The sequence below is a fragment of the Parus major genome, chromosome 3, assembly GCF_001522545.3.
Source record: "Parus major isolate Abel chromosome 3, Parus_major1.1, whole genome shotgun sequence".
NCBI classification, from domain to species: Eukaryota; Metazoa; Chordata; class Aves; order Passeriformes; family Paridae; genus Parus; species Parus major.
This window is the reverse complement of record NC_031770.1, coordinates 5,692,500-5,758,004: the sequence shown is the minus strand read 5'-3', so window position 1 is coordinate 5,758,004 and position 65,505 is coordinate 5,692,500. Positions and strand designations below refer to the sequence as shown.

The 65,505-nt window shown below is 42.7% G+C and overlaps 1 long non-coding RNA gene across 1 annotated transcript; it reads right to left on the bottom strand.

Annotated features, from left to right (window-relative positions):
* Positions 1-8,752: 8,752 nt before the first annotated feature.
* LOC107202461 lies at positions 8,753-19,484 on the bottom strand. The gene is made up of 3 exons (XR_004496676.1): positions 19,271-19,484; positions 10,223-10,355; positions 8,753-9,030 (listed from the first exon to the last, which is right to left on the bottom strand). It is a non-coding gene; the product is annotated as an uncharacterized LOC107202461 (long non-coding RNA).
* Positions 19,485-65,505: the final 46,021 nt, after the last annotated feature.

Below are 65,505 nucleotides of genomic sequence, written 5' to 3'. Positions count from 1 at the left end.
CCAGTATTTCTGTTTATCCTGTCTATCCCAGTATTTCTGTTACTATTAGCACCAGGCAGCAGGAGGATGGACTGAGCACAGGGTACTGCTCTACAAAGGCCCTGCAGGTACAAAGCATCAACCGCTTTTCCCCTGGGAAATTAGTGCTGAGCTTTGCTCTCCCAAGGCTGGTTCTTACCATTCCCTGTGCTGGAGCAACAGATTTTGTGACAGAGACAGCTGGAGCTGCATGAATTATTTCTTTGAATTATTTTTTTTTTTAATTATTCCTTCTGCCAGCCCTCCCTCCCATCCTAACACCACCTGTGGAGTCACGTTGGCAGCTGTTGGGAATGCTGCACACATCGACAGCCAACATTGCTGCTGAGGGCAGAAACAGGCAGCTGTGCAAGGAAGGAATGGAAGCTGTGCTGTTTCCTCTACCTACTGTGAGCAGACACCTCACTGAACTGCTCAGGCTGCCCTGAGACATGGAGATGTTTCCAGACATCTCAAGGGAAGGTAAGATGAAGAAAGTTCTGATAATTTTGTCATGAAGAATATTATCGTTCTCTTTTTACTAGAAATTCTCATTTTTCCTCATTTTCCTTTTGAAAACAGACTAAAGGGTATCTGAATGGCAACTGAAAAACTTCCTCTTCCACCTGGGTGTGTCAGAAAATAACTCAGGCTGGGATCAGGGCTCTGCCACTCCATGTCTTTGCTGGCCAAGGATGCAGGGAACAAGGATGGCAATGCTGAACCTTTCAACAAGGAAAGGAAAAAGAAGATGAGAATGAAGAGCAAATTCAGCCTTGGGAGAATGGACATCCCTAATCCCTGACAGAAATAAATGAGGATAATGCCTTTTCCATGCACTGTTGTGAGACACACAGGCTGAACTGGCTGCCACGGCATTTCTGCAGCAGCCACTGCCCCACAAATAACAAACCCCATCCAGCCAGGGTAAGCCACATTTGGAAACTTGCCAGAGGCACAAAAAGATGATTTCTTCCTCTCTTACCCAGCCAACCCTCCTGCTGGACACAACAGCTCATGTACAAATACATATTGCTGCTAACAGAATGTATCACTGAATTCCAATAACCAAACATGCACAGCATCAAAAGAGCAGCTCAGCATGAACTGGTGTTTTGCACTGACCACTTAAAATGCTATAAAAATACTGGATCCTGTGAGCTCAAGGAAAAAAAACAAACAAAAGGGTGCCATGTCAGTAGATGAACTCAAACTTTAAGAGCTTTTCCTATTATGTTTCCAGTCATTAATGACTTTCTATTCAGTCTGTATAGAAAAGACTTCTTTCCTAAGTGCTAAACTCTGCACTGGACCCTGCTGTTGATAGAGAACTTTGAAGAAATCTGTCTTCTCTCATTGTTCCTTGGCCTAAAGAACTTGAATTTGGCCCCAAGACTAATTGTCATGTTGAAAAGAAGTCCTTCACATTTCTCAGTGTTGTCTGAGAGTGAAGAAGGAATTGAGAAGGGAAGCCCTTGTCTTCAGGGTGAGGTTCCTAAATTATGATCAGGAGAAGAAGGACTTTGCCATTAAATAATGTAAAGTGTAAGTAATGAAATAGAGGAAGGAATCAAGGTAGGAGACCTTCTGGAGATTCCATAAAATAATTTATTCATTACTGGGGATAAGCCACACTGGAGGTGTTTGTGGACATGAATTTTGACTAATATTTCTAAAAATTCTTCACCATCCTCATTTTAATTGTATTGAGGAAAGAGGGATGCAGGAACCACAGAGCTGTAAGGACTGAGTAGGATCCAAGCAGTTACATGCATAAATGCCAAAAAAAGTCTCCTAATCTAGGGAGAGTTACAATCTCTGCCCTCTCCCCTGCTACTTCTGGCCTCGTGGGCACTACAAATTAGCAGTTAATGGAATTGTTACTGCAGCACCTGGAGAACATGCAATGTGCCACTGGAGAGAGTTTCCAAATGAAATTATGTACCTTGGCTCTATAACCAAAGAAATTTCACAGGCTCCAGGCCCTCCCTTAATGCACAAGAAAACCCCACTTACTGAATTTGCTTGCAAACCACCCTGTTTCTGGAACTGGGATATTATTTAACTGGGCAATTACAGAATGATATTAGAATTCCTCAGATAAAAATCAACTAGAATAAAATTCTTTGTTAGTGGTCTTTTCCTTCTTCTCTAGGTTTTCTCTTTTCCAATGATTTTTAACAGCAGTCAGTACTCATTATATTTTCATCAGCATTTAAGCCTCAGTGCTGAAATCTGAACAGGCAGCAAGCTGCAGAGAGAAAACCCCACACATGCAGAAACACTGGGAACTGCCTAACCCAGCTGGAAAACTCCTGAGGCAAAGGAAAGAGGGAATCTAGGTGAAAAAAAAACCTGTCTGTGGCATTATACCCCATTGGAAAATTCAGGTTTCACATCTGCCTTTGTTGGCTTATAAATAAAACAATAAAAACAATTCAAAAGTTTGCCATCCCAGTCTTACCCAGCTGCTTGTGTTAGAAATTTAGTAGCATTAACAGAGGGTTTTTTTGGCTGCTGAAGAAAACATAAAACATCTTTCCCATGACTTTGGTGTTTGCCCAAATAAGAACTCTGAACCCAGCCCATATTTGAAACAAAGAGAAAAATGTAAAGCACAGGATTGCCATGCTGTGATTTAAAATTCATCTATAAATGGATTTTTAATTTGTGAAAGCCCTAGACATGATGCAACATGACCCTCCACAAAATTGTTCCTAGGCCTCAGTGGTGAACTCCAGATTATGATGGTTCCCATGTTGCATCCAATTTCAGTGCAATTTTGAGTGTGGCCTTCCAACAAAAATCATCATCTCAGCATGTTATCCTGGAATACATCTTAATAAATCACAGCCAGTATTGAGACTAAAGGGGGGAAGGGAAAACTTTTCAACACGTTGTAACCAGTAGCCCTGAAAATGAAATATTCCTGCTAAAAATCCCACTAATTTTTCTCCTGTGAGCAGGCTACATTGAGTCTGGTAGATAAGGGAGTCATTGCTTCAATTGGATTAAATAGTTGCACCAAATTTGATTTAAATTCTGAAGAGCTAAAGAAAATAACTGTTTTTTTTCATTAGCCATATGATAAGTAGGTTTCTCAGTGGGATGTCCTACATTTCCCACTCTTCAACTGCTTAGTTTTAATATAACATCCCTTCCTTCTACTTAGATTTTATTTCAATCATTTATCAATTTAGTTAATAATTGGTTGATAATTGTCCACATTATCTCTACATGGAGAGTCAACCCTCTTCTGAAATGTTTTAGGCTTTACCATAGCCTTGGAGGATTTGGGGTTTTTCCCCCTCACAAGAAGCAGGAGTAGTTTTTCTGTCATTGTGGAACTGAATAAACACACAGAGGTTTAAAAATGTCCTCTTTTGGCCATTGAGTGGTTTATCAATGCAACTTTTTAACACCATAATGCAAGATTTGAGACTCAATTTTGGGCTCATCAGACTGATGGGGACTTTCTTCTAGTTGGCTTTGGCCCCAGATGGGTTTGGGTAAGGGAAGCCTTAGGAAAAGCCAAACCCTGCATTCACAGAGAGGTGAAAGGAACACAGTTTTCTCTTTCCCACTTTTCTTCACTTTATGACCTTCTCTAGATTCATATAAGTTACATATTCTTTTGTCTTGCCAAAATCTGTACACAGAAGCCCACTGTGTGTGTGAGTATCCTGTCTTTTAAGATATACTATTTACAATTTCCAGGAGGTAAAGAAAGGAAAACAAAAAGGTTGCTTTTCACAAGCAAGGACTAGAAGACATAAAATTAATTGCCAATGTTAAGTAGAGGTGAGTCCACATAAGTGGGCCCAGCCTTAGGTGTAGGTCTCAATTCTTACATTATAGGGCTAAAAGGTTGTATTGATAAGCAACTCCAAATATATATGTAGTTAGGAGGTAAATGACAAAAATAATCCTTGGAATTTCTAGTTCCTGGGCCAGGATAGAGGCCAGGCTGTCATGATGCACCCCAGTCTGGGGTTTTACAGCTCAAACTGTTTCTATTAACTGGGATCCAGAGCCAAGAGTAGAGGCCAGGATATGTAGGTGGCCTGTTCTGATGGAAGCATTTTCCCCACTGCTGCCACGTTAACAGTCTGTTCTTGAATCAGATGGAAATATCCCACCCTCCCTGACCCATCCAGGCTCCTGGACAGGATTGTCCTTGGTATGCTCCTTGCTGCCAAACCTCCCTGATTTCTGCCTTGCTATAGTGTAGAATTCTCAAGAACCCCGTGAAATTAAGGCAAGGATTCAATGGGAGACAATTTTGCTGACTATAATGAGCTTTTATAGCATCAGAAACAACTCAGGTTAATGGTTTTTTTTCTTTCTTTCTCCCTCCCTGGACACAAGCCACTCCAGAGCTCGTATCTGAATATTTTGTTCTCATGTATATTTATTTATTTAGGAGTGGCATTCCTATTTTTATAGCTTTGAGTTTTTAATTTTCTTGTTAGCAGCATTAACAAGGTTCATGGCATATAAAGTGAGCTGTGGCATTTAAAAAATGTTGGCCTAATGTAACACCAGCCTTTTTTTATATACATGTTCAATGGCAAACTCCTACTGACAGGCAGAATACATTTCTATGTCTGGGCAAGTTTATAGGTGGTGTTCCCACCTCTGGGCCACAAGGTCACAAATTTGTTTCTGATTCTATTAAAGGAACACTCAACAATGGTAAGCTTGTGTGCTTCTTTTCTTTTTTTTTTTTTCTTTTTTTTTTTTTTTTTTTTTTTTTTTTTTTTAATGAGAGGGGACTGTTTTATAAGATCCATGATCTTAAAGATACTCCAAGGAATCTCTGTTGGCTGCTGGGCTTTTCACCCCTGTGCCCTGACCAAATAACACTGACTGCAGATTTGAGAAGCTTCGTGTGTTAGCAGCTTGATCAGACAGATTTTGGAGAAATCTTGCATGGCAGAAAAAAGAACTGGAATTGTCCCTGTCATCTATCCATGTGTCTGCCCTGGTTTTAGGGGGGTTTCAGGGGATTTGTCTCTGCAGCAAAAGGATGTGCAGAAATCAGAGATTCACAAAACCTGCTGTCTGCTCCTCTTTCCCCAGCAGATTCTCTGTGTGACTCTGAGCACCTCACCCAAGGGTTTTGCTGCTGGCCCTGCACACCTGTGGGATGGAGGGAACAACTTTCCTCCCTTCCCTGCCTCCACCCCTTTGCAAGGCTCTAGAGGCAAGGCACTGAGAGATCAATAAAGGCATTTGCACCACAAACATTAATATTAATAATATTAATAATATTAATAATATCAATAACACAAATATTAATAAGGATATTTACTGAACTCGTGGCAAGGACAAGCAGAAAGATGAATCAGAGTGCCCTGTTTTTTCTTGGGGTTAGTTTAGGTGTGTTCTCCTTTACACCGTGTGGTGGCTCCAGCTGCAGCTTCCCCAGAGTAAGTGTTTACTGCCTCACACCCAGCCTCATTTAACAAGAGAGGAGGCACAATCCAGCCTGGCCTCAGCCATGAAATCCCTTCATGCTGGAACACACTCTGGGGCTTTGTGGCTACAAACACACAGAGCCTTGGCTTGAGAAATGAGCAGGGGCTGGCAGAAAGATTGAGCTGGTGGGGTGAAATTAGGAGCACAGGAGAGAGAGAATGCTGGTGAGGAGGGAGGATAAACTCAAATGTCTGCTGAAAGAATTCCAGCATCATCCATTACTGTCCAGAAGGCAGTCACAAAAAAGCAGAAGGGCAAGAAGCACAGCCCTTTCTGTGGGATGCTTTGGCTTATTGTGGTTAGGAGGATCAAGGCTAGGTATCACATGCCTCCACTGAAGGGAGATGCCCTGGAATAAAGCAAGGAGAAGGAATTTCTAGGCCAGGGAAAAGGCTGGTCATGTTGAAACTGAGCACAGGAAAGAGAATTTGACTGCAGTGTCTGACTGGAGGACTTTTAGCTACATGAGAGGACTCCAGGTCTATTCTTTCTCTAATTTCCTTATGCCCCCAAGGAAGCTTTGGCTGGAAATTTTCTTCCATTTATGGGAGGACTGGGGGAATGAGGGCCAGATTGTGACTGAGCATCTGGCAATCAGAAAGAGGGTTCAAAGGAGAGGAAACTACTCAAGCAGGATCTGAGAGTGCTATTCTGCACTGAAAATTGACCCCTGGAAGTGAGAGGCTGCCACTGCTGGTCATTCCACGTGGGTATTTCTGCAAAGTGACAGCTCAGGAAACCCTCTGCAGCCTGACTCCTGTAAGCTGACCTTGCTCTCTGAAAATGATCATCACCACAGCTTCTTGTGGCACAGGGAACTCCTAACAGATATTTAGTGCAGTATCACCTGCTTCAGATTCTCTCCTCCGTGATAACGATGGGTGTGGATACCAACAGCAGCCACAAAACCATTACTGAGCATCTTTGCTCAGAGCAGACATTGCTTCCTAACAAGCCCTTCCATTTTCCTTTGCTGTGTTTGGTCACCTGAAATATAACTGTTTATGAAATACCTTTACTAAAACAGGTTTCAAGTCATCTTGCTTCTCCTGAGAAAGACAAGTTTTTTCTGGCTTTGGAGAAATCTGCAATCCTCCTAAGTTTTTTACGAATCCTGAGTGAAATTCCCTTAAAATAAAGATTTGCAGGAAGGGAGCAGGTATGTATCTCCCACAAAGCACAGGCAGCTCTCCACTAGAGCAAGCAATCTACTTGAGTTCCTGTGATCTCTGTTAATCTAGTTGCTGTTACAAACCACTTGAACAGTTTACAGCATCAATTCAGTGAGAAAAACAGGAGTGGGCTTAATGTGTTTGTATTTTGGTCAGAAAAGAATCCAAAACAGCCAGGGTGGCTTGTCCATGAGAGACAGGATTAATAAACAAGCAATGATCAATTGCTTTGCCCCAAATTTAGGCTTTCTACTTTGTTAAATAATACAGACACTTTGATTGTTCTAGAAATGCTGGTGAAATGAATTAAAGCTAATCAAGAGCCTGTGACTTTTTTGGGTTTTGTTGGCATTATGACACTGAGAAAGAAGTTGATCACGGTTTTCTGTATAGAAAAATAGCAGATACTTACCTTTCATGTTTATCCCTACCTAAAAGAGATCATTTTCCATAAACACTCTGTACCATTAAACATGTATAATAAAAATGTTCTGCATATGTGAGCCCAGTGCTAAAACAACAAAGCACAGTGACAAACACTGCTGCTCATCACTCCCAACAGCATTCCCTACAAAGCACAGTTTATGTGACAGTGCTGGAAGACTCAGGGCTTGCTTCTGGGAGGGAAGGATGAGCACCAGGGCTGCTGTGCACAGCTGGTTTGGGTTGGCTCCATCAGCTCCCCCAGCACACACTGCAAACCCCACATCAGTGGCTGTTCTGCAGCACAGTAGCAGAGCTGGAGTGTGCACTGGAAGAGATCCTGGAGGGGTATAAATCAAAGGAGCTGCACTGCAGGCAGCCCATCTGCTGCTCTTTGTGTCACCTCTGGTGTGGGACTACCCAGGACCACCATCACCCTCTGATGCCTTCTCAGAGACAGCCACAAACATTCCATGTATATCCAGCCCTTCCAGCAGCTACCCCCTGCACTCTCAGGGATTCTCTCCCTTCCTTCTGCCCTTTCTTCCCTCCCTTCTTCCCCCCAAAACTGGCATCACTCAGCATTTTGGCCAGGAGACCAGTTCCCCAAACTGAAAACATCAAAGCATATCTCTGGTTAGATCTCATCCCAACCCTCCGAATCTGTTGACTTGGAAAGTGAATAACTAATAAGGCAGTATGCCATTGTTTTCTGTTTATGATAATGGAAATAAATTGTTGGCTCCAACTCAGGCACTGATTGTTCCTTTGATATCACTGCCAGGAAGCAAAATAAAATGGATTTTTAAAAATCACCTTTCACAGAAACTGCCACAGGCATTTGAAAGATGAGCCTTTTTCCATGTCAAAGGCTCTACCAGAAGTGCCAAATACATGAGAAGAAAAATTCAAATCCTTCACTGTTAAGCAAAAACCAACAAAAACAAGAGCAGAAGAGAGAATGTGAGAGCAGGATTGCCTGGGCAGCAGGGTGGTCTGGATGGGCTGGCACACCACAGATGTCCTGACAGTGCTCAGGAGGGATCAGCAGAGCTGCCTCCATGGTGAGGAGCACTTCCTGAAGAATATAGAACACATCCTCTGCATTCTCCCCCCAATAAAAAAAGCACAGGTGGGCTGGATGAATTACTCTGTCTGCCTGGCAGCTCTTAAACTAATAATAAGAGACTTCAGGAGCCAGAAAGGCAGGGGGGTGCTTTGCCCCAGAACTTGAACCACTCATAAATCTTGGTCGTGTGTTTCTTTCGTGGTTTGGGGTTTTTTTTTAAGCTCCATGAATTTCATTGCACCTCCAATCCTTCACAGCATTTTAGTGCCTTCCCCATGGAATTTTAGGGGCAGGCTTTCAGGTGTTTGTATTTTTCTCAGGGTGCTACCACTCCTACCTGACATGTCAGGCATTGGCACCACAGTGACACACACAGGGAGAAGTTTCCTCCTCGGAGTTTGGAGCTGGATGCAGATCTTACACAATCAGAGCATGGCGGTGTTTGGTTTTCATGATGTGCTGCAGTTTGATTTGGCTCAGAGCAGAGGATGGAGCAGAGAGCCAGATTCAGATCTCAGGCCAAACATGGATTTTGTGTTTCAGCTACCAAACTCCATCATGGTTTGGCAAAGCTGTGCTCTCACCTGCTCACGCCATGTGGAGAACACCTGCGATCTGCTGGAAGGGAGGTGGCTCGTGCTCTGAGAGGCTCCCAGCAGGAGAGCCAGGCTATGAGAGCCTGGCCCTGGCTGCTGCAGGTGGACTGGGAGTGCAGAGACACTGGAACATGCTCAGAGGAAAAGCTGTGGTGTAAAGAGAAGCTGTCAGGAGCAGAGTGCAGCTTTGTGCCTCTCCTTGGTGTCAGGATTCTCTGAACCTTTTCATTTCCAGCGCTGGGACTCAGACACACAACAGCAGCAGCACAACCTGAGAGCAGATCGGGAGAAATAAGAAATATATCACATTCTGCAGAAGTCTGCTTTTGAAATAATCCCCCACACTGCCTCCAGACAGTGTTCTTGGATATCATTTTTGGAAGAACATGCTAGAAGACCCTTTTTTCCAAAGCTCAAACCAATACCACAACTTTAATGGCAAAAGATCTTGTGTGACAAACAGCATGGCCTGCTAAATATTAAGGCTGTTTGACATAGATTTTAGGCCCATGCTTGGCTCAAAGTGCATCCTAATTCTGCAAAGCATTGAAGCAAATGATTGCCTTCAAGGCTGTAGCTGTGTCCCACAGAATGGGGCAATTTAATTGGGACTTTATGAAGTGCTTGTGACATAGGTGCTGTTCTGAATTGAAAGTTTTGAAGGGTTCCCACCAAAGTGCCCTGGAATGAAATAAAGAATTTTGATTGGCTTCAGCAAATATTCAGCCAGGTCCTAATTTTTATGCTTATTGCTAGCTTATAACAGGATATTTAGAAAGAAAAAGGAAGGACCTTTTTTTCTCCAGATAATACCATCTACTCTATTTCTGAAAATTAAGGGTGTGATTACTGACCCATAAGTACTTTATGATCACACTTTGGTTTGAACTTTTATGAGTGTATGTAGGTTTACTAACTCTAGCACTGCCCTGTAATTTATTTCCCAGGTGGGCCACGAAAGTCATCTGGAAGAAGGAGAGCAGTGTCTAAGGTCTTGCTGTGCAAAGGGATGATTGTGCTAGCTGGATTTGTGCATGGATGTTTTTGGAAACAGTTTTCAGAGGAGAGGGAAAGTTTTCTAATAAAATCAAACCTTTTCCTTTAACCCAGAAGGAGTGCTTCAAATTCTTGTGTATTTCATTGAAAGACTGATGATTGTTATCTGCTGCTCTTTTGAGGACAGAAACCAGGTTCTGAAGCGGCAAAAAGCTATTCAGACACCAAAAGCTGCTGTGACAGAAGTGTGAAGGAGCTCTGAATGTCTTTGCAACCCTGACACCCTTCTTTTCCCAGAAGACAATCATCTTCAGGGGCTTTGCATGAACTTCCATGCACTGGACAACATGACCCAGAGTTGTGGTACCCCAAGAACAGCACAAAAGTTTCAGGTGCCAAAAAGCAGCTTCTCTGTGCTCAGTGACTGCCCCTTTGCTGGTGAGAAGAGCTGAGTCAGTGATGCTCACCTGAGGCAGCTGCAGAGGCTGTGGCACCCTGCAGGTGGACTCTTCAGTGCTGTTTGAATCCCAGAGCACTGTGCTTTGGCTGACAGTGGCTGGCACACCTGTAAATCACTTGCTGAACGTTGATCTGCCTTGGCTGAAGAGACAGAAATTAATTAAGAGACTGAAAATGCAGTCAATATTATGGCACATGAACCATTAATGATATTTACAGTCCCTGGAGACCAAAGAAGTATCACCCTCTGCCATGCAAACCCAATATTAAATGGAATTTCTGCTTCTGCAGCTGATGTTGCTTCTACTCATTCCACCCAGCAAGTTCCTGGGAATACTTCAATGCAAATTAAAATCTACTTAGTTCTCTTATAAAAAACTCTCTTTGGCAGTATCTATGAAACTTCGGGAAAGTGATTCCCAAGGAATCACCTCCTGGACACAGCACAGCTCAGATTGCTGCGACACTCATGCTAAAGTTATCTTGGTTTAACTTTAAAGCAGCACCTCCCTGAGGAGCCCTCAGTTCTGGAACAAGAGACGTGTTTCTGTGTTCTGTGAGAGCCTGGATTATTTTTAATCTTCTGGACTTGTTACAAAGATCAATTTATAGTCTCACAGAGACGGTAAGGACAAGGCTTTGCAGGCAGACAAAATGGGGGTTGGCTGTGTTGTTGATTAGTGTATATTATTACTTCTGATTTTTCAAGGCATCTTTGACTTCCCTGCACTGCTTTCTTCATTTCAGAGAAAAAGTGGTGGAACTGGCCCAGATGCAATGCAGCCACGTTCTCTTAGCCCAGCAGTTTGAGCAATAAGAACAAGCTGTGCAAGTCCTCACAGCTCTGGACAGGTGATGTGCACTAAAAAAATACAGAAGATAATGGCATCAAAGCTTTCTTTTCCTCTCTCTGTCACCATTTTATATATACTATAATGAAGTATGCCAATGACTTTGTTCCCAAATTACTTGAACATGGAAAAGCATCTTGCTTGTAATTTTGAGACTTACAGCTTGATAGTATTTCCAATGTTATGCAAGGCTTCCAATGAAAACAGCAAGGACAGAGGTTGAGCAAAACTATGGCATGTGCTTCCCATAATAGTCAGCAATGTACTTTTTAAAATTCTCCATTCATGTTGCAGACCCAACAGTTCAAATATTTATCACAGAATACAGCACAGATATGCAGACTGAATCTGTATACATTTCAGAAGTCATAAAAACCAGTGGGCAGAGTTTTTTTCCAGTTCTACTTAAATCTCACTTGAACCTTACTTAGCAAAGTGCAATTCCTGACACTTAAAGGGACCCCAGTACAATTGTTCCCTTCATTTTGGCAGATGAAAAGCAAGAACCAGAGAGTTTTGTGTTATTTCCAACCAAGAGCCAAATGGCCTAGGTTTGCCCAAAGTTTCACAAACCTTTCTGCAGGGAAACATGGCAGGGCACTTTTACAAAATGCTGGTAATGTCCAGAGCTCCACACCCCTGAATTTAAAGCTTTGCCACCTTTGTTTTTAAAAAACTTCCACCATGATTGTTTTCATATCTTTGTAAGCATGGCCAGCACTTTTTAGCCTGGATCACTTTCCAGGAATTACAACAAAGAATTTTAACTTTTGGAGTAGAGAAAGGGCTTTTTCTTTGGAAAATGTCATTCCTGGAAGTGCCATTCACCAGCGTTCCTTCCTGGCAGGTCCCAAGGGATCAGTCACAGGAAGGGCTGAGCTGAGGTGACACAGGTGGCACCCAGGGCACGTCCCTCAGGTGCCATTTCAAACCACATGGGTCCCCTTCAGTTCTTGGAAAGCCCCAGAGACACAAAGAGACATTTAGAAGAGTGGCACATCACCAGGCTATGCTTGAATTTCTGTGGAAATGCACTCGATTTCTCCAGCTCCACCTTGCCTGTTTCTGTCCCCGTGGAGATGGCCAAAGGCTGGGTGGTGGGACAAGGCTGTGCCCTGTGAACACAGGCACTGTGGAAATGCTCATGGAGGGGCACCCTGAGTGGGAAGATCTGCTACAAATACAAAACAGATGCTAAAGGCTTGAGAAACATATTGTGACACTTTCAAAACCAGGGTCAGAAGCAGGAGCCAAACCAGGTTTTTCTCACTTCCTCACTGTTGTTTTATCTAGACTGCTGCTTCTTGAATTTAATCTTAAAGTTTGAAGATTCGTAGCCTTTCCTGGACATCTTTTATCCATGGTTAGCACTTTGTAATGTTAAAGGTTTGACTATTAAAATAAACATCCCAGTTACACACAGTTATCTGACATCAGTGAAATGGTGAAGTTCCTATTCCCTGAACACCTGTAAAGCTTTCATTTTCCCTCTCCAACAAAACTGAGACAACCTCCTCTTCCCCTTCCCCTGATACTTCTCTTCCTAAGGCCCACGGGGCTTTCTTGGCCTGTCTTAGCCTCAAATCAGAAGGCAGATGGATTTTCAATTTGAGCTTTATGGTTAGTAGTACCCCCTTCCCACTAAAATACTGCAGATTTCTGTGGTAATTCTACTTCCAGCATTGTCAAAAGTATGCAAAAGACAGGCCTGTTACATGTGAACACAATTTAAAGGGATAAAAATCCAGAAAGGAGTTATTTTTTTTTATAAAGGCAGAGTTTTATTGACATATGGTACGGTCCAGAATTGGAACCTCCTATAAACTCGTGGGTCTTCTCTTGTGGAGGTCAGTATGTTCTTCAGACACTGAAAACAACAGCCCTTACTCTCTTACCCTGTCTCTAATAGCTCAAATATTGCCAGTGGCATTTTAATTCCTTCAATTAGAGCTCTGACAAGAGCACTCAGAGGCTTTGACTTCAGCTTGGCCCAGAGATCTTTCTGGAAATGGTCTTTTACACATTCCACAGACTGGGCATTTCGAGCATCCATGGCTGCATCGAAGAGGTGCAGACTTCAGTTCATCTAACCACAGTGAAAAACCCACTACCCCAAGCTGACACATCACCCCAGAGCCTTACTGGTCCCTTTCAGAAGAATCATTCTTCCCCCAGAGCATCACAAAAAATAATCATCACTTAAGAGTCCAGAGATGATGGCTGGAGCCTATCCAAAATCCGACCTTGTAGCCCATCTCCAGCTGGTCCTGGCTGGAGGCTCTGGGGTGGACCCTGGGCCTATTTCACTCACTTGCCATGTTTGCAGCAGCTGTGCTTGAGCACATGAGGGGTCCCTTTTCCTTGGCCTCATCTGGGGACAGCCCTGCTCCTGCTGCTCCCTGGCAGCAAGGCCCAGGCACATCCTTGAGAAGGGCTGTTTTGGATTCTGGCTGAAAAAACAATCCTTCTGCCTTCAGTCCTGGCAGTGGTGCTGCTCTCCATTGCTCTGTGTGTATGAGCTGCAGGGATGACAGCTCTGTAATTTTCTTATAAAGCAAACACGCTTCGTTTTACCCCTGACAGCAGGCAATCCTGGGCCAGCAAATTACTGGCAAATGCCTCCTATATTCATCTCTTCAAGTGTTTTGGCTTTTCTTTACTTTTAATTTGCCTGGAGGCAGACATTTGAGATAACAGCTGTTATGGTGATATTATCAGTCAATCTGCATGTCAGAGAACGCCAGGAAAATGCCTGTGGAGAGGTCCTCTTGGGTTTTTGGTTTTAACTGCTCTGGGGCAAATCCACTCCTTTGTCAAACGCTCTGCTCAAAACATGAGAACTTAATGGGACTGGTTTCTACCCTCTGATGATGAAGAAATGCCTTTCCCTGCTGATGGAGCATGGGTTCCCTTCCTGCTCCTTGATGATCTAGAGCAGTCCTTTGGCACACCATGCCACATTTTCTTTCTTGCTGTTGAGCGGTGTCAGAGCACATCTGCCACCAGCAACATCCCTGTGATCCTCTGGTGATTTACTTGCTGTAGAATAACTGGGGACACCCTAAGAAACCCCACTAAAAGGGATCTCTACCCTCCCATGGAAGACCCTGCATAGCTTTCCTGGGTCCAGTTATAATGTTTTCTGGGGAGGAAAGTTTCTTTGTTTCCTGAGGTGGAAGGCTCAGTGTCAAGAACCATCAACAAATAGGTCTGGAACTCCCTCTGACAGAGCTGAGCCATCTGCAAGAGGGCCAAGAAAGATTTATTAGTTCTTTAGAGACGATGCCATGACACCACCAGGAAGGTGTTGGCTTGGGAATTATTGCTTTGCACTTTTTTTCTTTCTTTTTTCCCCCACAGAAATACAAGATGACAACCCAAAGCTTTGTAGCTTTGGAAACAAGCTGGGATGTGCCCCTATTTGGTGTGTTAATGACAATAAGCCAGTTTGTCCTGTTAGTTTGATGAAACCTGACATGCTTTGCACTAGACAAACTCACTCACTATGCTTTGATTGAAAACAATTTGTATCTGAAGATCTTAAATGACTTTACTGACATCAAACTGGTGGGAAAATAACTAACACCTATGGTTATAGGTGTAACTAACACCTATGAAATGACCATGATGCCAAAGGAGCACTGGAATACAGGCATTTTGTGTGTCCCAAAAGAACTGCATATTTAACTGCTTACATATTTCCTAATATCTCTTGATTATGTGGTAACAGCAGAGATTTCCTTAACTTTACAAGAAGCTGTTTTGCTGGAAATGAAGAGCCCAGTTTTAGTCTGCACCCCACATCTCCTGACCAATAGTGGACAAAATATTGAGACTACTGTGGTCTGTTTCCTCACTTGGAAAATGAGGAGATATCCTAAAAATATCCTAAAAATAGCATTAGGCATTCCAATACCCCAGCAACAGAGCTCACACAGGCACCTGTGCAGTAGGAGAAATGCATGTGAAAGGGAAAGGTTGGGAAGGCAAGCCTTGAGCAGAGATCACAAAGGTTCTGTCCAAGCAAACTGTTACCAAGTAAATCTTGTGGTTTGTTTCCCAGAGGTAGCTTTCTCAGCTTTGAAACACCTGTTCCCAAGTATCATCAGTTTATTAAAAGAAGCTGGCATTTTTGTGGGCTTGGAAGATGCACAAAGTAGGTGTGTGAAATTCATTTTCACCCATGGCACCCAGGTGCAGCAGTTTGGAACAGCGTTAAATGGCTGCACAGGAGAGCATACTTCCTGCTCCAAAAATTCTCACTGAGCTCAAAGAAAGTATTAGCAGCCTTTCTTTCTGGGTCTTCCAGAGACAAGAACGTGCTGCCTGCTCAAACGTGGTGGAACCAAACCAGGTAGTCTGTACAACACTTTTTACTAATTTACTAATTTAATTTACTAAGCACTGCTTTGCCCACGTGCTTTCATCACTGCTGATGTGGTAGCAGAAAGGATTTGTTCAGCACAGGTGAACTGAATATCTCCAGGCTTTTGGGAAATTCCAGCTTCTGGAATTGAAGTCTCATAGAGAGTAAGCTTTGAGGGATGGGAATGCAATTGTGAATTTCCTGTATCTCTGTGGCAGGAGTGTTGGGGCTTAATAAACTGGCTGAAAAATGGGTTTTCATTGATTTCTGGGGAGGTTGACCCAACAAGAAAAAATTTTGTATTCCTTGTGAAAATCTGGGTAGAGGTTTTGTCCATGAGATTTGTGCTATAGGTGGACTGCTAAGAGGGGAGGGATATAATTTCCTGCTGGGCATCAAAGACTGACCATGGCTGAAAACAAAGGTTGGTCTTAAATAACTGATTTCTGATAAAGGCATCACGCTCTTGGAGCTGAGCTGCCAGAAACAAAGGTGAGAAGAAATTCAAGGTTTCATGACTTTAAAGCTATTATTACTTATGGCTTCATTTGGATACTTTCTCTCTCACATTATAGTATCAAATACCCTCCAAGCAATCTTCCACTAAGATGTGGTTTACTGGATAACAGACAGTGCCTTTCTCTGGACTCATCACCTGGAATTGAGAAAAAAGGACTGTGCAAATCTGCAGCATGGAAAAATATAAAAGACAAGCAAGGAAATGTCAATTAAGATTATTAAGATAATATGTGGAGTAACTGGCTTGGCAATCGTGCATTTCCTTTAGCATTTTCTGTGTAATTCACTTCTGTGAGATAAATACAGCCATGGAAGGTAAGAAGGGATGACAGATGAAACAGAAATTTTTGCAGAAAAGGTCTCTTTCACACTCTTGGAATTTTTTTTTTTAATCAACAGTAATCTATCCTTTGTTAGGCACAATGACAGACAAGCATGCCACACCCAGGGGTTGGAGGGGGAATTCAAACACTCAAGAAGGTTCTGGGACACACACAAGTAGTCTTTGTTGGTGGCACCTGTGATCCTCTTCCTGAGGTTTTTGAGCTCTAGAAGGGTCCTACAGAAGGGAATATGGGAATGACTCTAACTGCCTGAAGGGAAGATCCCTTCTCCAGAAAATAATTATGAGATTCAAATGTAATCATCTTTAGACAAAATATGGAAACATTCTGAGGGAAGAAATCAAAACAAGGTGTCTCCCGCACCTCCTTTCCCAGACAGCATCCCTCATCACCCGTAATTATTTTCCCCTTTCAGCTCTAATCATTTCTTTCAGCACAATGGCACAACTCATGATGGAGCTGGGAAAAATCCCCATCCTACAGCCTGGTAGGAGCTGTGGGTTTGAAGCCCTGAGGCAAGGAAGCCGTGGATCCGGGGCTCCCAGGTCTCCCAGTTGGCTCACTCTGGGATAACTACATGACAAAAAAGCTGCCTGCCAGGAGGGCTGGCCGTGAGCCCTGCAGGGAGGCAAAGCCCTGTGTTGTAAGACAAATGTGATGGGAATTCGGGTGTCTAAATTCCCGTACGAGAAGAGGAACTTCCCATTTCTCTCCTATCTGATCTGTGACGTGTGCACATTGTTTGTAGGGAGGGAGGAGGAAAAACACATTTTAAAGGATAAGCAGCTGGATGCCACTCTCCTCAAGCTTGGAGTTAGAATGAAGTGCCATATTTGCTCCAATCTGTGCTAAGAAGCACAGCAGATTTTAAATAAGCTATTTAGCTCCTTTCTTCCCTTTCAAGAATTTATTTTTCAACTGGGGCATTCTTCAGCCTGATGTAAAGTAACTGTACTCTTGTTCACAGACACAACTGCATACAGGACCACATGCTAAAGAAATAAACCTGTGAGGCTCTAGGAGGCTGAAAGGGAGATGTGTAGAAAATGGATAGCATTAACTAAGACCTCTCATTGGTAGGATGGTAGCCAGAGATGATTTTGGCCAAGAGAAATAAAGGGCTTACCACTCAATTAAGTCATGGAGCCAGACATGCTATACCTTGGGAACCTGAGTGAGGGCCTGGAAGACAAAAGCAGACTATTGCTTCCCTAGAGAGATCACCACCCTTCCTTGGGGAACACCAAAGTGCTTTAACATGGGCTGGCATCCCAAAGTTCAAGAGCATTCCTGTAGGGCAGGCTGACACCTCGGGTCCTTTGTTGCAGACACTGCTTTAAACTTCTCTTTAAAATGTGCTGGGTCTCATTCAGGTCCTTTTTCAAGCTTTGCACAGCTCTGGTGTGCTGGGTCTGCACTGCACTGCTCAGAGAGGGCTTCAAGAGCTTGCTGGGTTACCAGGTTACCCTTGTAGGGCTCCTGTGCTAAGGGAGCAGAGGCTGTGGCAGAAAGGACAAGCAGCCTCTGGGTACTTCCTTTTCTTTGGAATTCTGATTGTGTTTTGGAATTTGGAATTCTGATTGTCTTTTTTATTGACCAGAGGAATAGCGAGGCTTCAGGGACAGCTCAGAGGACAAAGGGGATGTGTGTTGGAGTGGTTTACAAGCATGGGATGGGCCCTGCTGCCCTGTCCTGTGCTCCAAGGAGGTTGGCTGGCTGGCACGAGGACTGGGACATTTCCCTGCTGTCCCTTTTGATGCAAGACATTCACATAACCTGTAAGCACACGTCCTTCTTGCCAGAGACCGTGTCATTCTCTCTTGCTTCATCCAAACCAGCCTGTTGTTTCTCAGTTCCCCTCTCTGAGGGCTTTGTCTGCAGCGAGTGAACCACTGCTTGTTTTTGTGGAGCACTGCAGGCAGGAGGGCCAAGGATACCTCGATGTTTCCATACCAGGACATAATGGCCTCGTGCTGCCTGCAGATGTATCCACATCTCTGCAAGCCCAAGGACAGAGCTTGGTGATGAGGGGTGTTCCTGAGCTCTTGCTATTCATGCACACTCTTCCAAACCGAGCTAAACTTGTCACAAGCTGCTAATGAGAGGCAAATCAGCCTGGCAGGCAAGTCCTGCTCTGCTGCCCTTGTTCTGGCTGTTTATTCTGTGTGAGGCAGGAGCACCACTGGAGACTGCCAGTGCTTTGGAGCAAAATCCATTATCCAGCAAAAACATTGGGTGCATGAGACTTACTAATAGTGACCTGCAAAGATCCACTCACACCAGTGGGTTGGTGGTTTCTTGGAATGGATCTGCAAGGCTGATCTTCTAAGATGCCACCAAGTGACTTCATACTGTCCTCAACAGTAAGAACACCCAAATATTTGAACACTGTGGGGGGGACAATGTAACATTTTAAACAATTGCTTTCCCCTGAAAGTATTTAATCTGTGAGGGGTAAAATCAGCACTTAATTGGAACATATGTCTGAGGCAGGCATGATAAAGAAACTGTTCAATGCATATATTTTAATTTTAAATAAATCAATGTGATAATTTGGGATCAGGTGGGATTCTGCAGCTGGAAGAAAAGGACAAAGGGAGGCCATTAGTTATACCTTTAATAAATCAATTTGTTAATTAGGGATCAGGTGGGATATTCCAGCATGAGATAGAGGACAAAGAAAGCTCATTAGCTGTGTTTTAAATAGATCAATGTTTTAGTTGGTGTGGGATTCCGCTGGAAATACAATGCAAAATGGAAAACATACCAAAAACTGTCACTGGAGAACATGCCTGATAAGAAATGAGAAAATTTCCCTACTGACTTAGGGCATCTGTATTTTCTAGGCACTCTGTAGTACAAAACAAGTGTGGTCAGGGTGGAACTCCTGAAAGGTTCAAGGAAACAAAGAGGGAAGACCTGTAGTATATTAAAGGAAATAAAGAGGAAATGTCACTTCAGATTTGCAGGACTCACCACAGCTGGCAAATTGATTTCAAAACATTGCAGTGTTCAGAACCTCCAGACCTCCTGTCTGAAGATCTGGGCCCTTGTCCTGTCCCCGCCACAGGAAAGTGTCAGCTGCAAGGTGGGATGAGTTCTGTCAGGTTCTCTGCAGCAATAAAGTTCACTGGGCACTCAGCTCATCTCCTCTGTGGCACATCCAGACGTGGACAGCATTGTGTTTGTGCCACATCTGAAAGCAAAACATAACCCAAGAAAGGGAGGCTGAAGGAAGGGAGAAAAGAGGGTTAAAAAGGATGGTATCCAAATGACCAAACTGGATAACATTCAGCCTACTTACACTTTGATGCTGCAATGGAGGAGAAGAAATCAAAGGCATCAGGATATATTAAGGAATGCCAAACACTACAGGAAGTTTCATCAAAATCAGCATCCACTTGTTCCCTCCTGTGCTGCATTTTTAAAAGGAGCTTTAGAGGCAGCTTTGCTTCTGCAGCTTTTCTTCTGGTTTTGTTTCAGTTCTGTCCTCCCTGCACTGCACACAGGCAGTGCTGTTTACTGCTGATGGAAAACAACACGTCCTGCAAGGTTCATGATTTCCTGAGGATGCATCTCTTCTTGCTGCCTGCACAACAAGATGCACGTGAGAATGACCTCCTAGGAGAGCAGCGGCTCATCCATGTCACTGCCACACCTGCCCATAGCTAAAAGGTGTGCAGGGCTTGCTGTGAATTTAAGAAACACCTCATTTTAAAGGCCACAAGATGGGAAGTTTGGATTTTGTCGGGAATTGCCAAAGAGCAGCTCAGTGCCCCAGCAGGCTCCTCCTCTGTGATACCCAGGAGCCGCGAGCAGCTTAACCCATGGTGCTGTTTCAACAGGCAAATAAAACCAGAGTCCCAGTCAACTGCAGCAAGACATAATAAAGCTATTGAGCCTGCACACAAAGATTTCCTCAAAGGGTCTCCAGCTCATTTTCTCACCCCAGTGTAAGGCTGAGCTTTAACAAAATGGCTGCCAAAGGGGTGATTTAGCCCCCAGCTCAGATGGGCTTTTGTGATGGATTGTGGATACTATTTCCACAAAGAAACAGGGCCTCCAGCTTTAATCAGCAATGTAAACTAAAAGAACCTTGCTCAAAATATTTTTGGCCCTTCCTTTGTGAGCAGATTCTCCACAGCAAGTAGAAAAACACATCCTATCCACGGCTTACAATGCTACTCTTCTTCGAAGAGGAGAGTAACGCCAAGTACAAGCACAGCAGCATCTTCAGAGGTTCAGAAGTCAGCAGCCAGATTGAGCCTCTGCTGAAACCTGACCCATAAGACAAAGGGCAGTTTGATTTTCCAGATTTTTCAATAAAAACTTTAAAGTCATTTTAAGTCTCAAGAATGCAAATAAAGAGCTGAAGATTAATATTTCAAGACTTTTTTTTCCTTGAAGCAGTAACTTAAAGAGCACTTTTTCCAGAATCTGTTTCCCGATATTTTTTTTAAAGCAAAAACTTTGTGCCTTATATAAAAATAATTTTCTGTACATAATCTTAAAAAAAAAAAAAAGAAAGAAAGAAAGAGGAAAAGAGGTGTCCTTGACCACCAAGACAAGGCCAGTTTTTTGAAAGTTCTGACCAAGATTTAACAAACATGAGCAGTCCTGCAGTTCCTAGTCAGCCACATTAGCTTGCTCTCCTCCTTCAGGGGAAGAACTACATCCCTGGAAATGGCAGACACAGAGCTGCAGTTGCAATTCAGAAGAACATCAGTCAGCGAGACACTCAAGTACATACTTGAGTGCTATTAGCATAATTGGGACACGAGTGTATGATTGAAGTTAAGTATGATTAAAGTTAAATTTTTTTAAGATAAATAGATTAATGCAGATGTTTAGGTAATTTTGAGCAATAAGGACAGCAAGTTTAAGCAATTTGTCCAAATTTGTGAGTGATTTTTACAGGAAACCACCATTTTTAATCTCACAAGTCCCAATCTCAACTCCATAAATGCTTAAGAACTTGTTATTCCACTCATGCCAGCCTTAACATTGCCTATTTTCTGCATATTCCCATGGCAGCTTTGGAAACCTCAGCAAGGAAACAGCAGGGCTCCTTTGGCTCAGCTTGAGGAGAGGACTGAGCTGAATGAGTCAAAAACTTCATTGCTAAGAAGTTTGTCAAGGCGATTTCTGGGCACCGGTGAGCTGAGACACCAAAGGTATTTGCCTGGCTCTCCTATAAAGTCAGGGGAGAATCAGGAGTGGAACCTTTGTGCCCCTTATCCTGCTTACACAGAATCCAAAGCTGGCCCTAGGCAGTCGGGAGCTCCCACAGGAACAACCAAACCCCCGCAGAAAAGCCCAACCCACCACGGGCCTGATCATTAATTCACAATAACTTCTTCCTCTTCTCTGCAGAATTTGAAAATCAAAGCTCTCAACCTCCAAAACACTAAAATGACAGATACTCTGTGAACAAACAATGGGTCTCACTCCCTTCAGAATCCACCAGAGACAAACTCGGCCTGGGCTCCAGCCCAGCTTTATCCGAGTCTCCCACTCGAAATCCACTTTGGTGAGCTGAAGCTCTGCTGGATGGCCTCAGATTTGCCTCCAGACTGTTCCTAATTGTTCTCCTTTATTCTTTCTGCAGAGTTAGCAGAGACACGCTGGTAGTGTGCTGGCAGTGGAAGCTGCCACTTTGGGAAGAGTTCTGATTAAAATACACATTGCTTTGATCAGTGGCTTCCCTGTAGTGTAAGATAAACACCATCAGCAGTTTTGGTTGATGTTCATTCCTGAGGCACATGCTGTGAAGTTACTGCACTACATTAAGCAAAAGTTTAAAAGGAAATTAATGTAGCCAGCTAGCACATGGAATTATCCTGAGATGACAAATCTTAAAATCTAAACCAAAGCAAGCCAGCACTGCCTTTCCCCCTCTGTCAAGTAGGGTCTTCCACAATGGCAAGTCCAAGAGATTAGGGCTGAGAATTTTTGTACTTGGGCGTTTATGTCAGAGGAAGAGAGGTATGTTTCATAACTAATTTAATGCTTTATGTCTTTTCATTCAGCACCAGAAATATCACAGATTTACACTTCCTTTCGGATGGTGAAGCTTCTTTGAATCTCCCAGCTGGAGCATGGAGGAGCTGTCTTTATGTCAAGGAGCAATGGTCTTTATGTCAAGACTTTAAATGCTACTTTTAACTCTTTTTTTTTTTTTTTTTCTTTTTGCCTTGTTTTGTTTTGTGAAGCCAAAGTGATGTCTATTACAGAAAACTAGTATTAGCAGGTATAGCCTTCACTGAAATTGTTTATTTTCTGTACTACAGCTTCGTATGCACAATTTATGTTTTGGAATTTGTTTAAAATTTTCTACTGTTTGAGGCCTGCATTTCTAGGGAAGAGAATGCAATAAAAATACATTATTAAATATGACAAGAGAAGGGAGAGTAGCTTAATAATGCTACTTAGAAGCTCATAAAAGAAGCACAGGTGTAAGAGAAAAATGTGGGGTTATACTATTTTTTAAAATGGAACTTTTAATGAATATTTATTATTTTGTAGGAGAAGGGAAATTTCTCTGCTCAGAGTAGGAACCAGCCCATCATTCCTTTTGCCATCCACAAGACTGGCAGATACTCAGCCAGATTTAGTCACTAAATACCAAGAGGCTGAGCATCCCCAAAGCCAATGAAGCTGCCAAATGAGATGCAGGTGATGGATTCTCCCACTCCCTCTGAAAGGTGGGAGCAGTGGGTGGGGGCTGCTGCCGAGCCTGCCCCAGTGGCACCAACACCTCTGTGCACCCCTGCTCTGTCCATTCGAGGGCCTTTTGTAATAAATGTGCCATAAAACTCTTTTACAAGCCAGGTCTCACTCTGCTCTCCAGCTTTTTCTCATTAAGGGCATCACTGCTTCAAGGAAGTTCAAGCTGCAGCACATTTCACATCTGCATTCCTTGACGTGTTTTGAAATTATTTTAAAAACAATTGTGAGAGGAGGACCAGGTCTGGGGGGTGTGTGGGGTGTGTGTGGGGGGAAGGGCTGAGTGCTTCAAAGAGAAAGTAGATCAATGTGCAAGCCCCAAATTACATAATTAACCCCACCAAGGAAATAAATTAATTTGTTTCCCAATGGCTTATTTATATAACCCTTTAATTATAGCCAACTGTATCACCAGTATAATACCATGGGAAAATGTAAAACTGTTAAGCAACCTGCCACTCCACCCTCCCCAGACCGACAGCACAACCATTAAGCAACAACTACATGCTGGGGCATCACCTTCTCTTTTGTCTTTCAGAGGTATAGTTCAATAAGGTGGCTATGAAAATGTGACCTCAAACCTAACTCCTTTTTTAGGGCTTTTGTGTGCTCCTAAGCTCTATCTCCCTGCTGGGCTGTAAAATCGGGACAGCATTTGACCTGCTGGCAGCACAGAAAGGGATATTGTTCAAAAATTTGCTGTTTTCCCACTCTGCCCGTGAGTCATAATCAGCCACTGAGTCCTGTTAACTGCGGGTGCTGCCCAGCCTGTGCTGCCTCCTCAAATGTGGTGAGTTTAGGTGGCTCTGTTGACTTCAATTAAAGCATTTCTAATTGTTCCTAATTCCTCAGGCACCAGCTGAGCCCCTGGCTTTTGCCCTACAAAGGGCCAGTGTGTTAGAGCAGCTCTCTGCAGCTCTCAGGGCCTAATGAACACCACCCATGAGGAGTCACTGGAGCCTCCTGTGGGGCCAAACAGCATCCCAGCAGCCACAGGGGAGACTTTGCAGGTGAGAAATGGCAGAATTTTCTGAAGCTGAACTATTCCAAGCTGCTGTTTCAGCCCACGTTCAGCCCGCTTCAGAAGACAAGATGAAAATATTTCTAACATATTTCTCCTGGTGACTGGAGATAAAGCTGGCTGTGGATGGGGACAGTGCCACCCCCTCAACTCTGGGGCTGCAAGAAGGGTTTTGTTATAAAGGATGGAAAGCCTTCCTAATGTTTTTATGTTTGGATTGTCTTTCAGCACTTGCACTGGGGGAATCTTTCAGGTACCATGATCTTCTCGGGGCTGGGGTAAGCCTTGGTGGCTTGGCAGCACTCTGATATGAACAGCTCTATTTAGGGAAAAAGATAACACCTCTTAATGCTAGATTTACCTACAGAGATGCATGTCAATGTCCTATCTGTGACCAAATTAGAGCAGATTAGCAGGGAGGCTTTGGACCCTCCATCAGTCATGGATAACCATCAAGCTGGTTATTCTGAAGATAGGCATCATTCCCACCATGTGTCAATAGGTTCGGTGCAAGGGCTGTGCCAGGTGTTTTGGGAAGGCTTTCTGTGATCAGAAGAGTCTTTCCAGGCTCCATATTCAAGAATCAAGGATACTCTGTTCAAAGTTCAAAAAGAACTCTGCTCAAAACAGAAAGTGCACGCAGGAACTACCCACAAGAAAAGGCCTCAATTAACTTGCTAAATAATCCTTTCTTTGTATTTGTATTTAATTTAAAGATGGATGAAGGGAGTTTTAGCAAACCATTCCTGCACAGAGAGATGAAGCAATGCTCTAATTTTATCTTCTCTACCCTTTGAAGCAGCATTTCACCAGCCATGTCTGTGATGCCTGAGGATGGCCTTTGGACCAGGTTTTGTGTTAAAAACAGATCAAAAGAAAATTGGTCATGTCCTTCAAAAGGCAGGTGCTCTCCTCCCCTTTCTCACACAGCTGCAACAATGAAACAAGGCCTGGAGTGAGGAACATCTCTAATTCCATATAAATGTTTTGGTTCACAGTCTCTGCTTTCCAGATGGGAAGAGCAGGTTACCCAGTTCCATGGAGCTTCATTATTTCAATTTCAGTTCTGAGCTAAGAATGGGGAAAAATGAGGATTTCAAGAAAAAGTGGGGGTTTTGTATTAAGCAAAAACTAAAATGTTGAGCCTCAGGCCAGCTGCTAATATACAAGAGGCATTTTATCTCAGGGTTTTATTATGACTGAAGAGAGGTAGAAAATTACTTTAAAGTCTTAGCTATGGCTGCAATAAATAAATAAATACATTTCCAGCCCTCGTGGTGGTAGAGTAATGCCATCAAATGTGAGCAGAGTGTATCTACCCCAAAGGCCTGAAAACAAGAAAAAATAGCAAGATAGCAACATCCTTGACCAGCATGCTGTAATTCTGTGATTTCTCATCCAGACCTAATTAAGGCTTGCAACAATGAGATCTATACAGACCCACACACCTCTTGCTGACATTTCAGATGATATCCTTACACAAAACATGATAACTGTGCTGAGATGTAGAGGATAAGATTGGTCTGGAGGAAGCACACACTGTTTGGAACCCAAAAGCCAAATTCCCAAATCTTTACAAAAGTTTAGGTAATATATGTTTATATATTTTTTTCTCACAAAATATCCTTTCCTGATTCTGGCTGGAGATAGGAAAGTCTGTTTCCACGTTGTGTTTAGCTCAGCAGAAGCCAAGACCTGTAAGAAATCTCTAGGGAAAACAGCCTTTCCTCCTTTCACTGGCTGGTTGTCAATCTTCTCTACGGTTCCCTGATGATTCTGCATGGACTTAGCAACATAAAACCTTTCACTGTACTTCAAAGTCTTATTAAAAAAAAAAAAAATTCTCATTGAGAAATGCAAGACCAGAAAGCTGAGGATCTCCAAGCCTCCCAGGTTAATCTAGACTCAGCTGGCTGGAGCTCTGCAGCCCTGGGAGCTGAACTTTAATGGGAAACTCCTACTGGAGAGCCTTGGTCTGCACTGGGATTTATTTCTGCACTGTGACTCAGTTGCTTCTTTGCATTTTGCAATAGCCAGGACTGAGTGGGACCTGTGAGCAGACAATTGGCAGGCAGATGGGGCTTCTAATAATCTGCTCTTCTTTTGGGAAATAAAAGGAAAATATCGGGTAGCCAAAAAAAAAAAAAAAAAAAAAAAGAGAAATTATAAAATCTATTAGAAGACCTGGAGAGACATTATCACCTGGAAAACATCTGTGAGCTGGATTGCTGTAGACAGATGGTTCTGGAGAAAGGCTGGAATTCACCCCACCAAGACATAACCTCCTCCAGGGGGAATAATACCACCATGAAACACATCAAACCAGAATGCTTCTTGCAACTGTTCACAGCTCAGGAAATGGATGTGCTGCCCTGCTATTTGTAACCCATATAATTTTATCTCCACTCTGTGCCCACTTTCTGGTAAGGCAGCACAGTCATGTTGCTGACAGTGTGTGCAAATGGGGATTTATAATCCTCTGTGCTATGGCTGATGAAGTTAACGGGGAAAAAGAAAACCAAAACCAAATTCTATATTATAATTATTTGGGTTATGCAGCTGCACAAATGATACATGGAAATAAAAAAAGACCTAAACTTTTTTAACAAGAAAAAAAATGGAATAATGTTGACTGAAAAGTATACAGTTAAATTCTGCTAGAAGAATATTTTCAGTGGAGAAAAGCCAAATTTAGATTGTTGTGGATAAAATTTACCAATAGATAGTGGTTATTTTTTGTTTCCTGAGAAAATTTTGGCATTTTTAGTTAGCTCATGAAAAATTAAAAAAAGAAAATAGTGTTGAAGGAGCACAGGCTCTTTGCTGTGGCCACCTGTGTTCAGCTGAGAGGTCCATTTTTGATCATAACAAATGTTGACAAATAATTTTGGCCAGCCTAGGACGCTTTGGCATCACGGGTATAAACGAGGCACCACTGGCAGCTCTTATTCCCTGTGAGGCTTCTTTCTGTGTCCTGGACTTCAAAGGGAGAGTCCATCAGGAAGGCAGAGCCCATCAGGAGCTACCTGGAATTTGGTGGGATGTGTACTTACATTTGATGAGGCTGTCCTTGGTGCAGCATTTGCTAAAGTACAGAAATTTGAAGTTTTTTTCCCTGAATCCTCGTTGATCCCATAGCAGAGGTGCTTACATTGACAACCCATTCCTACCAGCTGAGGATCTGGCCTTATTTCAGCCCCCTTGACTTATTTTTTGGCATGTTCCTGACTTATTTTTTGGCATGTTCCTGCAAGCAGTCTGGGGCCGTGCCAGGGTGGGGGTGAGTGGAACAGCATTCCTGGGCTCTTAGTAGTGTTGACCATTGTCTTGATGTGAATGCATAAAAACCTTCAAAGGCAGAAAGGTGACTCCCTGTCATGTGCAATGCTCCTTGGAGTCCTTTCAAGGCAGAGCTGATCAGCATAGTCTGTCCTGAACTCGGGACACGCCGCTGTCTCCCGTGAACGGGCGACGGAGATTATTGTGGTGAATAGTAACAGTAGATGAGGTGCTATCTTCCCCTTTAAATTGAGCCATTCAATTTGTCATGAATGGCTGAGTATTCCTTGCTGGCATCTGGGACTTGGGTTTCAGCGCTGGGAATAGAGTGAATAGGATCAATGATGAAGCTGAAGCACAATAAGAAGGAGCAAAAAAGGGCAAAGGACTAAAACCGATAGAGACAAGCAATTACAAGGTGTATTAATGTACACTGGGCTAGGCTGGAAAGAGGGAAGAACTTATTGTTATCCTAGGGGATTTTTTTCCACGGAAGATAAAGGGCTTGGGAAGTGAATATTTGTTATTCGGGCAAAGCTGTGGCTGCAAAGAATAAAGAGACCTTTTAGAACATGGCAGCTGCCTGTGAGCCCAGAGAGTGGTACTTGATACTCCAATCTCCCCTCCTAGTGCTTTTGGGCCAGCTTTTGAGAACTGCAAGGAGGGCATTCAGAGGGAAGACAATGACAAATGTCAAGAAAGAGAGAGGAAACCTGGAGTTTAAAAGACTATTGAGTGACAGGTGGGTGAGATCAAAGGCAGACGTTTACCAGGTATTTTTAATTGCAATGCTAATCAGGTTAATCATAGAAAGCAGAGCCCTAGGGCAGATGCCTAGTCAGTCTTAAAGCTCACACAAATATATATTTAATGCACACATATGCATAAAAAACACACATTTGTCTATATTGTACTTCAAAAGCCATTCAATTAGTCACCGCCATCCATTCTTGTTTTTGCTGGGATTTAAAGGAAAAGAAGCTCTCTGCAGGCAGAGCATCTGAATTCCTTTTGCTGCCAGAGATGTTTTGGAAGGAACACACAAGGTGGGGCTCATGTATAAACCACTGGGAAAAAACATTCAGAATTTGTTTCTTAAAAAAAAGGAAATAAATCCCCCAAAATCGGCCCAGCAAGACTGTATTTGTTTTTTATGGCTTCTTACACAGAGAAAGGAGAATCCTCACTAAAGGATTTTTGAATGCAATTTCTTATCTTGCTAATTTGGAGGGCTGGATTTTCCAGGACCTCAGTACCAATTACACAACCAAATGAGCATCAGCTTTTCTAAAGCTGCACGATTTTGCAAACATGGGCTCAACTTTGAGCATTTTGCTTACCAGCCCTTTTCAATCTTATCTCTCTCACAGACATGCTCTCTCTTGTTATCATTCTTCCACCCATTCCTTTCCTATGCCACACACAGAATTTTTTTTTTAAAAAGAAACAAGGAAAACATTTCCTATGGGAGTCTCTCCACACTCATTTTAAGAAAAGGTCGTTTTTGCTCGCCCTCTGTGGTGTGCAGCAGTCCCAGCTGTGTATTGCAGCAAGTACTGCTACAACAAGACCTAACTGTGTCTAGAATAATTCCAAATACCACAGCTATGTCTGATTTTACCAGCAAAACCAGTCCAGTGTCCTGCACTCTCAGATCTAGAAAAAGCAATGTTACGTATAACAAAATGCCACCCACAAACTATTAATGGGTGAGCATAGCAACACTGAGTAATTGTGTACACATCCAAATCTCCTCTCCCAAATACTGCCTGTGACAGAACCTTTTGTCCATAAATCAATAACAGAAGCACTAAATCTTACTGCATGTCTGGACTAATTCCTGAAATTATAGGGTCTCTGTCATGAGTTTTAGGAACCGGTACTACAAATAAAGGCAACTTTTGAAAATGATACTAATTAGCTGGGAGGCAGCAGGTCTATAAGAAAAGGTGGTTCTGGCCATGGGCTATAAACTCCCTAGCCAGCCACCACCAGAAAGCAGTTTCCTCCATATATAGCCACTATATTCGTACTTTAATAATGTCAGTTTTGCTTCTTTTGTGCTAGGTCCTGTAGAGGTGTTAAATATCCACCTCTTGGACAAAGGAACAGTGAATTTGTTGCATCGCCACAGCCAAGAGCTGGGATTCCATCCTGGGCTGTGGCTTCCCAACCTCCCTCCTGCCCATGGAGCTGGAGATGCTGGAAGGACAGCCCAGCAAAGGGCAGGAGGAGGATGGGGTTAGGTCACAGCGTGAGGGGCGCCGGTGCCCCAGAGGCCGCGTGGGCAGGAGCGCATGCACCACCACAGATGTTCTGGGCAAGTCCCAACAGCCTCTGCAGAAATGCTCATGGTGAAACTTCCCTTTGCAGAGCTGGAAGGAAGGGGAACGATGGGGGAAGGGCAGAGAAAGACACACACCCGCACACAAGCCAAAACTAATTTCTGGTGTTTACAGTGAAATCACAGCAAAGGTCTTGTGGGCTCCCTCATTCCCTCGAGCCAAGGACAAGCGAAGGTACCATCTCCTATCTCCATTTTCATGCACCATTTTTCACAGGGGGTTCATCAAGAGCACAGATCAGATAATACAAATACCAAAACCTGAATATAAGGGTCTGTTTGAAAATATTTTCAAATTAACGCAGCTAAGATGTGTTTCTACACGTCTTTGCTAAGTGAAGGCCTGTGGCATCATTACATTGCAAATGAAACAGGACTTTAAAAGGTTAAAAATGGGCCAAAAACCATAATGTACCAGTTTTTTATCTGGAGCAAGATTAGATTGTCGTTCAGAGGTTCAGGTCTGAGATAAAAGTTTGGGTCTGTCAGTATAAACATCCCATGAACAACTGAGCCAATATTTAGCCCCAACAGCTGAATGATTGTAAGTTCATTTGGAGACAGTCTCGCCCTGCAAGGGCTCTGCCATTTTGGACAGCATCCAAAAAGCAAGCAAAAAAAGGCCTCTGGATGATTTTTTTAAAAAAAAAGTTAGTAGTAAGTATTAGTATTAGTATTAGTATTATTAGTATTATCCCACTGTGGGTTCTAAGTAAGTTCAAATATGGGCAGACATGCTGAAACAAAACCACCCTTCATTTTGGGAGTAGGGAAGAAGTGAAACTCCAGTTTGGCCCCATCACTACTTAATGATATATTCCAGAAATGAATTAAGAATTATCTCTTACCTTCTCCCAGCAAACAAAAGTATTGCTTGGATTATTTTGCAGCAGCTGAAAAGTTAAAGGCTTTTTAGACAATTAACAGGTTCAATTACAAAAACTCAACATTATTTTGCCATCTGCTGATCTGCTGGATCTTCCATGCGCATCCTTACTCTCCTCCACTGTACTGCCCTGCATTAATGAGCCACTCCTGGGATGAAGCTTCTGCTTCTGTCAGGACATCAGAGTGTCCTTGAAAAATCAGTGTTCCCTGACCATTTGAATTTCCATTTACATAACTGTCAAGGCTTCTCCAAGTTATTTTGACTTTTAGTCACTCTTCTGGTCATTTTCAAGTATTTGTGCTAATAAGAGACAGAAAGTGTGGTTTATTATCTCCCCTCTTTTATTTTATATCACTTTTGGAAGGGAAAAACATTTTTCTGGCTTGAGGGAGCAGAGAGGATGAAAAAAGATTCTGGAGCTGAGTAGATTTTGCAATTTTATTTCCCATCTCAACCACAAGGTAGGATACACATATGCTCCTGCAGCACCTTCCTCAACATAATCTCATGTATTATTCTGCTAGAAGGTTGCCTAACTCCCAAACTTCTGTGCATTAGCCACTGCTCAGTTGTAGGGAGGTGAAGGGTCACTGAAGCCTCAAGTAATAATTGATATCAACTCCCTTTTGTTTCTGTGGTTATATGGCACAGTTATAACCACTGGGCAGACAACCAAAACTTCCTGATAAAGATGACTGGAGGGAAAATTTTCTCTGCACTCGAGTGCACAAGTCAGTCCTTCAAAGAGGTGAGACCTCACAAGCTGGGGGTAACAGGAATACACAAATGGAAGACAAGTCTGGCTGCTCTTCTTCTTCCCCCAGTTCCCTCTGCCTTGGAGATTAGTGTCACTCCTGGCCTTATGGCACCTCCTGAAGTCACAGCAAAGCCAGTTGTGGTTACAGCCACCCCCTGCTCATGATGTCTCACTTCTGCTCATCCAGACAAAAAAAAATGCGTGATTTATGGAACTTCAAATAAAAGAACTGAGTTCCCAACTTCTACAAGCTTCCAGTGCATTGGCAGCCTCCTCCTGCTGAAGTGAGAGGCTGAAGAAACACAGAGCTCCTGCTCCCCCCTCTGTGCCGTTACTGCCACATCTGCGTGTTTGTTACTGCCTCAGTAGCTCTCCCCTCGATGCACAGATAGAAATGAGGTGGCCCAATGGGTAGGATGCTATTCAGCCTTTCTATTCAGCTGTTGGCTCTGTGAACTCTGCAGAGCCCTGCAGCTCAAAGGCATGAGTGTGTATCAGACAGACATCCCTGATCCAGCTCGTTCAGAGGTGGCCGTGTCACCGCGGCTCCCTGCTATGGGTGAGTGGCACTTGGCCGAAAACCTCTGCAGCTCTCAGGGAACCTCTCCCCTGATCTCAATTCCTGTCTCAACACACCCAAGAATGGCAATTTAAAGACAGTGCAGGTGTGGTAATGCCTGCCAAGCTCTTGACTGCAGTGCCAAGCACTGCCAATGCCCATCTGCTCTGACACAAAACTTTAAAATTCATGAGATCTTGACATGACTGAACAGTCCCTTAATGGCTTTTGACTAAACAGACAGTCCAGATAGAGAGGAAAGAGGAAATTCTTCAATTCTGAGGTATTTCAAATCTGGAAGAAACTTCTGGTTTGCTTTAAGGTCAAGACTGTCCCATTTTATAAGCCAAACAAATTCTCAAGCCTGTGTGTTACAAAGAGGGGATATTTCACTCAGCTTTGGGCTTATCTGGCTCTGCCTTCCTCATAACCATCATCAGCACCACTGCAGCTGAATGTTGTTTCAGCAGGAACTGTGGGAGACAAGTGTAAAAGAGCTGGAGTGGTCAGGAATAGAGGGAGTGGGAAAGGGAGGAAAAGAAAGACGAGGAGGAGGGGGATAAACACACGGATAATGGGAGTCTGGAGAGCAAGAAGTGGAAATGGAGGAGCGAGCTGTGAGTGAGACTGGAAACCTGGCTGGACAGCTGCCATCTGCTCGAGGGCCACCAAACCTTGGAGTCTTCTATTCTCTGAACCAGTGGCAAACACCAACTGCCCAGTTTAATTAACTTTTCTGTCATTAGCATACATCAGCAAGGAGCAAGGAGCACACAGTCTGTCATGTGATAGATTTCTGTTGTGTCCATGGTATGCACAAACATAAAGCTGTTGGCTCCCTGAGAGGTAGGACACAAAAGTCCCATCCTACCCACAGGGTTTTGGAAAGTGGGAAAGAGAAAACCTATTTTTTATTTGCTTCTTGCTTTTTATTTATTTGCTTTTCATTCTTTCCCAGGCACTTTCTTCCTTCTAGGTCAGCCAGTTTAAATTGGAGCCTGTAGCAAGAGATCCATTTCTCACCAAACAAACTTCTCTACAGGAAAGCTCATGTCTTTAAATATATTTTTGAGCAAATTTTCCCTCTCCTCCCCCTGTCTGAATTTGGTTGTTTTATTTGTCAGCTGATAGTATGGACAAAATTGTGTCTCTCCCCTACACGGGAAAGTCAGTAAAAGAGCTTCTCAGGAGGGGCTGGAGCAGCTTGGGAATATGTCTACCTTGGCAGGAAAGTTCCAATTCCTCCACTTTTTGAGGCTTAATAAATTCCTGCTCTCTTCAGTAATAATAAAATAAAATCAGTCTCCTGGGGAAGAATCCACTCCAACAGACTGTACTATTTCAGTCATTCTGAGCTTTCATTGGTGGGAGATATAAAAAAATGGGATGATAAACTCTTCCCCAAAAAAGATAAAAATAAACCCATCCTAAAAATGGGCTTCATCCTTCTCTCCAGTCCTTATATGGAGTTTCTGTAATGGATGATTAGTGTGTGGATAGGAAGCTGTGCTCAGTTAAGAGCCCTTAGTGTCAAGGTTCTCCAAGTACCAAAGGTAGAGATTTTAAGTGAATACATTATTCCAGTATTATAGAAGGTGTACATCAGATTTATACCCACCCCATGGATCCTTCATGGTACTTTTTAAACAGCTTGTTGTTCCACTTCCACATCTATTTCTCACACATTCCTGTAGGAAATCCAGGATCATATCTCTTCCCATATCCCACAGCCAAGGTGAGTTTGGGAAGGAAATAGAAGGAGAGTTTGCACTAAACTCTGCACAGACCAAGGATGATTTTGTGGTTAAAAGCCCACATTGTTCCCAACTGCACGAGTGAAAAATCCTCAATAGTTGGGAAAAATCCATAGATTTTTCATCACAGAAGCCCTGACATTTTTTAAAGGTCACCTCGCTTGCAGTGTTTTTGAAGCATTTTATGGAATAGACAATTATTGTTGCTGGGCAAGAAACTGATTCTCTTCATTCACTGACAAACTGTGATGAATTAATCTGAAATACAAACACAGAGTAAGTATTTTGAGACAAAAAAAAAAAAAAAAAAGAAAAAGTAAAAAGGCAGGAAAAAGAAAAAGTTCAGTTCATAACAAATGAAATGTTACAGTCAACCTGACATGAAACGCTGCATTTTTGGGATAGCATTTCACAAATACATTTCAAAATCCAGTTGAAAGAACTGTGGTGCTATTTTCCTGGAAAATAAATTTTACTTATAGGTATTAGTAAGGTTTAAGTAAATATATCAGTAACTCCTTGTGTTTAAATAGGGAAAACATGCAGAAAGGGCCCCTTTTATGAGCTGAGGGCACGGGCAAATGCACCTCCTGTTCAGCTGCAGCATCTTGTACAACCCCACTCCCACCAGGCACAGGAGACATCCAGGATATTAAAAATGCACCTTTGGAGCTACACTAAATATGAAGCTAAACTGCAAAACTGGAAGTGTTGCCTCAGAAACTAAGAGGAGGACTAAGAAGTTTGCAAACCAGACAATTTCCCCTCTCCTGAATCCCAGTGTATGAATTTCTGTGAATCAAAATTTGAATTCAACAGTCAAAAGTTAAAAATACCGGAGGATATCAAAGAGAACTACTTAATGTCAGTTTGACCATCAAACTTCCTAAATATTGCATATTTGTGTATGAACAACTGGTATGTTTAAAAATAATGGAATATATGCTAGGAAGGAGTACAGCTGCCTTACTAGGTGAAGTCAATATTATGAGTATGTCAGTAATGAAAGACTGAAACTAATGCTCTTAACAATTGTTTCAAATCCAGACAAAATCCTAAAATAATAAAGGCAGCACAGATCTCCATCATAAACACATTTATTATTTCCACATGGTGTTTGTACAGTATAGGCAACCGAGCTCTCCTCCACAAATTGGAAATGTTTCACATTCCATAGACACAATGATTGCTCACATAAGAGGCCTCAAGGTTTGTTTTCTGACACACTGGAGGATCCAGGAACCTTGAGAAATTCAGTGTGATCTGTTTAGCAGTCCCTCCTCAGAGCTGGGTGACAGGCACAGGATGTTTGTGCAAAAGTCCCTGAGCCAAAGCCCAGCGAGGGCTGTGGGGCCAAACCCCTGTGAAAGTACACGGACACCTCTGTTCCCATCCATGGCTATCAACGCTTCCAGGAGGCTCCTGGGAGCTCTGGCACAACTGAGAGCTCCAGCTGACCAGAACACAGGGCAAACCAAGTGTGAAAGCTGCTGGTACTGATCCATGGGATCCAGGAAGGCTGCTCAAGCCCAGAAGTTGGCTTCTAATGGCTGATGCAGGAACTCACATCCAGGTTTTAGCTGCTTTCAGACAATAATACCTCACTGATTTTCACAAGGAAAAAGTATGGACTGACCCACAGCATTAACATGGGATAATGAATGGCTCATTGGTGAGCAGTGCTGCTTTTGGTGATAAAATGAATTTGTTTATAATGAGGTGTCTTCATGATGGCGAGGGATGTAAAGTAGAACTTGCTCTTTTTTATGCTCGTGTACTGTAGCCTTCTGTATTCTTGGATCTGCCTTAGCTACATGGCTCCCCATCCCTGGATTTGCCCTGGAATAACAGCCATCATCTTCTCAGCTAAATGCTTTGGAATCAGATGCCCCAAATGTGGCACAAATGTGATGTGTAAGAGCAACAAATGTTTTAAAAGCAGGTATTTAACCTCAGTCTCAGAGCCAGCAAAAAAACTGTGTGTTGCCATCCCTTCAGACCCTGAAGACAGAACACACCAGCACGATGCTCTTTTAGCTTCTGTGGCCAAAGAAAATATTTTTTGGCTATATAATTTAGCCTAAAAACTTTCTAAACTATTAAGAGTTCTAAATATTTTCTGATGCAGTATTTTCTATGTGGGTGTGCAGAGTTGTGAATGCAAAGTAATCAGCCACCTTTTTGCATGTGCAAATGAGCAAAGCAGCTTTGGAGAATTCTCCTGCAATCCTTTTCTCCACCTGCCTCTGGATCTTTTCTCCTTTATTACCTGAACATCCCTCTAGGGCAGAACTTTGCAAATGCCAGTTACTCCTGAGGAAGGAAGGTTTTAATGGAATAGGAAATGAAGCATTTAACTACAAAGTCTTAGCACATTTCTTTCAAACATTTAGCCTTCTATTTTAATGATTTAGTTGGTTTTTCTCAATAACTAATCTTCTTAATTCTTTTTATTTTTGTTATTTTTTCTCCTACAGTATTTTTTCTTCTCACAGCACTCACTTTTGAGCACTTACTTAAATTTAAAACCAAACAGAAAGGTATTTTAGATTTTTGTCTGATTTCAAAGATTGTTTTAACCTTTTGGTCACTGCTCTTGCTCTGCACCTGCTGATCCACCCACACATCACAACACTGGAGCCAGTGAGCACTCAGGACAAGTGACTGAAATGTTTAAAGCACCACAGCAGAAAACAGCACTTTTTTTAGTGTGGTTTATCCAAACACTGCCTTGCAACAGTAAAATAAAATATTCCCAGTAAGACAGACATGAGATGCATGCTTTGAAATCATAAGCAAAGGCATCACTCCAGGGCTCCTGGCTGTGGTCACATGAATCTCTCAGAGAAGTCTGAGCAGCTTCCATCAAAGTCTCTGTCACCACCTTTCTACTTGACCCTGGAAATCTCTGGTTTTTGTTTCAATTTTTTTCAAAAGGATTCAAGTGGAAAATTAATAGAAAGTAAGACTTTTGATGACTATTTGGATGTAACCTTTGTCTCAGCAACCCCCTGACCTGCCAACTGGAAGATGCTACAAGGGTCTATCACAGAAGATTAAAGCGTTTTCCCAAAGAGTCATTCCAGCATAACAGAGGGAAGGTTTCACTTCCTGCTGGAAAGCTGTTTATTGTTTAGCCACACTGGACTTTGGAGGCAAAGAAACCTGAATTTCATTTGATATTTATCAGCACAACTGTGGGAATAGAAGGGCACAGTCAGACTGATGCTGGTGGTCTGACCCTGAGGGTGCAGACCTAGAACTTCTCAACAGTGGTTGATCTGCACCTGTGTCATTCAGACCTGATGGCCACATTCCTTTAAGATCTTCCTACACTGATCCTGTTCCTTAAAATTAATAACTGCAGCTTAAAGCAGCCAAGTCAGCACCCTAGAGAGTTCTCAATTTGGATGCTTTTATCTCCAAAAGTATCTTAATCCAAAAGCAATCTCTGAAATGGAGAGATGTGCCTTCATTAGAAGCAGCAAGCGTTTCCCAAAGCTTGTTCAAGGGTTTAACTTGGTTTCACTGAAACCTCCAGGAATTTTCCCATGGATTTCATGGAATCACAGAATTGTTAGGGTTGGAAGGGACTTCTGGAGACCATGAAGTCCAACTCCCCTGCCAACTCAGGGTCACCTAAAGCAGGTGACACAGGGATGTGTCCAAGTAAGTTTTGAATTGTCTCCATTTGAAAAGGGTCAAGCCAAATGTTTGAGTGGTGGCACAAGATAGGGTGCAATTTGGAAACCAGATGTCCAGGGATATGTGTGAAAACTGTTTGGAAGTCCCACAGAGCAAAATCTATCCTAGAATTTTCCCCACTTCACATTAGAGCTGATAGGAATCTTTTCTGTTACTGCAGCTGCCCATGCAATAGACCTCTGACCATCAGAAATGCGTGCCAGGAATGAAGTTTGCAAGTGTCAGGGACCTGCTTCAAAATGTTTTTTAAAAATACAATTGTAAATCAAGTTCTGTTTCCCTAAGATGAATTAGTGAGAAAGGCTGGTGGATATTAACACTGCACTGCAAGGGCAGTGCCAGCTTGTAGAAAATATACTAGGGAGATCTTGGAAAAACATCTCCTTTCTTGAACAAAGTCTTCTTGGCACACTGGCATACTCTGGCACTTAGAAAACAGAGAAGGAAATTCCCTTTTGCATTGGCCAAGATTTTGAGGAGAAAAAAAGGATCCTGATACTCAAGGAGAGAAAGTGTACACTCACATAAGTGCAGGTATAGTTGTGTGTAAGAGTTGCCCTCAGACATAAAAATTACATCACAGTCTTGCACCTTTGCAATTAACTTGAACCAAACTCCTGCTTCAAGATTTATTTAGCAGAAGTTGCCACTTGAGATAATTTGTGCTCTGGGTAAGCACACACAAGAATTAGGAATGGTGAGCAAAGCAGTTGTGAAGAGGCCTAAGCGCAGCCCTGGCTGGTTTGGCAGGTCCATCCCTGGGAATGTGTGCTTCCACTGCTGGATAAAGGAGCAGGGGTTGGGAGCATTGCTACAGTGTGTTGTGGGGTGCAAACATGTGTGAGGTTTTACCAGAGTGACAGGAATATCCTGGGTGATAGGTGTGGTGTGCACATGTATGACTGCGGGAGTAGGTGCATCTGAAGGGACAAGGACTAGTGAGGCTGCAAAATACAAGTATTGAGGTGCTGAGTTAATGCTGGATGATCAGATTTCATTACCAGGAGCTGGAGTGCTTGGTCACTGCTGCCTATAAAGGGGTGTTTGTATAAGAGAGCAAGCCATGTCTCCCAATTTCTGTATTTTCAGTACAGTGGGTGCATTATTCTCTCCTGTACCAATGGTATGAAGTCCAGAATAAAGTTAAGACTCACACCTTAACCCAGTTGTACACTCCACCTCTATTTTTATTCTTTGCCACTTATGACTTGAATCTGTTGGTGTGAAATGGAGTACAGTGCTGGGGGGAGGGCAAACAGAGGACAAAACAGAGCCTGGGTTTCAAAAGAAGAGCGAGGCTTTGGCTGCCACCTGACATAAGTACTTGCAGCTAACAGCAGCTCAGACATGAGGATCAGCACTGGCAGAGCTGCTCAGCAGCTTTGCATCACTTGATAGAGCTGCAGTGCTCAAATGATCACCCAATTAGTGCCCCAGTGACAATGTGGCACCAGCCACAAATCCCACAGCCCCTGGCCAGGAGCCTCAGGCAGAGAACAATTAATGTGCCTGCTCAGTTCCAGCACAAAAGAAATATGAACTATTTCTGACCTCTCCCATACTCCTGACCCGTGAACAGCCAGGCAATTTCTGCTGATAATAGTTTATTTTTCACAAGGCAGAGACTCTGCTTCCTGGGCAGCTTGGTGCTATACACAGTGCTAGGTAGAAATAAAAATTACAAAACTTAGACCCTGCCACAGGATGCTGCTCCTGTGGAAATCTGGAAATGATTACCTGACACTTTAAAACTCATCACCATCATTCAGGGCATTTTTTTCCTCTGAAAGGTGACTTCCTCTGGGCAACATGTGAAGACCTGAGGAGTCAAAGCAGTAGGCAAAGATTTAGAGCTCTCTGGTTTTTTTTTTATCAGTGAGTAACAGCAGTATCATGAATTCACAGATGAGTAAACCTAACCCAGAGCCTGGGTGGACACACACCACCAGGGACTTGCAGAGCTGATGAGCTACCAGGTACATCTCTAATGGTGGAGAAGCAGAACAGGGGAGGTGCTGCTTTCCCTTTTTCCTTACTTGCATTTAAATATTAGATAGGGAAGGATGACCAAATCCTTTTTGAAGCAAGAACTAGCAACAGTGCTGAAATAATCATCTGTGCCAGAACTGAGACATACAGAGATCTACAGTAACTCTTTGCCATCTTTACTGCACCCATGATGCATAACTCCAGCTTGCCAAAACCCTTATTAAAATTCCTTTCTTTGCAATATTCCAAAAATATCAGCATATTCATACTTATTTTAAGCAAGAGCAAAAACCCGATTCCAGTAATAAAATTGTAGAGTTTGTGAATGTGGGTCAGAGCTAAGTTTGTTCTCACACAGAAGCAGATTCTCACATGAAATTATGGAGCACAAATGTGGACAAAGAAGGCAGAAAACATAGAATAGAGGAAGTCATTAAGAAGGGTCGAGTCAGTGCTCTGGACTTTGGGAGCTCTCATCAGCAAGGGCTACACAGCCTGAACTAAGCCATGGATGATTTTATGATTATAATGGCAAAGTAGCTGAGACCTCAGCCACTTTAAAGCTTCCTTCCTTCGAGCTTTACATTTATAAAATTTTAGGGACTGAAATGCTGAACTGGAATACATCATGGCTGCTTTATGAGCATAACATCAAAAAAGCTTGGCAGAGTCAGGGTCCACTGACTCCCACTGCCCTGTGGAGCTGCTGAACTCCAGAGGGTTCCTGGAGCACACAGCTCTTGCTGCTCATTGTGGCTGCCAGGCTCCAAAAGGCTCCCCTGCCTTGCTGACATACCAAGAGCACCATTCCCTTCTGAAAGAGTCCAGGATAGCAACCTCCAACAAGGATATTCTCACCCAAATAGCTGTACTGAGGCCTGCATTCCCTGCTTACTGTTCTGATAGAACTACAACAGAGCTCATTTCACGTCAATGGGGTCTCACTCTTTCCACAGCAGCAGCAGAACTTGAAATGTGGTCCAAAGTGGTTAAAAGTGATAACATCTTTGTGGTTTGGGGTGGGAAAAAGTCAGTTACTGAATGAAAAGAATGCCAAAGACTCAGGAAACCAATTTTTTTTACTTTTTAATTAATTGTTTTTTTAATATTTTTTTTTGTGTAAGAAAACTCCTGTCTTTTGAAAAGTGTGGATGAGATTTTGGAGGCAAAAAGTCCAAATTTTTCTTTTCTTTTTTTTTCTCTCCAGCAGTTAATCAGCTTCAGAAGGAAATAATCTTACTGCTTTGAAAAAATGAGAAGGGAGAAAGGTGAGTTTGGATTGAAGAGTTTGTGGATGTAACTCTGGACACATGCCTACATCCTGGATTTTCTGAGGTGTCTGTGGGAGATGAATGTGCAAATCTGCCTGCTTGCCTCCTGTGTTAATTTGATCAAGCAGAGTGCTCACAAAGTGCTAACTGGAGCATTATTCAGTTCACCCAGCTCACACCTGATTCTTAGCGAGATGTTACACTGCTTTAACACAATGAGCTATGGATTTATTGCTTTCCACTATTTTCTTCTCCCTCCAGCTTGAAAAGCTTCACTTCAGTCAATGGCTGACGTCAGTGTGGGAGTAATAACCTTCATTTAGGGCAGCAAGGAGGGACATCTGGACAGGCCAGGGAAAGAGGCAAAGGGTAAATCCATCAGGATGTGCAAATTACATTGCTATCATAAGAGTGCTTGGTTTCAGGACAGCTTTTTAGTGTGGAAACATCCTGCCCTCGGCTCAGAGTTTTCCTCTGAAGGACACAAAAAGGCCAAGAGAACTGAGACTGACAAAGCAGGGGTAGGTGATGTGTTTATAAGTGCAGAAAAAAACAAATCCAAAGTGTGTTGAAGATGTTCAGGCCAATCCTTAAGGAAGGTGAAGGAGAAAGAAGAAAGAAAATCCAGTGTCCTGTGGTCAGTTCTGCATTCAGGACTGCTCTGCTTTCCCTCTCTCCAACACAATGATAACAGTGAACCTTTTTTTTTTTTTTTTTAATTTCTCCTCCCCATTTTTTGTCTGCCTTGAGGTGTGACAGGTTTTTAGGGGACAAGGAACATTTGAATGTAACTACCTGGAGCTTTTAGGGCCAGCTGTAAAGGAATTAACAACTGGTAGAGGAAGGGTATTGAAGGGGACATCATCCTTGTACGGATCTCCCAGGGAGAATCCCAGCACCTTCTCATCTCTGTGTTTGTCAGCAATGAGGATAGAGACTATTCCTTTTTTTAAAAATTGCCTTTCTTTTGCACTCCCTAAAAAAACTCTAAGTCCCCAAAGAATTCATGACATTGATATGAACAGGCACTTAAACCTTCCTTGAACTGGGAAGTTGGTTTCATGTCAGGAACAAGTGTGAGTTTTACTTGGGGCTCTGTTCAGATTTCTGTGGTGGAGGCTTAATGCCAAAAACCTTTTCACATGGAAGGTGCTATAATTCCAGCCACTGGACAAACCCATCACTTTTATTTGCTAAATTACTTCTGAAGGGAAATTCCATTTTCATGGAGAAACTTAAGCATTTCCACAGCAAAAATGACATTTCCTGGCAAAAATATATTTTTCCCTAACCATGCTTGCTGCTCATCTAAAAGAAGGAAAATAAATTGATTTCTTTACAAGTAGAAAAGAAATAAAGAGGATAGAAACTTGCTTTTGTTTTCAGTTAAAAGTGAAAATTTAAATTATTTTACAGGGTTGTAGATTAGAAAGGAACTTTTTATATTCCAGAAAATACTCAGCTTTTGGTCTCTACAAATCAGGTTTTTCACCCACAGAAGTCTGAGTATTCCCTGGGTTAAATACCTATGCCTTTAGGCACTCGGATCCCTTCTCCAACACGTCAGAAATCAATGATCTGCTTATCCTCTAATTTATCAAACCTCACGTCTCGGATTCTGAAAATATTTGGGAGCTGCCGTAATGCGTTTCGCACTGGCGGAGGCGATTTGCGCCAGCGAATTTTGCCCGACTCAGCCCAGGCACCTTGGCATCCCGAATCCACGCTGAATCCCGCTTAATTAATGTCCAATGTACCGTGCCGGGCCGGAGCGGACAGCTGGCGGCTTATCTTGCGTGACCTTGGGTGACAGACACAATCTGGGATCACTCTAATGTGTGCCTTTTGTCAGTTGATACCGGGGCAGCCAAAAAGTCAGGGCTGCAGCAAGCAAATGATTAGCACATATCCACGGGGATAAAGATGGGAGGGGAGATATGTCTGCCATGAACATGTCTCAGTGCCTTGTGATCCACTCACGGGCTCGTGCCAGATGCAAGGTAATTGCTTTTCATTTTGCAAATTCTTCGGCGGAAGAATTCGATGTCGCGAAGAGGGGATGTCGGCTGGGGCGAAAAGGTCGGGAATCAGGAATAGCCAAGGGTTTTGGGGAGCTGTGGGGTCTGCTCACCAGTTTACAGCTGACAGATGTGGGTACATGTTTTATGTAAGAGGTGCCAGCAAGGCAGGCGTGGCCCTGGGAGGAGCTCAGGTATCATGCAGAGCTAATGCCTGGTTTTGGAGCTTCTCCAAACCTCCCCCTGCCAATATTTCTGGTCAAAACTCCCTGAGACAGAGTCAAACTGATGGAGAAAAGGCTCCAAAGACAGGAAAGACTTGTAAAGCCAAGAAGTAATGAGAGAAGCAAGAGAGGACCTTTGGGATCAGCTCCTGATTGCTCACGTTTGTACGCAGGGAATTGCAAGGGGTTCATAAAAACAGATTAACTTGTTGTTCAGAAATTCTAATAAAGAAAACCTAGAAGCATTAGAAAATCATTCCAGTTGGATGGACATGGAGAAATTATGGAGGAATCATCTTCCCAAAGGATAGGGAGAATTTGCTAAATATCGTTTTTCCTGGTCCAAACACAAAACCCAAATTGGACACAAAAACTAGCAGACCAGAAATGGAAAACTGAGGCCAATGGGTCACCAATCATCTTTGCACAGATGAAGATATTAAGTTTCATTGCACTTTCCCTGTGTGAGTACAACCCACTGAAGATGGAGAAGCCTTTCTGCAGCTTAAGAAATACAAATAGGCATTTCTAGTAATGGCTATTAGAAATGGTCAAAAATGTTCTCTTAAATATCTTCACAGCTTATTCTTTTCACTTCTAAACATCTTGTAAAGCTATTGCTGATGTGTCTCTGGCAATTGGAAGAGAGGCCAACAGGAAAAATAGTGCAATATCTCACTTAACATAATTGCCAGTGATTGCTGACACCCTAATTTCTCCAGATTGCAGAATTTTTCTCCCCTAACTTTTTAAGTGGGATCATACTGGAAGAATTCCATGGCTAGTGTGGAACAGCAATCACAAGAAGACCCTGCTGAAGGCTCTGATCCAGGTTCCTATCTGCTGCTATTATTCAAACAAATAAGAATAAAACAAACAACCCATCGCTCAAAAATAAATCTGGGACTGGTTTCCAAAATTTTTCTTTGTGAAAATTATTTTCAAGTTTCTATTTTTCTTCTATTTCCTTAATTTAGTCATATTCTGGGTTAATACCTCATTGCTGCCAGTTGCTCCAAGCTTTATAACATGGGAAAGTATAGCATGATCATTTTTTAATGGATATAAGTTAATAAAAATGGGTTGGAAAACCTTAGAAGCATTTCCAGCAGGAGATGAAATTCACTCCATTTCAAAACATTTCATGTTAATGAGATTTTGGTCCACAGTATGAATTTCAGGGGATTCTGATAATGTTAAAATATCTTAATTTTCATGCTGTGGTGTGGAATATCTTAGATTAATCTGAATAAAAAATCTTAAATGTTATTTAACATACGTATGTGTGAAAAGACATAGCGACATCAAAGAACACAATGCAGGCAGCTCTTTGGGTTCCTTAAGTGTGCCTTTTAACTTTCAAATCCAGGAAGAAAACCAAAAAATGAAAGTAATTTTTTAATCATACTGCTATCCACTCATATATTGACCCTTTATCAGAAAAGAAGGCTTTAAATCTGCAGCTGAAGCCAACCTCAAATCATTGTGTGTGCCCAAATAAGTAAGCAAACCTTCCAAAATCTTACAAATGACCCTGCCCAGGTGCTGTCAAACCTGTAAACTTTGCACACAGCGTTCTGACAACGCCACCAAGCCTGGCTCTGAGGAAGCACCGACCTTCCCTTGCTGCTGAGCTCTCATATAACCTGAGAACTGGATTGAAATGGGTCTCTATCATGTTCTCAGCTCTTCTTTTCAGATTAGGGCTAAGAAAAGTATTGAAAAACTACACAGGGTTTTTGTTGTTGTTGATGTTTTTTCTTCAACACAGTACAATTTATACAAACTTGATCTCCCACCTTCTCACCAGGGCTCGTCTGTCTGACCCAACTCTGAAATCACACTCAGGACAAGACTGGCTCAAGAGCCTTAATAACATTATAGCTCAGTTTTGCTGGAAAATCACAGAGCACAGTTGTTTTCCATTTTCCCTGCTTATCATTTGAGCCCCAAACACTCACATTAAGTGGGATATTAACTCTGTTCCCATCTGGTCACAGGAGTCTGCATCACCTCTCCAGACTTACACGTCTCCTATCTTATCACTGCATCCTTTTGATCAAGCAGCATCTTTGAGCTGATCTATTCTCCCTTTCACAGTCAGTAAAACCTGACTAATTCCCCCTTCCTGGTCTCATACAGGAGCTGGGACATGCACTTAGAAAAGTGATTTGGGAAAGTTTCGTGACAGGCTCAGCAATCCTTTTTTGTTGCCTTTTTTTTTTTTTTGCCATGTTTCTCACAAACAACGGGTATAACGAAACAGCTGGGAAGGTAAACTTGACACCTCCTAATCTGCTCCTCCCATGATATGTTAGAAAAAGTGAGATTTCACATCCAGCAACAGCTGTAGTGTAAGAAAGGCCACTGCTTGAGGAAGAAAATCTGTCAGCTCCCTTAGGTGTCACATTCAGGAAGGTACTTAAGTCACTCCTGTTCCTCAATAACAGAAATAACTCCACTGACTTCAGCGGGACAACTCAAGTGCTCCGAGCAAGGCACACACATCATTCCGAGCTGGGGCCACATCCAGCACTCTTATCTGTGTGCTCACATGGAGCCGCTCTGTGGGACAGCTGGAACCATTATCCACGGCCAGAGTCTCAGGGTGAGCAAAAAATGCTTCATTTTTAATGCTAAAAAGAAGCACTTGGCCTTCAAGTTACTCATGGTGAAATGATAAACAAGCAAAGGTCAGATTTCAGACTGCCAAACTATTATCAGGCCCCCCTCCACAGCAACTCTTCAGGAAAACGCATAATTGCAGAACTAATGAGTCATCTGTACACTGCACAATTAGCACAACTGCCCATGTAATCATGTTAATTGCACAGAACAAAGCGTGGATGGGAGTACCCGCGGCACCGCGGCCCAGAAACCGGGGCCAATCAGTTACAGATGAGCGCGCACAGAAACACTCGCGCGGCTTTCAGACGGGTGACTCGGGGAAGAGTGTGGGCAAACCCATCAGCCACGCTCTTACCTACGCTGCACGTAGCCAGCAAAAGCGGGGAGGGCAACATAAAACACTCAGGAGTTAAAAATGGAAGATGAAGATGTGATGGAGAGGAGTCAAGGGAAGAATGGGAAAAGCCCAGTGAAAGAAAACCAAGGAATACACATTTATGTACGAAAAGACACAGCAACAGCAAAGAATTTGGTGAAGGCAGCAGGCTGGGCTCCCTCAGTTTGCCTATTTCTCTCCCCAGAAGAAGAGGAAAATAAGAAACACGAGAGAGAAAATAAAGAACAGACAATGATGAACAATAGAGCATGGAGGTAGAGTGAGTCACAAGAGGATGAAGAGCAGATAAAGCAGTAGAACTAGAGGAGAGGGCACTCTAAGCTTTGATGGCATATTATTTAATTTAATATATTTCAGCTCCTTTATTGCTGTATGACTTTGGCAGACGTCCTAAATCTCTGCAAGTGTGAGAAAAAGACACATGGCAGCTATTTGGAACTCCTGGGGATTTCACTGTTGCTGGCTACTCAGTGAGTTTTGTAATTAAAGGCAATTTAGAAAAGGTAGAAAGAGGTACTGTTCACCCAAAGCCACAGCCCCTCCCAGAGTAAACCTCCAACTCCACGGGAAAACTGATCTTTAATTATTACTGGAGCCAGAGATTCAAAGACCAGGAGGGAACTCTCAAGATTTTTAAGTTTGTTTTCACAATCAAAGCCACGGAGTTCACCTGGATCCCCACGTGGCCTCCAACGCACTGCAGGCTAAAGGAGATGTTTTAAAGAGATGTCGAAACCCTGATTTAGAGAATTCACGTGACGGTAACTTGGCAGCAAGTTAGAACAGAGGCAGGACATGCACAAAGCCTTCTTCCCTGGGACACAAGGCAGACTCCTTGGCAGGGAATCCCTTCTACCCCAAGGTGCTCAGCGAGAACATCATTTGCACACTGAAACTACGGGGTTTCAGGTCAGGGAGATGTTTCCAGGCACAGCTAAAAAAGCCTTCTCCAGCTGCAATCCAGGCTAGTTAAAACGACCTTCCTTTAACCTCAGCCACAATATTGGTTCATTTACTGTATGGGAAAGAAATCAACCCAAGCTCCCTGGATTCAGTAGATTTGTTGTAATATTTTTTACACCGTTCCACAGTACGTGCAATAGGGCTGCTAATAGGCCTACACCGAGAGCCAGTGCGAATAAAGGATTTCATTACAGTTGAGATGTCCCTGGTTTAGCTTGCTGTTGTCCTGTAAACCCTTCTTCTTCACTTATCTCCAGCACAAAGAGGAATCTTTCCCCCGGTGAGAGGGGGGAGGAAGGGAAATGTGGTGTGCGCAGTGCAAGGATCCCTTTGTTGGCCGGGCTTTGTGTGGGAATGCGCCCTCGGTGAATGACAGCCAGGCCTGAAAATTAGCTTTAGCTTTTGAGAGCTCAGCTTTCCTTCTAAATTACTGTGCTGCTGTAACCTCAGAAGCCAGGTATTTCCCTTGACAGGGAACGGGGCAATCCTCTGGGGCAGGACGCGGGGCTCTGAGCGCCAGGCATGACTCACAGGTAACTCACTGATATTTTACAGAGCTCTGAAAGGATACCACGACCACCAGGCAATTTTAGCTTTGCTCTCAACCACAGACACTATCAACGCTTTTGCCTCTATTGGCGCTGCAGTGTCAGGATTTATTATTTTCCTAAAATTTATTTCCCCGCTAGATCCAGCTACTGTAAAGCTCTGGAGGTCTGTGTAAGACAGATGATAATGCTTTCATCAAATCTCAGCCAAAGAAAAAGCCTCCAGGGTAGAATCATGAATGCAATAAAGACGTTTCCGTGACTGCAGTATTTACATAATGTTATATCCAGTGTTATGCCCCGAGTTCCCAGTCAGGAGTGAAGCCATCTACACGAGGACACACTGAGGCAGTCATTTCCCCAAACACATCACGGGCTGCACTGACAAGGCAGGAGGTTGAATACAGGGAAGTTTAATTAGGCTGCTCCAGAGGGGAAACCGAGGCACCCAGGTCATGCAACGGAGCTGTGGTGCAGCTGATAACCAAATCAGACATCGTAACTCAACTTTTTGCCTTAAATCAGACTCAGGGGACCACACACACTCCAAAAATACTGAGTAGGTCTTAGTTATTCTCACAGATATTTCTGGTCATATGATGGTTCCAGCTGGGGTAGAGATAGACACTGCTCTTCCATGGTTTGAAACCAATTTCTAATGGAAAAAAAAAAATAACATCAATGGTACAAAACACTTGACTGTAAAATCCATCATCTTTGTTCCCAATATAGTTAATGCTTCCAAAGACCTGCTTCCCATTTGGATGAATCCTAAGCAAAGTGCCCCAAGATTGTTGTGATTGTAAAAACCTAGGGATCAGACGAGCTTGGCAAGGAAGAGGCTTTCCAGCTCCTTGTAAGCAAGCCTGGCTGTGCTAAAATCCAGTAGATTAGACATAAGGAAGAAATTCCTTACTGTGAGGGTGGTGAGACCCCTGATGTAGCCCCAGAGGAAAAGAAGGAGTGGTCTTCTCAAGGAGGGCTGAGATGCAGTGAGAAAATGTTCCTGGTTCAAGCAGCGTGGACACCCAAGGGCAGCTTGGGGAATTTTAGCATTCATTTTCAGACACAAAGGTACCCTGCTACCAATCTGCACTTCCAGAAGGCCCTGCAGGTTTACAGGCTCTCTGCCTTGCTACTGAGGATTTCCTCATGCCTTTCAACTCCTGGGCAATGTCTGTCTTTTGATGGAGAAAAGAAATGAGCTCTGCCCATTTTCAAAATGAAATGTGTATCTCACAACACAAGCAGATTTATTGATTCATTTTAAACTGCTGCAAACAAAACTAAAAGAAAAGCAAAGATTTCATCAGGAGTGAATGGTGTGTTCTCCTTACAGCAATTTTTCACAGTTTAATTGTAATGAGAAAACCTTCCTGGGGCTTTGTAAAAACCTCAGAATGTATTCCAGTTTTCAACCATTTTCAGCTCAGGTGATTTTCTGACCTTGTTGTTATTTTTCAGTGTGTGAATCTCCAAAGGATCTGCATTGCAAATACTTGTTCAATCTGCTCTTGAATTCATGTAAACTTTTTGTATTTATAGCATCCTTTGGCAAGGAGTTCCCTGGACTGCTGCTCCCTCCAGCACTCCTGATTTCCAAGCTGAGGAGCACGAGTTTACTCAGTCCTTCCTTAGGTGGAAACCACTCCAAAAACATTCATCATTCTTGCTGCTTTTCTCCAATCCTGTTTGCTCTGCTGTGCTCTTGTTGAGTGGAGTGTCCTGGACACCAGTGCTGGATTTCAGTGGAGCTGAACCGATGTTTTCTGGTTTGTGCTCCAATCTTTTGGTTTGGTTTGCTTTTCTGAGTGCAGCCAAGCACTGATGTGCTGATGGAAGCAGCTAGGATAGCCCCAAGGGCCTGTTCCAGACCAGCACATTTCATGTGCAAAACAAAACTGGGACTGCATTTCCCTGTGTGTACCACTGTGCATTTATCTTCACTGAATTTCCTCTGCTGCTTTACTGCCCAGGCACAGGCTTCTGCAAGAACCTTCTCTGCTTCTACACCACTCTTCCCCTTCCTTATCAACCTGATAACTTTATACCACCACCAGACCCTGTCCTCTCCAGCACAGACCCCTGCAGAACCTCACTACAGGCCTCCTCTATGACTCCACACCCATTTACACCAAGCTGCTGATTCTTCTTTTTCAGCCCATTATAGACCCATGGCAGCAGCATCCCTTTGCTGTTTTGTTGCTCTTAAAAGCTACATATGAGGAACATTAGAAAAATCAGTCTGGGAATTCATGTGGAGTATATTATTTGGACCACTCACACCTACATTAACCTTTCAAAATGGTGCCTAAAAAGACCTCTAACTTCAAATGGAAATATTTGGTCAAATGAAAATACATTTGGATACTTTTTGAAAAGCCAGAGGTGAGTATTTCTCTGAACAATTTAGTCAAACACTGCTGTCCTGCCTTATTGTAATTATTCCAGAACAGATTTTAACTAATTACTTTCTGTTTATAGGTGCATTACTCAACATTTGGCCTCACATTTTATGAGAACACTATTCCCTACAGCATCTTCTGCTAAAAACAAACTCTTCCTGCATAAAAGGGAGAAACACTGGAGGAACTTGGTGGATGTCAGTCATATCAACCTTCCTTCCTGAGGTATTTGGTAATCTGGCTTATTAGAAAACTGTCACAAAGGTTACAAGATCTATAACACTATTTCCCCTTGGTGCTGCATGGCTGATAAATTTACAGGTTCAGGTTGCATCTAGGAAGGAGGCTGAACTGCCAGACTTTTATTAGGAATGGGACATAAAATATCTTCACGTGTCAGAGCTGCTGGAAGCTTTATCAGGAAAGAAGAAACTTTACTGGGCCTTTCCTGTCTTCCTGTGAAACACATTTTATGAAGTTCTCAAATAACTGTGGCTTATTTCTCCTGCCCTGCTAACAAGCAGATGTTCTCAGTTTAATGATATACTCTCTGACTACACCAAATGACTTAAGTGAGACACGGTTCTCTGGGTTTGGCTTTCTGCCTGCAAGGTGCAGTCACCTCTCAGTGAAGGGCAGGCAGTGCTGGTTTTACCTTCCACTCCTGTTTGCAGACTCTTCCTAATTTGTTGGAGCTCTCGAGGCAACACGGTGAACCTGCACAATTACCTGGTGTCCTGGCCGTGACCCTGCCTCTGACATTACTGCTTTGAAAAGTCTTTTCTGGTGTCTGAGCAGCAGCTCCTTGTGCCAGGCAGTCCTGCAGGCTGGCAAAACCCACAGCAGAACCAGCCAGGAGCTGTTCTGGGTGCATGTGAATAAACTGCATGTTCAAATACATGCAGAGATTGGTCCCATTTCACGTGTTCTCCACTGTGGCCCAGAGGAGAATTTGAAACTGTACATCACTGAAAACATGACAATTTTGTCCCAAAGTCCAGACAAGGAAATATCAATACTTTCCACACCTTAAGGACAGGTAGAGAGAGGGAATTCTGGAGACCAAATGAATTAAAAGATGAAAAAGCCTCAAAGAAATACTAAGGATATAAGCACATCTCTCCATTTGTGAGCTGCCACCTGTACTTGATTTGCCATTTTTCATATGCAGATCAAATAGGGAAGACTTAATATCTTTCTTCCACATGAGCTGAAGTTCAGCCAGATGAATGGAAGAACAAGCCCATGGCTGCTGTTCCAGCCACAACAGCACATTGCTCAAGACAGGTACATTATTCACTAAAGCTGTAGTGGGTCCAAGGATATAAATTTGTCACGGTGGAATTTGGCCTATGAAACACCCAAAAGTGCCAGTGGAAATACCCTGGAAAGGAAGATCAGGAATAATTAACTGAGCTCCTCACATGCTCTGTGTCCTGGTGGCTACTTGTGCCACAGCCAAAAATCCTTTTTTTTAAACTTGAAATTTGTTTCTCTTCTCTTCTCTTCTCTTCTCTTCTCTTCTCTTCTCTTCTCTTCTCTTCTCTTCTCTTCTCTTCTCTTCTCTTCTCTTCTCTTCTCTTCTCTTNTTCTCTTCTCTTCTCTTCTCTTCTCTTCTCTTCTCTTCTCTTCTCTTCTCTTCTCTTCTCTTCTCTTCTCTTCTCTTCTCTTCTCTTCTCTTTCTCTTTCTCTTTCTCTTTCTCTTTCTCTTTCTCTTCTTTCTTCTTATCTCTATTAAAATTTGACTGACACCCAAGTAATATTCCTCCCTGCCTTATAAATTTTTGGAGGCTCTAAAAGCCTCTTTCTCCTGCCTTCTGCTATGACAGAGACATCAGCAAAGACAAGTTCAGTTGCCATCCCTATGTTAGAAGCCCCTGGTGCAGCCTGATTCCACACCCATCTCCAATAAATTTTATTCTTAGTATATTTCAACTTACTACACCTTAATTTTTTAATGTGAAGAATTTATCAATGAAGTCCTAGAAACCAAGTTAAATTCTGTTAGGGTACCTCTAATAGTTGCATTATGGGGGGCAGTGTTTGTGTGCAAGGACATTCTTAATAGGATTTCTAAATTTTCTTCAGCACATCAGCGTGGGTCAGAGCAAACATGACAGATTCTGGTGAGAAAGGCCACTACTCAGGTAGATGGATACAGTTCAGAGTTTTGTCCTTTTAAAATTAAACCCTCACTCTGAGTGCAATTAAACCAATATACATTATAAATTACCTATGCAGGAGTGTCTGAATTCTTGCAATGCTGTAACTGATCACTGTTACTCACTATATTTTAGAGATGAGAAAACTCTCCTGTTTCAGGGCTTACACTTAGTCTTGCAATCAGACCTATTTTATTAAAGGAGGTTTTCCATTTAAGGAGAGAAGAGAATAAATTAGTTTTAAACTAACTGTCCAAAGCTATCCAGCACTTCTTGCTCTAGCTAGCATCAGAATTCAGGAACTGAATTCAGCAACTTGACACTGAGCCATATCTGAACTAATATTAAGGCCATAGCAATAGTCCAAATCCTTTCATGTATGGAAATTAAATATAACAACAAACACCACATGACAATGCCAACAGAACCTGTGCAAGGAAGAAATTCAGGCTTGATCACACACATTCACATTAGTCAAATCACAATCACCATGCAAAGCTTCAGATAACTTCAACCAAAGCACTAAATTAACACTATTAAAGCTTGAAATATGATCCTTATCAAATTTGATGGCACATAGAGGTTGAGAAGAGGTGAGAGTTTGTAACATCAAATATGTGTTGCTCAGTATCACCAAAATTATGCCAAGTGCAAAGGTTTATCACCTGGAATCCAGACCACAAAAATCCAGTCTTAACCCAGTTGTGTTAGAGGTTGCTTCTCTTTAATTAACAAAGCCTTTTTTGTTCTATGCACCACCTTTGCCAATCCCCTGATAACACACTGAAATGTGCAAAAAAGATGTCAGGAAAGCCAGGGAACAGCTTTTACAAGATCATTATATACATTTGGTGATATAATTTCACCAGTGCCAAATTTTGCCTGGTTGGTCTCTTTTCCATCCATGCCAGACTCAGAGGGAATGGACTGAAAAATAGTTTATAAAGTAAAATTTAAAAGTACTGGGTTCAAACTTTTGAAAGTTATATACTTCTATTTTTACACAGCTCACCAGTTCTGCTGTTTCAAAAAAAAAAAAAAAAAAAAGAAAAAGTAATTTATCTTAGCAACATTTCACTTCCACTGGTGTGTTCTCTTTTCATCAATTCTTTCCTTCCTTTGGTATCTACATCAGTTTCCTGAAGAAGCAGAACAGCACAAATCTCTGAACAAGTGCAACTGTATTGACATGACAGCAAAAAAACCTGAAAGATTTTTACTTTTTTTTTTTTCTGCTTCCTCACTAACATGCTCCAGAGCTCAGATTGCTTTATTGTCCTTTCTCAGATAGAATAAATATAATAATCTACAACTTTTGCCACTGAGAAATGTAGAGACAACCATAATGAAATAGGACCGACCCTAAGTGGAATGATGTGAACTGATTTCTTTTTCCAAAAAGCTTTTTCCTTCTACAACTGAGCTAAAATGTTAACTCTTTGAGTCAAATCTAGCACAGACTTAAGCTGGACCATGACCTGGCCCACAGTGCCAGCTGTAAACACAGACCCATGAAGAGCAAATAAAGCCAAAATACTGCAAAAATTGTCATAAGCTGAAAGAAATCACTAAATTAACAAAACAAATTTTAAGGGAAGGACACCATAAAGTTAATCCCCAAATCTTCAAGGCAAAATGAAGGCCTAATTAAGATCTCTGGGCAATGTTTAGCAGTTATATAAAGAAGGCACACATCCATTCTCCTCCCTTTAGATAAATCAGCATGCAATTACTGCAAGACCAGCAGACTGGGAAATTAAGAGGAAACCCCCCTGTGTTCCAGGCCCCAGCTTGCCTGTTCCCTGTATTCCTGTGATTATCTGGAGAGTTGGCCTCCGCCAAAAATCAGGATGAAATTTTAATGCCATGCAATTTCCTCGTTTTCAAGAAGGAACTTGTGAAAGCAGAGCAAGAACCCAGCCCCACTGCACCTCTCCCTTGTGCAGCCTCTGACTCCTAAACAGCACCAGCAACCTGACTGGAAAGGAAATCCAGTGGTCCTGGCAGCCACTGCTAAAAGGAGATGCAAAGGTGGCAGGAGCTCACCATTTCATAGCAAAACTCTAAATAAAAACATATATTTCTGAAGAACATGAAACAGAAAATATATATTTTATAGCAATACTATAAAATCAAGTACTGAACACTGTAACCATCTCACCTGTGCTTCAGCTAATTTGAGCTGTTACACTGGGATATAAAGTGTTTTCAAGGCAGGGAATAGAAATTAATTAAAGCTAATTTTACACAAACCTGTTTCAAGTATCTTTATATCTGAGGCATTTGGGTTATGACACTGCTCAAGTACACATCCTCTAACATATAATCAGCAAACATAAGCAGAAACATTGGAAGTTGTATTCCCCAAGATGAACAATATTTATCCTGGGAAATGTGTCAGGTTTCTCTGAGCTACTGGCTTACAAAATCCTACAAGGGGAAAGAGAACAGCAACCTGAGCTGTGAGTCTTACATGCCATGATGTTATTTTGGGGTGCAGGAGAAATGTATTTCTGAATATATTCTTTACTGCTCCACTTCTTGAGGAGGAATTCTGAAATACTTTCTACTCCTCCTTTTGAGTAGCACACCTTCTGCTCCAAATCATTTAGCAAAAGCTCATCTGTGAATGCAAACCTAGTTGCAGAGATTTTAATTTCTGGCTTGGGATGAATCCACAATCACTCCTGTTGTTGTTGTCTCTCACCAACATGAGTCACCATCTGGCAGTGAACTACAGCCCAGAAAACTTCTATAACTTCCCCTTAATTTATTCTTCGGGTTTCTCACCCTCATTTAGGATGATATTTCCAGAAACTGATCCAGATGTTACAGGGAGAGACAGAAGATAAGTAGCTATGAACCAGCTCAGACAATTCCCTGCGAGGCTTGGGTTCCCAGCAGTTATTTCAGACACAACTGCAAGCAACCTCAGAAAACTTGAGAGTTCTTTTGGCTGGAGAATAATTAAATGGATAATTTATACAGGTCATGATTCAGCCAAGCATTTAACTACACAGTTAACTTTGAGTGTATATTGAAATCAACTGCAAGTGGTTATTAGCACATATGTTAAGTCCTGTTTCAGAATTTTGTGAAATCGGTGTCTGTTGTGTGAAGGAGAAAACACATCTGTGACATAGATGGCTGCTGGATTGCAAGTCTAATTCTATTTTGCCTCAAGCAGCTTTGGGCTAGGATTTAAATTAGATTTGAATGAACTACATCAATGCTAAGCTGAAGTATCCTAGAGCTCACACACATAAAAACATTTCTATTAAATATGGTTATAGGAACTGATTTTTCACTAGAAAAAAAAATAAAAAAACTAATAAGTAATAAAAAGAAATAAAAAAATAAAAGAAAAAAAAAGGAGAAAAATTCAAAACATTTAAAATTAAACATCAACTTCAGTGATTTTCCAAGCACCTCCACTTTCTGGTGAGGGCAAGTCTCCAATCTGAGAAGCAAGTATGTTTGCAAAGGCCTGGGATTCTTTGAATTCTGGCAACTGAAGTTCAGAGGTGATCTCTTCAGCTAAACAGAAGATTCTCGTTCTTTTCTATTTTGGAAGGTACCTTGCACCTCTATGGGTTATTAAGAATTTTGGTGATGAATTCTGGCCTTCTTTAGTGGGTGGAGTCATTTTTTTTCTTTCCTCAGAGTCTCCTGCCAGGGTCATGCTGCAGTAAGAGAATGATGGCAGCATTTACAAGCTCTTCCAGGCTCCCTGGGCTTAGGGCACTTCCCCTGTAATCCACAGGGCTTTTCCTGATGAGCTCCAGACTTCCACAGCCTCCACAGTGATCCTTAAACATGAACTCCTGTGCTGACCAGCACAGCTCAGGGAGCTACATCTAACACACTTTTGAGAGAGGCATCAGGCTCTTGTGTCCCACAAGCACAATATGGTCATCAAGGCCAGAAGAGACACAGGACCCTGTGTCTGCCAGGTCTGTCAAAGTCACTGCTTTCACTAGAAAACTCTCAGGTGTAGAAAAATTACTGATCTGCAATAACAGGACCAAGTCAGAGAAGAACCACATGCATTATTTAATCCTTAGCAATCACAATCCTCTTTAGCTGCTCTGGCATCTCAGCCTGTGAGTTGGGCTAATTGCTCCCTCCCAGTGATTGGGGCTGGCTTTCCCAGGGTGTTCTCAGTGTGATGTGTCTCAGACCTATCTGTAGCGACACACTGGGAGCTCATCAGGCTGGGATCATTAGAGATGGATTTTAAACCTGCCCAGAGCTCCTGGCTGTAGCTGAAGTACAACCACCTCTTTTTTTCCTGCTTCCCTGGTTCTCCTTTTTTCTGTGTATGGACACAGGGATATCACATGATAACATGGGAACACTCCCCTCCCTTCTCTCTCCTAAGAGTGTTTTAATTAACATTTCTATTATACACACTCATTACCACATTCCTGGCTTTGGCTTTAAACTGGTCATTCTTGTTACAAGCCCTCTAGGACACAGTGGTAAAACTTTACACATCTTACATTGCAGCAATTATTAATCACAGGTACAGTTTAGTGATTGAACTGCAGCAACTGCTACCAGTCTCAGCATAAGATTTAAACAGAAACAAATGACAACACTGGCAATGGTGGAACCTGTGTAGGGAGACACTCTCTTGACCCCATTAGTTTTATAGGGCCCTTTGGGGGCTTTATCACAACTGTAGCTATTCCACAGCCCCACTGTGTCTGGCCAAGTGCTTCTGTGGCAGAGCAGGTGTGTGGGATGCACTTATTATGGAGAGCTGCTAAATCCACGGATGACCAAAGCACACGCTTTGGTTACTGGGTATCAGGACATACCCCTCAAAAAAAACCACAAAGCAGATCAGAAAATATTTCTTGGCAGAGGTGGAGGTGGGCAGCAGGATTTTCCTGTAAAGCCTACAAGGTTAACATCTGAGATAGAGCTGGGATTGTCAGAAGAAGAGCTCAGCTTGGGTAAATCCTTGCAGTGGGATGCTTTTAGCCAAGAAGAGAACAAACAGCCCCTGGAAGGAGGGATTATATCTCCCAGCTGGACTTTGGCTCTCCTGCCCATCTCCTGCACCAACCTGGTACAGCCAGAAAAGCAATCAGGCTAAAAAGTATCTTTGTTGGTGTTACTGGGCAGCTTTCAACTGGATCCATTCCCCCTCCAGATCTCCTGCGTGGGTGGAAGAAAAGCCTTTTCTGTACTTGTATTAGTCCAAAGGGACTGCAGGAACCTATCACTGGCCTAACTATAGGCTGGTGGTGTTTCAATATTTTTTTCTGATAGCACTTCACCCTTTTTGTGTTTGCCTGGGCTTAGATGGTGATTAGCAGGCGTCTTATAAGAATGTGGAACAGCTGAAATAGGAAACTGAAAGGGAGGCTTTATATGCAGGCTTAGCCTAGTGGGAATAAGATCTTTCTTAGATCCCTCTAATTGCTTTAATAATTAAGAAACAATTTTTCTAAGCTGCATTTTACTTGATTTTAATAAAATCAATCATGTAGAGCCAAGAATTTAAGCAGCACTTCAAGCGCTTACAGAGAAAAACACATCCCTCTTAATTTGTGCCTTCAGGAGAAATTAATAAAACCTGTGTGAATATCTAAACTGAGTTTTAAAAGCCTGCTCTGTTTTCATTAATTCCTTCACTGCTGGCAAAAGGAATGACACTGGTCAATAAGTGCCCTGTCCATGCTGTTTTAGGGACTCATGGCAGGAAAACCACGTGCTGCACTTGCATCTCGACCATGTACTTTGCTTCTAACAGCTAAATGATCCATTCAACTCACAGGAGCTACATTTAGACCTAAAATAAATCATTCTCCCAAGCAATTTTATTCTGGGGGCCTTTGCATTGTTTACATAAGCCAATGAATTTTCACTCTAAGTTAAAATCAGCCAGAATTTCATGTTCGAGACAATAGGAGACCTCTGATTTGAGTGGGTGGAGGTTTGGAACCTTTGTATCTCAGAGCTGGCATTTGAGAAATAAGGTTTGAAAACCACCCCCTATGTATCTCAAAAGGGAAAAACTCTGGGCTCAGTCAGGCTGCCGTGAAAACCCAGGGTGGCTCCACATTAAAAAGGAGCACCCATTTGACTGATCCCACTGAATTTTCTATGCTTTGGGTTATTTCTTTACATTTCCTTTCCTCCACACATTCCCAGGGTCAGTGACATCCAGCAGTGCACTCCAGACCTGGCTCAGTTACGAAGCCTCTGTGGAATATGAGGTGTTTGCCTGGTGAAAATAAGCAAACAAGCAAAAAGCACCCACCCAGGCATAAATAAAATATCATTTATTTGATGAGTCTGAAGCAAGAAGGTATCCATCCCAAAATACAGAGGTATCCCAGCCACAAATAAGGAAGTAAGGAATGTATATATGAAAAGCATGGAGTTAAGGTTTTTGTTGCTTTTTTTTTAAATTTTCATACTTAAAAAGCATTAATTATTTTTTTTAAAGAACTGTTAAAAGAGCTTCCTCTTCAACCTGCTTTTGGAAACACATCATTTTAGCTGCATGATAGCTCCAACAAAAAACTCATTCTCTGTGTCCATTTATCCACCTGCCAGAGGTAATGTTAGAAGTTTTTGGGGAAAATAAAACAAAGCCCAAGAAGTGTTGCCACAAATGGTACTGGGAATAAAAACTACATTTTGCACCACGCCGAGACTTTGAACTTAGCATCTCTGTTGCAGCCAGCTGCTGGGGGGGTCAAACACTAACCCGGCGAGGTAGGAATTTCTGTACTTTTAGGGGAGAAAATTGTCAGAGAAGTGCCCAGATCCCGCATGTGGGTGCTGTCGGTGCCTGTGCCGGGCAGTGTCCCCAGCGCCACCCCGTTTGTCACTAGATGTCACTGTGCTCACGGGGCTGGCACCGGGGACAGCAGGAGCCGCCCGCCCCAGCGCGGCTCCGCGGCTTCCCGCACTCCCACCCATCCCACTCGTCCTTCTCGAGCAGAACCACATTTATTCAGCTCCACAGAGAATGTTTCCATAGTTGATTTTGGGGATAGTTCCTTTGGTTCTTCCCTCTGAGTGTGGAAATCCCTGTGGTGTGACACTTGGGTGTATCCCAAAGCTGGACCAAGCAGAGGAGCTGGCATTTGGACTGGAGCACAGAGGGAGATCCTGCCACGCCCCTGGGCTGAATTTCAAGGACACCTTTCCATCAGCTCAGCCAAAGAGCAAAGCCTGAATTACTGCAGGAGCTCCCAACAATCCCCACAGAACCATGTGAAGGTCCCACATCAGCCCCAGCTGGCCCACACAGGAGCCCACCCAGCAGTGCCCAGGATTCACCCTGCTGAAACACCTCTGCTCTCAGGTCTGGAGCTCAGCCTGGGACACACCTAGCACAGCTCAGCATCAAACTCCTTTACCCTCACTGTTATCCAGCCATAAATTATGCCTATATCCTTATGGGTTATCCAGAGACAGAAACATTCGTATCTATTATCCACCCGTCCATAGGAAAGCAGCTGACAATGTTTTGGCCATAATTGTCTTTCAGATGTGACTTTCCTGTGAGTATCTGCTGAGAATTTTCACTAATTCACATAATTTGTGCACCCTCTGATTGGAGGCTGAAGAAATAAGAAAAAAGTCGAAAATCAAAGTGATTTCAAGACAACTGCACCGATTTCTCATTAAAAGATACTTGAAAATAGCTGTGTGATTTTAACTTTTTGGCAAACTTCCTTTTGGACAAAATTCATTTACTTAAACATTCACAGCTATTAAATTACACGAGTCACAGAAGGAATTTAAGTGAATGCACAGGGATAGATATTAGCTGTTGTAAAGCAACACTACTCCAGAGACTTCTGATTTGCATCAGTTAGGAATTTGGCGAGCAGGTTTTATTTGGTTCAATGTTCATAGAAGATTTCCCATTCAACCATATTTACTAGAGCTTGTTAAAATTCTCTTTATCAATTTTAGATAGGAAGATCTATAAACCACTGATTTTTTTTGATTTTTTTTTAATTTTTGTATAAGAGATGATTAATTTTCAAGGCAGTATTTTATGATTTTAAGATAGGCTCAAGTGTGGGAAAGACACTGAATGGCAAAGACAGATTAAAGTATCTTGATCATCAGCATCCACTCAGTGTAAGAAGAATAAAGGACCATTTTTTGGATCCCCATCCTTTGCTCCAAGAGGTACTTGCAGTATAATATTGGATTTGGTAAATAACCAGAACCAAGGCACACGAGGGGTAGAAAGACTGCAGTAAAAACAGCACAGAAAATTCCCAGTGATAAAATCTGAATTTGCATTTTGCTTTCACTAAGGAAAAATAAATCCTGGTGCTGTGACTGGAGGAGTGTCTGAGCATTTCCAGCTTCCTGCCAATGTATCAAAATTTACAGTGTTGTCCACAAAAACCACTGCTGCATGTGATTTTGACATTTGCTTTCAAGAAATATTTATACACAGTTAATTTGAAATATTGACTACTCAGAACACGGACAAGAATCAGTCATTGCAAGACACTGATGTAGAAATTCCAGCATAATACCGATATTTTCGCATTATTTGCCTGGCTAGGGAGTACCAGATTGCTGGCTGGGATGAAACAATATCATCCTGTTACTTATGTCAGAAGCCCTAGTGCTCATCTCTATTTTCTCTCTAGCTCTAAATATTCCATAATGACTTGTTTTTAAAAGAAAAATAAATCTCCATAATTTTTTACTGGAGAGAGGAGTCCACGGTGCCCATCAAAGCTGACCCAGCCCCCCTACATACCACTTCACATGCTTTGCAGGTGACTTTTTGCAATGCTCATCCTGCTTTACATCTCAAAATTAAATAACCTTTGTTCTTCTTAGCAGTCATTTGAATAATTCATTTTATTCTGTGGCAGACGAAATCAAGATCTGACATATCCTGCTCTCTTCCCTCCACACCAGTTTCACCCTGCCGTGATTTAGCTCAGAAAGCAATTCAGTTTTCTCTGCCAGCCCAGCACCTTAGTTCAGCAATAAATTAATTTAATTTTCAGCAGCATGTAAAATTGAATGAGAAGAGTGGAGCAGAATAAATTCTTTAGGAAATTAAATACTGTCTGAGTGCTACTAAAAATGTTTCAGAGGCTTTATCTAATATCCAATGCATCACTGCAGGCTATCAGTTCAGTTTAGCCCCAAAACAATATGGGCAACTCTGTCACGTTTGTTTTCTAGCTACAGAGTTACCAACAGAAATATCAGCACTGGAAACACATAAACCTAAAAAGCCACTTGCAAAAACACCATCGCTCTCCTGGAAGTACAAAAATCCTTCAAGTTTTTCTTCACACTAAAAGAAAAGAAGAAACATCTTGTATTTTGATGGGATGCATATATTTATGTGTGTGTGTGTGTTTTGCTTGGGTCTTTATTTTTGTTTTACAAAGCAAGAAATCCAAACGATATTTTAAAATTACAATGATTTCTGCATTACCATAACACTGAAGACCCAGTTGCTGCAGCACCTTCTATTTTCATGGACTCTGCAAAATATGAAAACAGAACAGTGCCATTCAATCATTTCCAAAGAAAGGCTTTGAAAGGAATTTTTGAAGGAGTGAAGAAGCATGCAATGGGAAAAGGCTGCCCTGTGTGTTCTGCTGGCAGAATCCACATCTCAGACCTGTGTGGTGGCAGTACCCCCTCACCAGTGACAGCCAGGTCCACAACAGAGCTCATCCCCAGCTTTGGGGAGCTGGCTCTGGCCAGATGGTGAAAGGATAACTAGGAATCAACTGCATTCCCTCCCCAGCATCCTGTCACCAAGGCACACACGGTTCCAGGGGAAAATGGTCCCACTCAAGGCCCCCAGGAGACTTTGAACAGTTCCAAAATGTTCACATGTAGCACATCTTCACATCCACCTGCAAAATGCTGGTTGGGTACAGAAAAGGACAAATCCTAACCTATCCTTTCCTCTAGGGAACTGCAAAGCCCTCCACAAAGGCATTACCTTTGGAATTGCCCCACAGGAAGGCAGGCCAGGATGAGACAAGGATAGAGGACTTCACCAGTGGAGTAACAGGGACTAGAGGTATAACTAACACTGGCAAGAAGGGATTCAACCACAGAATGAGGACAGGAAGGATTCAGCTGATGGAACCCAAGAGAAAGCCACATAAAACCTGTCCTGAAGAGAGCACTAATGGCATGCAGAACAGGAGCCTCGTAACTGAGGTTATTCTTACTAAGCATAGGAACTAAGATACGGATTTGGGAGCTCCTGAAACCAGTGCTCCACTCTGACAGTGTCACCCACACAAGACCTATTTGCTCCAGGGTCATTGGAAAGGCTATTCCTGGAGCTCACAGTTTGCTTGTCTCCTACACAGGAGAAGTGCCCAATCCCACTGCTCCTCACAACCTCAGCAGTGAGAGTAGGAGCACAGGCAGTTTTCTGCCTCTGCTGCCTCAGAGGTTTATTTGTCCACCACTCCTCATGATCTCAGGGTGTAATGCTAATCCAAATGATGAACAGACATTGGCCTTTCCCTTGGTATTGGAGGGAAAAAAAAAAGAAAAAAAAAAGAAAGTGAGCCAACTGAACCAGGACTTGTATGGAGCCTTCAGAGATTGGAAAAATCTCCTCTATTAACCAACTTTTAAAAGAAGTTTGTTCTCTCCTGCACCAAGACATCTCCTTTAGCATGTTTGCTGATGAGTCATCGAGGCAGTGGTTTGTGTTTAGGCCCTTGGGAAGGAAATACAAGGCTAGAATCCAGGAATCAAAGGATAGAGGAGTAAGACTTCTGATGTTACTCTGAGTAGCAATGACAGTCTCAATGAGGTCAAGATTTGGCCCTACAAATGTATCTTGAGTGGAAAACATCATGACACAGGGATCCCAGGTATTTGTGCATAGTTTGTTGAGTTCACATATCCATGCAGTGACTGCTTACTTGTCCAGTAAATCTGTGGGAAGATTTCTCAGATAGTTTTGGATAAGCCTTTGTCAGATCCAAAGTCTTTTTAAGTCTTAATTTGGTTTTCTGGGACATCTTTGTATTTAGTCACTGATGCTACTGGGATCTTGCTGGAGCAGTTTGCCATGTTCCACTGACTAATATACTTACAGCCATTTTTTAATGTTTTTTTTAAAGCAGGTGCCAGTACAGCCCATTTTTGAAGACTTTTTCCCATCTAGGCCTGTTGTAGGCGAGGCAGGAGTTCACCTGCCATCTGCACATCAGGAACTCATTCAGCTGCTACACCACTTTCTTTTATTGTTCTGTGGCTGCCCTGTGGCACATAAAACCTTCTGGAGCACTTGGCCTGAGGCAATTAGTGCAATCCCTGCCCCTCAGGTAGGGAATAAATAAAGACTCTGTCACCACCAAATAAGCTGTGAAACAAAGCTCCAAGGACATTTGCCAGAGCAGGTGACCAAGAAGGCAAAGTTGCTGAGCCATTAATGTACTGTGATGGAAATAAGTGTATGATACAACTTGGCTGCCAGCATCCTTAATTACAGGACATGGCATCATTTGATTCACAATGGAATAAATGGTGATATTTATATATTTGGAGGTTTCAATGAGGATTTCCTGATTTCCTGATGAAGTCATTCCTTTATTACAGCAGCACCTTTCGTGGCTCTCTACAGCTAAGGTCAAGTCAGCATTTCCATTAAAAATATCAAACTTATTTTCAGGGCTTTATTCTTACCCATTTATAGAAAACCTCTGTGCCGGATGAGATTTGGCAAACGGGGCCTCAGCCCAGGGTAGAGAAAGGGAGAGGTGGGGATTTTTCACCTTTCTTTACTGGAAGTACACAAATAAACACACAAACAATAAGTAGCAGCAAATGATGTCTTTTAAAGACTAATAAATCCTGCAAAAGCTTTTTGCTGTAAATCCTAAACATAAACTTCTGCTCTGGAGTACATGGGGGAAGAATATTAACAACTATTAAGCACTTCTGTCTGCAAAAGCAACTGCTTCCCATGTGCAGTGACTTCTTTTCCAAGAATAATTTTACAACTCATTTTACTAACTGAAGACTCTGCACAATTAATAGAACAGATTTCAGACAGGGGCTCAGCACAGTAAACAAACTGAGAGCTTTATTCCAGCACTGCTGTTGTACTGATGGAAATGCAGAGAGTTCTCCCAGCAGCAGCAAACCCGTGCCAGGGAGAGCAGGAGTCAGGCCCTGTGCTCTGCCCAGGAGCCCTTGGACAGGAGGTTGTAATGACTTCAAAGCAGCTGTTGTGCTCTTTCATGAGAATAATCAATGTACAATGCAACCTTGTTTACCCAAAGGGCTCAGGTGACACTCAGGACCTCCTGATAAAAGGTGCTGGGCATGAGGGAGGGAAAGGTCCAGATGGGTGTGACAAGATCACTCTCCAGAGACCAGGAATCACTTCTGCCTGCTGAAAACTGGGAAAATGCATCCCCCAAACCCTTTGGCCAGCTCTCTTTCTGCAGGTTTTGGAACTCAACCTGGTCCAAAAAGAAAGCCTCTGTCCCAGCTCACAGAAGCCATGCAGAGACAGCGGGGCCCTGGAGAGGTTTATTCCCAACATACACAATGTCAGTGCACAGAGAGTACCTGTCCAGGATTGTGCAATGGGACACTGATCTTGCCACCTCAAAAGAGGCCTACTTGTCTATATTTTCACCCCCCCACACACACTGGAACTTTAGAGCTCCTAATGACTTCCCCATTGACTGATCATCCTGTGCACACTGCTAGTCCCTTGGTTGGCTGTGCCACATTCCCTTTGGCACATCAGTGTGGCTCTTCTGGTGCTGCCATTGAATCCACTGAATGGGAACCCTGAGCACCACGCTGTTCCTAGAAGATGGCAGGAGTTTGGAATGTGGTGTAGCTGTATTAAAGGGGAATGAAGGAGAAGGAATTACAAAGGGTTTATTTATGGACAAGCTGAGAGTAAGATTGCCACCTATATTTAAAATTTTGTCACTGTTCTGTTTTCGTATTTTGCAGAGTCCATGAAAATAGAGGTGCTGCAGCAACTGGTCTTCAGTGTTATGGTAAAGCAGAAATCATTGTAATTTAAAAATGTTGTTTGGGTGTTTTGCTTTGCAAAACAAGAATGAAGTCCCAAGCAAAACACACACACACACATAAATATATGCATCCCAGCAAAATACAAGATGTTTCTCCTTTCTTATTTAGGGATGTAGGTGGTAGGATGTTGGGACCAAGGAATCAGGTGAAGGAAGATTGGATGAACTCTGACTTGTCAGCTGAGTTGCTGTCACTCACAAGATGAGCTCACAGGCATTTTGCTCACAAAAGGAGAAGTTTTCTAACGTGAGTCTCCCTTTGGCACCAAGGCTGCATGCACCACTTCTACTCCCAGGGTGTGATGAGCTCAGCCTTACTGAAAACTGGTCTAATGGAAATGGTGGCTTCAAACCCTGTACATCAATGGGGACCACTTCAGAATCTCCAGGACATGCTGTACAGTTGTGCCAGGACAAACTGAATGATGATTAACCTCAAAAACATGTCTAATGCAGGCAGAGCCCTGGGTAATTCCTTTCCTTGGAGCACAGTCAGTGCTGCCTGGCTGTGGAT